General features: G+C 48.8%; 3 protein-coding genes across 6 annotated transcripts; all 3 read right to left on the bottom strand.

The window, feature by feature from the left end:
* Nucleotides 1-618: 618 nt before the first annotated feature.
* Nucleotides 619-20,541, bottom strand: NUCKS1 (nuclear casein kinase and cyclin dependent kinase substrate 1). Of its 2 annotated transcripts, none has more exons than XM_074850623.1 (8): nt 20,231-20,541; nt 12,140-12,189; nt 10,997-11,102; nt 8,898-8,953; nt 8,423-8,575; nt 8,010-8,162; nt 7,082-7,231; nt 619-6,468 (listed from the first exon to the last, which is right to left on the bottom strand). In XM_074850623.1, the coding sequence occupies exons 1-8, from the start codon at nt 20,245-20,247 to the stop codon at nt 6,269-6,271; spliced, it is 885 nt and encodes a 294-aa protein (XP_074706724.1). In that variant the 5' UTR covers nt 20,248-20,541; the 3' UTR covers nt 619-6,268. The 2 variants fall into 2 exon arrangements, with proteins under 2 accessions (XP_074706724.1, XP_074706725.1); XM_074850624.1 differs by having other exon boundaries at nt 7,082-7,228; nt 20,231-20,538.
* Nucleotides 20,542-22,734: 2,193 nt separating this feature from the next.
* RAB29 (RAB29, member RAS oncogene family) lies at nt 22,735-32,049 on the bottom strand. 3 transcript variants are annotated; one of them, XM_074850185.1, is made up of 5 exons: nt 31,908-32,049; nt 30,029-30,100; nt 28,205-28,386; nt 26,916-27,037; nt 22,735-26,216 (listed from the first exon to the last, which is right to left on the bottom strand). In XM_074850185.1, the coding sequence occupies exons 1-5, from the start codon at nt 32,029-32,031 to the stop codon at nt 26,099-26,101; spliced, it is 618 nt and encodes a 205-aa protein (XP_074706286.1). In that variant the 5' UTR covers nt 32,032-32,049; the 3' UTR covers nt 22,735-26,098. The 3 variants fall into 3 exon arrangements, with proteins under 3 accessions (XP_074706286.1, XP_074706284.1, XP_074706285.1); XM_074850183.1 differs by having other exon boundaries at nt 31,915-31,976; XM_074850184.1 differs by lacking the exon at nt 31,908-32,049 and adding an exon at nt 30,920-31,695.
* Nucleotides 32,050-33,428: 1,379 nt separating this feature from the next.
* SLC41A1 (solute carrier family 41 member 1) lies at nt 33,429-55,617 on the bottom strand. Its single transcript, XM_074850160.1, has 11 exons — nt 55,528-55,617; nt 53,687-54,920; nt 47,967-48,074; nt 43,826-43,897; nt 43,361-43,505; nt 43,118-43,264; nt 42,207-42,354; nt 41,050-41,129; nt 40,094-40,228; nt 38,987-39,135; nt 33,429-37,104 (listed from the first exon to the last, which is right to left on the bottom strand). Exons 2-11 carry the CDS (start codon nt 54,062-54,064, stop codon nt 36,919-36,921), a joined length of 1,548 nt encoding a protein of 515 aa, XP_074706261.1. The 5' UTR covers nt 54,065-54,920; nt 55,528-55,617; the 3' UTR covers nt 33,429-36,918.
* Between the last annotated feature and the right edge of the window lie 1,351 nt (nt 55,618-56,968).

Here is a 56,968-nt window from a genome sequence, read left to right on the forward strand (position 1 = left end):
CCGCTGTGTGGCACCTTCTCCGCGCACGGGACAGCGCTGGGAGAAAGCGACCTGCACCCGCCTCGATTCCTCTGCACCGGGAACGGCGACCCGCCGCCGGGGGTTTCCCACGGGCTCCCGAGGAACGGTCACCCTCACTCAGAGGGTGCCCACAGGCAACAGGCAGCATTTTCTGTCACTGCTGGGACACGTATGACAAAATAGAAAGGTTATCGACTGCTGAGGGAAAGCTCGTGGAGGCGTGACAAGTAAAAGGCTTTGGCTCTCCATCCTCGCTTTCTGTAATTGGTTTGGAGCCTGAAAACCTCAACTCACAACTCTCACGGAAGAGCCTGTCAAACCAAGGATTATGTTCTTTACAGCCAATATGACTTAATTCTTTAAATCTTCCCCTTAATTCATAGGTAGTAATGGGAAGGTTGTACTTCCCAAAACTGTTCTGGCCAAAACCTGACTTCCCCTCCTCAGAGAATGCACGAGCTCTGCAAAGGAATTAATCCCCAAACCATCAGACATCATGAAAGGTGAACACGTTTTTCCAGCTCACTATCATTCACAAAACAAAAAAGCAATCGTAGAAGAATACTTTTGAATAGCAGAAAAACTACACAAGTCATGTTTACGGGTTATAAAAGCCCTTTTATAAAGCCATTTTTAAACAAAACCAAAAAGTTTACAAAAGAAAATAAAAGATACAGAAGAATGAGTTGCTTAATATATTCCAAAAAGGAGAAAAATAAAAGAGGGGACACAATTCCAACATGCTGAACAATAAAGGGTTCTTTTTCCTTGTGTTTTTTTTTAATACAAAATACAAGCGAAGGATACACATACTTAAAACAGAGCTCAGGAGCAGGTATGCAGTCCTGGGAACCCTTTCAATAAAAGCAAAGCAGGGTTTTGTTATTTTTTTTTTTCTTTCTTTGCAGGTACATACAGAGACTGGAATATGTAAAATTAAGTAGCACAAAAGACCATCACACAATTCTACCAATGAATGTTGCATCTATAAATTCACGAACATGGTCAACAGTCATGTTCACTTCAACCCCTTAAAAAAAAAAGTGTTGTTTTTATTTTAAATAAAGCATTAATGTTACATTCAGACTTAACTCCTAGTACCATGCGGTAGATCTCAGTATTGTCAAGGTATTGCAAGAGTCGCCAACCCCGTCGGGCCCAGTGATGACAGCCACGTCTGCACACACCCCCCGAGCAGGGGCCAGCAGCACTGAACACGCTTTGCAGCTGCCCCTTTTTCTGTCCGCTCTTGAGATTTAAAAAAAAAAAAAAAAAAAAAAAAAAAAAAAAATTAAAAGGGATGGGGAGGGGAACTGCAAAGAGCCTGATTTTTAGAAAAGCTCAACAGGGGTTTGCAAATACTCAAGACAAATATTCACTGCATACCATAGAATGATGCCTTGCTGATAGCCAAAGGCCCAAGGCCCTACCTGGAGTCTCCTCCTCTACCTTCAAAGTGATTATTCAGGGTTTGCTGTGACATGATGTTCATGGTTAAACAAAAATTATGTAGCTCTTATTTACAATTTTTTGTAACAATTGCTTCTGCAGGAAAAAAAAAAAAAAGTAAAACTCACAAATCTTCAGAACACAAAGGGAATAAGATGTCAGACACTCCCATGCGCGCACTCACACCCGCGCACTCACACACAAAATACTTCAGGGGCTTTTACACACATTATTCTGGCTTAAGCTGATTGAGTATTTCTCCATCCCACCCACTACCCCTCCCAAAATATATATATAAAAAACCCTTGCCCCAATATACAAAGCATATGCACAATGGTGTTTTGCAGTCACACTGAGCATGCTCAGACCGATGGACCCACTCGATTCACCGCGGCTGGAGGGGGCAGGCAGTCTAGAGAGTCGCTTCCAATAGTGGTTGATACACAAGAGTCAGCACATGGTGAGAACTGGACTAGACTTAAGAAATATTTGTGTTTTGTTTTTAATAGAAAGAGTTCAATGAAAAGACATTCAAATGCCAGTCACCTACTGAAGTGGGAAGTCTAAAACGAGGATACACTTGATTTGGGGAGGTCTCGAAAGGACACTGTCATCTTTCAGAGCTCTGATATTCCTCATAATACTTGAAAAAAACCTGATCTTGGACAGTAAGAGCAGAACAGTTAGTTTTGCTTCCTGGTTTCATTAGCAGAACTTGCATTTAAACCTCCCAAAACTGTAGGAAAATATTCAAAGTTCAGGGAAAATTTTCTATTTGATCATATACATATAGAATACATAATTTCCACATATAGATGTGACCCCCCCCCAACCCAAACTAACATATCCTGTATGTCAGCAGCTATTTTGTGACAGTGCCCCTTTAAATATCTATCTGCTTACATTTTCATATCCTGCCTCCCCCAACAGATGAACGTCCACTTCTCAAATATTAAACTCATGGATCAGTTTGTAGTTTTTAAGAACCATGTGTTCAACAATATGATCTGTTATAAAAATAAACACTTCACAAACAAATTACATAAAGCAAAGCACCAGTTTCTACAGCTCAAAAGCTTCCAGCATGTTACAGTTTACTTCCCTCCCTCCTTAACCTGGGTGCCTCAGTGTCTATTGTACCTTTGTGACCATCACCAGCGGAGGGGAAAAAAAAAAAAAAAAAAAAAAGAAAAAAGAAATAAAGGAATTCAAGCGCATCTTCTGCCACTGCCGTGGTAGTCCATCACCTGCGGACGCGGCTGTGTGGTGGCACAGGAGCTGAGCACGCTCAGACCATTACCTGGCATTGGTGAGGTTCCCTAGCAGAAGTCACCCAGGTGTGCCGCTTCTCTCCCCACACACAATTCTGCTTTGATGAAGTTAAAACAACAAAATTAAAACCTTCTTGGCTGCCCCATTTCTAAGTCTTGCTCTCACCCACAATCCATTCTGAAACCCATTTAGCTTGGCATGTTTGGCATTCTCATGCTGATCAAACAGAAACTGAAGCAAATCATCTTTAGTATGAAATTCCACCTGAAATCGCAGATTTTTACTGATCAAGCCTTGTGGCCAGTTAAAGGCAGTACTATTGGCATATAACTGCAAAACTGAATGTGGTGGTGTGGATTCAGAAACAGAACGTACAAAAGGATATATAATGGAAGTTAGTTATGAACTACCATTTTAAGAGTAAGACCAGGGCAGAGCACTAGATTAACTGAATTTTGGAATAAATCCATTTACCTCTCTGCAAAGGCTCCGAAACTACAGCTGTGTAACAGAAGACAATCTTTTCAAAGCCTTCTTCTGTGAATGAAACTTTCTGCTCCGTGAAGAACTATTCATGCTCCTAAAGAAAGGCATTTTTACAGCTTTCCTTCAAGAAATCAGAATGCTTAATACAATTAAAAAGGACATTTAAAAATGTTAAGTCTGCTGCTACTGAAAAATGTGTACCAAAAAAAATAAAATTAAAAAAAGTATTAACCTTCGCAATTTTCTTCTATCTGTAAAAATGTAAACTGCTGTATTTCTAACAGAGTAACCAAGAGACCGTTAGGGCTTAGTGTTTGCACAAATCAGCAAAACCGTAAGATATAGAAAAAGTTACAAAATCCCAGTAGTAGTGCAGGATTTACATAGTGTTTGGGTTGTGACAAACTCAAAAATAAGTATCATGCAGCCTGTAACAGCCATGAGAGATGAACAAATGAGAAAGCAGAACAGTTTTGTAAGATAAAGGGCCAAAATTGCCAGGCATAAAATAATCCAGTCCAAAACCTGAACCAAGAACAATGGAACCGTATTTTTCACAGCCTTAACTTCAGTTAACTGTGTTAGAAAAAAACCCAAAAATATATTTTAAGTGGAACTTACAAAATACTCTCTTCAAAAAAAAATCTGGTCTAGCGGGTAAGGAAACAGCTGTTTGACCAGATCAGCTAGAGGTATTCTACGTTTAAGTAATCCTTGTTCATTTTAATACCAAAAAAACCCAAGAGACAAGAATAGCTTGAAACATAGTCTGGACTGAAGGGGATCAACTATGTGGACCAGACATTCACAAAAGTGTATGCTACCCCCAAATTTAATCCAAACGTTTTTTAAAACTTGGCCATTTGTTTTCCCGTATTACCCAAGAAGCACCAGACTAGGCGTGGAGGGAATGCAAGAGACTCTGCTCTCCCAGAAATCTGGAAGGTGGGACGAGGTGTGGGAGAGGAGAGGGGATTACATTCACTTCTTTTTCAAGACTCCAGCCTTAAGCTGTTCTGCAAAATTAAACCACTTAAAAAGATTTACAATGGAAACACCGATCATCTTTATTGTAACGGCAACAGTAGTTTCATTATAGTAAAGAATGTTAGAGAACTTAAATTTTTATAAGCCAAGGTAAAGTAATTTACCAGCCTCAGAAAAATCCATGGCTATGAATCACACAAGACAATCACTCGGCTGTTATATTAATATTCCGTTCCACATTTTAGGCTCCACACTGTGCTCAGCATCTTCAGGCTCCCTATGCCATTCAGCCAAGTGTCCTTCCTGGTCATATTAGTGTATCACATCTAAAAGCTCTCTAAAATCCAAACAGGATTAAAAACCTGGTAGCACGTGCACCAGAAATCCAACTAATTAGCTGCCTTATGTTACCTTCAAGAGGCTGGTTACAAAATGTGTAGTTCTGTGACAAAAAAAAGAAGCAAAGCTTGTCAGCTATAAGATAACTGTGAGCAACATACAGAAAGCACAAAGGGTTTAAGAAAAAAAGAAAAAAAGAGAGGAAGAAAAATGGCAGGTCCAGTTTTCAATATTTCCACCAACAAACATGGCAGCAACCTCTGTATTAGGGTTTGAAAACCAAGGCTTGGGTACTTTAATTAAAGTTTAAAAAAAGGATATGGCTGCTTTGATAAAAACACATTAAAATGCCACCACACACATCTCAAGTGTCTTGCATTTAGAGGGACATCCTGCTTTTATAATAAAACGATAGCCCTGCTACACTGCTTCCAGACTCCACTTCCTCCCAGCTTCATCCTTGAACACAGTTCCCTACTCAGCGCTCGTTAGGCTTAGGGAGCAGAATGATGACCAACAGCTAGAAGCAGACATGTCGCTGCGGGAGCAAAGCCTCCCACACTGTAGGATGGAAGGATGAAGAAATGGAAGTGGTTTCGTGGTGATGTTCACTATCGATGGAAGTCTGCTGTCCAACACTGTAGCTGGAGGCTGAGAGGTATGACTACATTGCCTTTCTGAGGACAGATGGAGGGAGAGAAGAGAAACACTTAAGCGTGACTCATGGGATCCGAGACTGACCAGAGCATTACAGGAATCCTTTGCTTCACATTTATAAAAGGACATCCCTCGCCCCAAAAGCTAAAGAATTTAGGTTTACGCTACCCATTAATCTTTTTCCTTGGAAAAACTTTAAAGACATTTTCCACAATACCAAATGGAAACCAGAGTTTTAAAAATGGTTTTCAATTTCTCTTCCCTATTCTGCCCATCTATAGCCAACCTTGGAAGAAATAAAATAGTTAATGGATGTGAGAAGCTTGTAGGTTGTGTATCTGAATTTGTATAGAATGGACTGCAATTTGCCTAAAGCAGAATAGTATTCTATCCAGCAAAGACAAAAGATCTCGCATCCTAATTGAAGGGTCTTTTCTAAATAAAAGACAGTAGACCGTCTACAAGTCTCTTGATTGCTTTCCATGAAAAACGTGCCTGAATCCAAGAAACACAGGTTTCCTCCCCGTGTTTCCTCTTCCTCAATTGGAATTCATATCAACTACATTTTTTCTGAGAGTGAACTTGTATCAACAAAAGTCTGTTAAAGCATAGGTTCATTTTTTTCCACATATTCAAATAAAGAATAATAGTTTTAAAGAACTCTTACCAGGAGTGGGAAATCTATTCTATTTAACGATTTGTAAGTATGGTTTCCACGTATCAGTCTCAAACCTTATTGCTTCACAACTGCAGTATCCCTTGAAAAAAATATATATTTAAATGGTCTGTTAATTTGTCTCAAATGGCTTTCAGATTTGGTGGGGGAGGGAGAACGGAATGGCCAACAGAGAACATTGACTTCAAAATATTACTGTATAAGGGTTTCCTCTTATTAAAAAAAGGATACACTGTATTAAACAGCTGAAAGTAAAGACAGCATTCAAAGCCCATGAGTCAAGCCACAGCCAAAACCGTGTTCTACCCCTAAGTATGTTTTCTTTTCCTTTTTCTTTTTTTGCTTTTTTTTTTTTTAAACAAAGATTTCCTCAACTGCCATTTAATCTTCACCAGAGGGTGCTTCATCTTCAGATCCCTCATCCCCCGACTTCTCTGGTGGAGGGCTGGCTGATTTTTTCTTTTCTGGGGGACTTTCAGGCTCTTCATCCTCTTCTTTGGGGGATGGGGTCTTTTCTTTTGTTGCCTTGGAAGCTGTGGGGCGGCCTGCCTTCCCTTTGCCTTTCACTGGACTGGGGGTCACTGAAAAAAGAAAAAGCTTATAAAAGTTATGATCAGCAACAAAGACAAAAAAGTCATATGGCTTTACATAAACAGGATTTACGAGACACTTCAGTAGCAGGTTTCATTTTGCTTTGACCATACCACACACACAGAGGTTTTTGCACTCCATATTAGTAAAGCTGAACTGAAATGTTAGCTAACAAGATTTAAAAACTATTTAATTGCAAGTCCTACTAATTACTGGATATGACATCATAAACTAACATAGCTAGCCTCTTGTCAAACTATGATTTTAGAACCTCCTGCAGAAATCCATCACGTTTTCTTGTGGTTCAGATTTCTCCACCTTCCTCCACCCTGAAAACATCACAAAGTCCACGAGTCCCAGACAAACCCACAAATTATATCATTTGGCTACGACACACAGAAAGTCAGACTGCAGCATCTCAACAGGGAAGGGTTTTGCAATCTGTGCAGTTTTTGCTGACAAGACACACGTTACATGAATTAGCCCTTCAACATTATACGTGAATGCCTACTCACCTCAAGATTTCTACCAAGTCTTCTATAGCAGAAACAGAAAATACTAGCCTCCAAAGCAAACCGCGTACCTTTCTTTGCATAGACTCACCTGTAGCCTTTAGCCTGGGCTTTGGCATTTTCTTTTCTTTCCTCTCTGGCTTGGATTTCTTGGAGACCTTCTTATTTTTCTTTTTTGAACTGCCATAGTCACTATCATCATCATCTTCCATGAGGAAGTCTTCATCACTTCCTGAATCTGCTGAAAGCACAAAGAAATTTAAGTTTTGGGACAAAAGGGAGCAGAAGATACAGCTGAGAGATCTGTCAGTTAAACTGCAGAGACAGGTAACTAGGGCTCTATGACCTTACAAGCTTCCACCTATCTGCTGTGCTAAAGAAATTTGCCATAGCAGAAGATTTTACACTCACAGGGATAAAGCACTAGTATGACAAAACAGGCAAGTGTTCCAAGGTCCTCAAAATGTGCTCTATCTCCTTAATAAGTAACCAATCTCAAAATAAAGAGAATCTCTCGACGGAAAGAAGTTAGATCATCTTTTCAATGGGACTCTTACTCCATTCTGAAATTACGTCTGCACTCAGTATTTCAGGAACTTACTGCAGTTCATTACCAGCTGAACCCATCTCTTCTTACAAAGCAAACTGTCCTACTTTGATCAATCAAGGATAAATTACTTTTACATCATCTGAAAGTAGCATCAGTGCCTCAAAACCAATGGGATAGCAAGAAGCAGGAAAAAGCACTAAGGACTTTACAATAATCCTTTAGGGCTACTTATAAAGACACATACATCTTTGCTGCAAACATCGAACTAAAGTTCTAGGTGTGAAAAATGTAAGCTTGGTCTGTTGGGACAGATACGCAGTAATAAATAAGTTACTAAGAAGGACAACTTATGTCTTCACAACCAAAAAGTAAACTGTTCCCTTTGCTGTCTAGTCAAACCCATAAACTCACTGTCTGGTACTAAACCATGTCACATTGATTTTAACTTTTTACAATCCCATTTACTCACTCTCCTGGAACTGTGCCTCATCATCCTCTTGCTCTTCCTCCTCACTACCCACATCATCCATAAGCATCTCTCGTTGTTTAGAAGCTGCTTTGGATGCTGCCTGTCGTTGCTGACGCACATTTTTGTGGTCTTCTTTCTCGTCCTCACTGTCCTCTGCAGCAAAAGTCACCAAGTTACAATGAAGGTACAGAATACAGACCACCTAACCGTCTTGAGGTAGCATGTGGGCAAGACAAAGGTCAAGTCATTCACAAGAAAGGTAATCAAGACACTCGTTGAATAACTGAGCTGCGAGAACACAGTCACATTCAACCTAACAAGCACATTTCTGCAGTCACCCAACAATGATCCTGTGCAGTATCTTTCACTGCAAAGACTAGCAGACCTTTTTTTTTCTTTCTTCCTCTCCTTACCTGCAGGCCTTTTCCTGGATTTGGAGGCTGCTCTCTTATTCTTTTCTGGTTTAGCCTTTTTTCCTTTTTTGCTTTTTTGAGAGCTCTCATAATCACTGTCAGCTTTGCCATCATCTGCTCCTAAGTCATCATCTTCACTACCAAAATCTTCATCTGGAAAGAAAAGGTAGGAATGAGGTTTCTTGTATTCTTCTGAAATATAGGCAAGAACTACAGGGAAGAGATTAACATACATCTATCTACCTGTGAAGACAAACTTTATAGCAGCATCATATTACACAAAGAAATATGTTACCACAAACCAGGGCCGGAAGCACCAGCAGTGGAAACAGCATCCAGCTTAAGATAAGTCTTTTAGAAGAGTGTATGCTTCTCTAGTCAGAACAATTTCTTTCTTATGTCTAATCCTACTCCTGTAACTTACAAACTGGTCTTTATTTTGAAGATACACTCTCAGTACAATGTAGTTAGTTACCTGCTGAGTGTGAATCATCCTTCTTAGTCTTCACATCTTTTTCTTCTGAATCCTCACTGAAAATTAAAGACAGACAGGGTTTGACTGCTGTTTAAACTTTGGTTTCAGTCACTGCTGTATGCAAAATAGCAATTTTCAGAGAGCAAACTGATCTCTAGGCTGGGAATATGCACTTTTCCTGGACATTACCACGTTATACTTCAGGATTACCCAGCTGTATATGTAGTTATCATGGTTGGAAAGATAATGTTCAAACTCTGAATCACAAACTTACATGGAATTAAGTGAATCAACCAGGAAATAATAAGGTTGAGATGAACCACGCACTTCACTCTGAAACCTACCAATGATCCAGATGTCTTCCATTTTACAGTTAGAATTTTTAAACTTTATATGCTAATGCATGGCTTTCTAAACAGAATAAAGTTTTACTCCGAATAGATTTATAGTCATCACTTGTCTTTATGTCATTGTTTTCTCTGGACTCTTCCATTCTCTGTACAGATAGCACTTAGCCAACACACATTTGGTCTACAATCTCTCAAATTATCTGATCTCTGATAGAGTTTCACCGCTCCCTTCTAGTGGTTTCAATCCTCACCAAAGGGTATCTCCATCAAGCAGGTACTAATGTTCCATCCTTCTCCAGCCCCCCATCATTAGTCATTACCACTGTCTGGAAGGGGTTTGCCTTCCCTCATGTAAGAACACGCACTCCAATCAGAGTGAACAAGTGCTTTAAACAGGAATGGTGAATACTCTGTTGAGGGCCACTGATGTACAACATACGCTGCAGGAATGGCTGAACTGCAGAGTTTGCCAAGGTCAAGAAATACAACAGATCAAACTTTTGCTACTTTCAGATTTGGCAGTTGGAGCTGACACACACTACTTCTCAAGAACTCTCATAGTCATGGTTTAGGTAACTTGTCACATTACAGTCTCTCAGGCCATATGTTTTCAGTCTTATACAGACAGCTGTGGATTTCAATCACTTAAATACAGGAGTTTGTTTTAGATGCAAGTGCTCTCCAATGTTTGTGACCCACAGAAATGTTCTTACACACTTAAAAATCCTGAAAGCTAATAGGACATCAAGGTGAACTATTTAGTTGCTTTGGGAGCTGTCTAGCCCAATTTCTTTTTATGTTATACCCATTAAATTTTTTATTTCAGGTGTTACAGGCATTTGCCAGGCTGAAAATAGTCTCTCCCTCTCAGTTCACAATAGCAGGTGGACCACGCAAATACTCCCATGCCTACATTCAGCTTTCAACTTACAGAACAGGCGCACGAGGGGAAGCCTCTTCCGCAGACCTGCTGGGAAGTTACCTATATTCCAGCAAACAGCGCAACGGAATAAAGAAACACCTCGGGCTTACAGAGCAAGAACCAGCTGGCAGAACCTCCATGCCCGAAGCTGATGTCTGTCATGAAAGCAGCCAATTGACTTAACAGGTCTTATGGCAATCATTTGCTGACCATAGTTATTGTAAAAAGGAAGATACCTTCACGCTACTGGAAAGGCTTTCACTATTCAGTAGGGCGTCACTTAGAGCCGAGTCCTTTCACACTGCTGCACCAACTCCGTTATCAAAACAAGTTACTTTGTTTCTGAATTACACAAAACCAGAAATGAGAAACAAAGACCCACAAAACTAACAAATGGCCCCTACTCCTAACTGCCACTGTACCATCCCATTTAATCTTTAACCACAGGAATGCTCTGAGCATACCGAAAAAACCACGGAAAATTAAATGCATCTTGTCACCACCTTACCTGGATAATTGCACTAGTTGCCAATTTTTGTAATTCGGATCACATTCCTTCCCATTCCAACTGTCTAGCTCTGGAAAGCTATTTTAACGATGAAGTACTAGTGACAAGTACTTTACACATGATTTCTCTGTCTACTCGGATAAGAAAGAACCACCTCAACGTCCAAGCTGGTTATGCAAGCTTTGTGACTGAGAGCTCTGTATCTCACACTGCAGGCCTTGAATTCCACTTATAACCATCCCTCTTTAGAAGATACCACTCCTCACATACAGGGCATGGTTTGGAGACATGTTTGTAAGAGATGAAGTGCTTCTTTTACCTGTCCTCCTGAGAATTCTTCCCAGATCGCCTCTTATTTTTAGCCTCCCGGGGAGACGAACGGATTTTCTTGGATGGGGGACCTGAATCTCTTCCATAATCTTCATCTGGACGGGACAGTACAAAATGGTTTTGAATCAAACTCCTAGTTCCCAGCAAACTGACTTCCTCAGCTATAACTTAAACTGACCATTTCATGCACATCAAAAAGAAGCCCTTCAAAAAAAAAAAAAATCACAAAGCTTCAAACAAAACTTTATAGAAGCAAAGTCCTGTCTTAAACTAGTGATTTACCTTTTCTTCTGCCAACAGCACAATAAAAATGTTGCACACAATCAAGTCTGACACAGGAGTATTAGGAAACATAGAAAAAAACCTCACAAGAGGACACAGTATCTCATTTTACAGCTAGTCAGAAACAGAGTTATTATGCAAACCTATTAAAAGTTAACATCCATACCTATTTCTACATGCTTTTAACAGCAAACACTTTATTTACTGTCCTATGATGGGAAAAAGTATGTTGTTATGTAGTAGTTCACGGTGTAACTTTTTCAACTATTACACAATACCTTATACAATGTAACAGGACTGCAATTAAGAACTACACATATTTGTTTCCAATAATTATCAGTGCAACCTCACTTAGCAAACAGTAGCAATATGCCTATTTTCTAAGAACACAAAACATATTCCCTATGGCTTCCAGAAAGACTTTGTTAATTCACACAGAACATAAAGATTTTTTTTTTAGATGCAATTCACAAAAATGCCTGATATTATGGGATTAACTAGAGTCCAGTAAAATAAATTGAAAACATATTTTACTGTAGAAAAAGAGTGGCATCAGGGAGATTCTGCCACAGACCATAACATAGACCAAGGAAGACAGTTGCTGCCAACAGCCTCAAGGCGCTACAACAATACAAGCATTAAATAATAAGATTTCTATCACCATTGTTTGTTTAATACAAAACATATGAGAATCATTATATTTTCAAATACTGATTAACAGTTCAGAGACTGTGAAGAGCAGAAACTCCTTAGAATTTAAGATGAGACTAGAAGCAAAGCAATTAATATGCAAAGCAATAAATGAACTGCTCTAGCCCAAGATTATATTGTTAAGAAAAAAGTCATTTACCAGCATCATCTGATTCCTGAAACTGGGAGTAATCGACCACCTTCCTGTTCCTGTTAAAAAGCAGGGGGGAAAAAAAAAAAAAAAAAAATTAGCAATTCATAATCTCAGACATACAAAAGCTTTCTTCAAGTAACAAGAAAGTGCCATATCCTTGCTTCCAGTGCAGGACTTGTAGCCCCAAAACATCCCAAGAAAACTCTCATAAATAAACCACCTACACCTTGGAAGTCAGAAATGAACACACAGTATATTCTCGCATTTTCCTGAGGAGTCATTATAATAGACTGGATTACACCCTCAGAATCTGAAAGTGCTTTTTGATAAGTCGCACTCTCTTACACCTCATGACTTCAGTGAGGAAGAGCCATCTTAACCTATGCTACGTGGTTCTTTCATTATTAAAGCTGTGTATCTATCATTATATACCACTATAGTACTGAAAGCACTGTTTCAAAGCAGTATCTGCACCCCAAGACTAAAGATGCATTTACAGAATGCATCAGCCTGAGCTTTAAGCCAGAGCTCCCCCTAACACCCTGTCTCAAAGCTGTGATGTTTTATATCTGGAATCCTAGCCTTAAATAAGTACACAAGTATGATGATGAATTAGATGAACATTTCCAAACTGCTCTTTTTTGAATTTCTGCTTCTCACAGCTCAGTATGATCATGCTTGCTCTCATACTTTCTCCTCAACATTTTTGTTTTCCCATGTGATCCCTGTTTCTAACACATTTTAAGTTTTCACCAGGGACTTCTCGGAGCTTTCTCAATTAGTTACTTTGATGCTCTAACAAGATGTAAGACAGCTGTTACAATACTTATCTGTATCACTAAGCACAACAATGAAAGAAAATATGCATTTCACCCAACCTATGTTTCTGGACAGTGAATGAGCACGAACCCATACTTTCTTTACCTCAGCAGCACCTTCTCTGCTCTCTAACCAAACTGAAAGTAGCACAGGCAACGAGATACCATTTAACAGTGCAAATGCAATGGCCAATTCTAGACAAAATTAGTTAAACTACACAAGCAGCTGTTACTGACACTAATGCCTCACTTGCCAACAAAATTAGATCTGTTTCTCTAACTTACCGAAACTTAAAAACCAAAATATACATAATTGTTAGCTATTTTCTCAGCACCTATCCCAACTGCTTTATTGACAAGACATAACTGCCTTGTAATACAGCTACTTGAGTGAACCACGACAGCTACGTAATTGAATTATATTTGAGTTCTAGCTGGTAACACCTCAGTCAAACTCAGACTCCAAACACCCACCTCTGCTGGCTGACATGCAATGGGAGGAGGCACAGCTGAAGAAGGCACCAAGATTCAGACAGCCCTCCACACACACTTTTTACATTCCCTTTGACCCAAAGCCAACGATGAACTTGATTTTGCAGTAACCATCACGTGAGCTCAACTCCACAGCTAGAAAAGTCAGGCAAGAGACAGAATAAGCGACCTACCCAGCATCAGACTGAGGACCACCGCAAAGAGAAGCCAAGACAGGCTCCATCCAGCGCACGAGCCACGACGCCCTTCCCCTCTCCTGCTCCGCAGAGCGCGGCTGCTGGATTTCCCATCCAGTTCCCATAACTGAACTGCGCTTTGTGATTAACACCTTGCATTGCTGATAAGACTGTGTAGTTGAAAGATACACCAAAAGTCATTGTTGTGTTCTGGCTGTTGATCCATTTGAGATCAATTATAAGTGGCCCTCCTGCACAAGTACCTCTATTCACGGCTCACAGCAGCAGCCTTCAAAAGATGAAGGAGCAAAGTTATTTTATTTCAACCCTGCACCAAGCCTCTTAAAAAAAAAAACCCAAAACCCCCCAACCCATCAAAAAAAACCCCAAACAAGCAAACAAGAGGAAAGCAAGACCAGACATTAGATTTCTACAGGTTGAATCCCATCCAAGCTTCAGAGTACGCGTGAGTGGAACAAAGTACAACGGCAACGTGCTACAGAGCAGCGCTCGCTCGCTCGCTCGCAGTCCGAATATGGTAAAATTCCAGTTTAGGAACACAACTACTGGCAAGGCTTGTTATGGCCTACTGTCCGGGGACTCAAATTCCTGTTCCAACAGGTAGTCTTCCTGAAGATTGCCTCCCAACCCATCTCACATGTGAAAACATTAATTTTATTCCCACAAACATGTGAAGAACAATAAAGTTATAAATAAGATGTTTGATTTGGTTTTAAGTATCAGGTTTTGTCCTCTAAAAGCATAAACAAGGGGGGGGGGGGGGCGGGGAAGTAGAATTGCCATGTATTCTGTTCTAGCAGCTTTGTAAAACAATGGTTTCTGATGTCACTTTTCTAACAAGCAAGACGGAAATTGCAGTATTGCCACCTTGTAGTAAGTTGGTCATACACAGCTTCATCTTGCTTTTTTCAGTCAGAAATCCATATTAAATCAGGTACTGAAAACCTAACACAGTCAAGTCAAATAAAACATTAACGACAAACATTGTCCCTAAGGAAAACACTTCCTCTTTCTAAGCACCGTACCCTATGTTTTCAGCTAGAAAGTAAATAACTATGGCAGAAGAGAACAAGAGACGGCTGTTTGGCTTGCTGTATCTTATTTTGCAGGGCAAGGAGAAGGGTGGAGGAAAGAAGGAATATCTACACTGATATTACTGAAGAAACAAACTTGCAAGTCTTCCCAACAGAACCAGAGCTCACAGGGGCAGAAACATCACACAAACTGCTCTTGCATCTGCCATTCTCCTCGCTCTATACTCATCATTCACTCCATTTAGATCAACTTATGTTTTCCTTCAGAACTGTCAACAGCACTGATGTGCAATGCTTAATAACTATGAGTTTGCAAAGAGACTGCATGCTTTATTACACCAAGGTGATAAAAACACAGTAGGTAAGTTCACTAGAGTTAAGAGTCAGAAAAAAAGTATTGTTGGTTTTGTCCATGAATAATATTTCTTTGCCACTAGCAAAAACTAGGAGATGTTAAGGCAAGCAACAAGACATAAAAATAAACTATTTGTTAAATTCAGTTAGATTGAGCATAAAAAGACAGTCTAGTAGACATCTGGGATGGATATTGTTCATTCTGGTTTAAAATACGCACTGAAATTTTAAGATAACTTACTTGTTAATTCAGCTTAGCATTTAAAGTGTGCATGTGAGAAGGAACTGGGGGAGGAAAGGTAGAGAGACATCCTGATAGCATAAGTTTTTTAGTAACAGCTGTCAGTCAAGTATTTCTGGAATAAAGAGTAACTCATCTAGTAAGCCATCAACACGTTACGCTGGAAGCACTCACTTAGCAAACTAATACTCAAGTAATTTAATAAGAACTCAGAAATGCACAGTAATTCTTACAACCCATACTTGATGCCTACCCAGCTGATATTTTGAAATGATGAAAAGCAATATTAACATTTAAAAGGATCACCGAATGCCTATACAACTGAATATGGGTTGTACAGTATACCCCATTTCCAGCTAGTGAGGTCCCTAAACGCTCTGTCTTTGTAAGTCAACATGTCAGAACACAAACTAAAAACCAGTTAGAAAGCTTCTGGTTTTTTAAAAGGGAATGCTTAGATCCCCAGATATTTCCACAAGCATTAAAATCCACAGATAAAGTCCAAGTTTAAAAAAAAATAAAAATACTCCTAAAAAGCAATGCTAAACAGTCTTCAAAAAGCTAGTAACTGATGTCCTCATGCACTGGAGAGGAATGTTTAGGTCAAATGATTAGCAGCAAAAGTAAAAACCTAGCCTCTTATACAGTACGGCAGGTAAAACGAATGACAGATTAAATGGGTTACTCAGATTTTTTTGTTTGTTTGTTTGTTTTTAACTACAGCATTTAACCAATATACCTATCAAACTAAGCATTTGTGAGAAGTGCTGGACCTTTCTTCAGCAGAAAGGCTTGGCAGGGCTCTGCCAGAGCAGTCAGCTTCACTTCCTGGTTCTCACTGCGGTTGGGAAAGGCGGTGCCCTTCGAGGTCAACACGTTATCAATAAATATCGCCATTAAAAGCTCCCCTTTGGTGCCTTTTTTATACATAGATAAGAAAAAAAGATAGATAGGAAATGTTTCTTACAGGTATTTTCAAAGTTGTGCAAAACAAATACGCAGTGCTAGATTGAGGCCTTAAATGAACATTCACTTACAATTATGCACCAGAAGTTGAAACATCGAAGCCTAGTGACAGTTATGGACCTAAAAACACGTCACTATGGTGTTAGTCTATTTAAAAATTGGCACAACTGTACTCAGACAAGACTCACCGACTAGAGGTTCCCAATTACAGAGGTCATTGTTTGGGTCTGGACTTGGTGTAACTCCAAACTTCTGTAAGACTAGGCACTGCTCATGGTATCTGCAGAATTTTTAGGGATACACATGACTTGAAACTCCATAAAACAATTAAATGATTTATGCAGCAACAGTTTAAGCAGCCTTGTGCCCATTCTCTATTTGAACCTAACTACAATTGAGAAGATTTTAAAATACAGTATAGAAATGTTCTGATGCAGAGCAGGAGGGAAAAAAACCAAACCCTAGAACACACACACACAAAAAAATCAATTCTGCAACCTGTGTTGTTCCTGGTATTTTGATTTTTTTATTGCACCTCTACCTTGCTCTCTGTTTCTCTGTAGACTCAAAGTTTTCAGAGCAAAGATCATATCTTTTTACTTATCTGGAAAGCGTCTATAGCTTATCTCTGGACACTACCACACATTATTACTCAAGTTAAACGCCAATCCCCAAGGAAGCGTTGCTTTCCTGCTACCCCATGGAAGTTTTCCAGAATCACAACGTTTATACTTTACATTGTCCAGGCACAACACTGGCAACAAGTTATCTTTAATAGATAAATATATTTTTTTTCCTGCAAGTACAATTTCAAAGGACCACCCTTCCACTGTAGTGCCAATGCAAGACCGGCATTCAAGAGTTACTAATAAAGAAAATTTAAGTACGTAAAGACTTGAAGTGCTGAGCTACCTCAATTCATAACTGGCTTTAATCTTAAAATGAACAAACAAAAACCCCTGTGATTTCCATGCTTGCCCACACCATTTCATTTTGCAGTGCCTGCAGGAAAGGAGCACCAGCAAGTGAAAGCAACTAGTGAGGGAAAGCAGAAGCAAGCTTCATCCAATTTAGAGTCAAAATTCTTACTTACAACACAGTAATTGATGCTGTATATAAAAATAGTGACTCAAAACGTTTTATTTCATTTGTATTCAAGAAGAGATAGGGACATAATAATGTAGCCACAAGCTACAAATGCTCTTCGCAGTCCTTCAGAAGAGTTAGTCACAAGATGCAGAGGTTCAACAACTGTAGTTCCTTTACTTTTTACAACAGCGCAGATACCATCATTATCCACCCAGGAGAAGTTCAGTTGAGTAGAAGGTACTTGGCTCTAAGTGCCAGGCACGTGAAGCCTGGAAATATTGGGACTTTATTACTGCTCCTTAACAACTTTAAAAAACTGGCTTCAACAACCAGACTCAGTCTGAAGGCAGTCTTCTACTGACAAGTGGAAGAGAAACTGGGGACAGGTGTTGGATTTTATTAAGTTCAGTGTTTTAAGCGCACATATATTCACTAGAAACTAACAGGCATAATAAATTAATTCAAAGACCACTGAATTAAGGAAAACTTTTCCAACACTAAATCTTATTCTGATGAGGAACCTTTCACCAGACTTCCATATTACCAACAATAAGCTAAGATATCCAGAAAAAAAATATAATTTATACAGTTTTAAAAGTTTTGGATTTAAATCTATTAGGAGAGTTCTCCAGTTGTTACCTAGTAGAGCAATATAACGTGCTAGCCACTGAATATTTACAATTCTTCCCCTGAAAGGGCTATTAAATACAGCTAGATAGCAGACTGCTAGATCTATTCCTGACATGTGCCAAAAGGTCTTCTGCCACTAACAGCCTGCTGGACTTTGGCACTTAATTTTCCTGTAGACCAGTGCCTGACAACTGAGGGTAAGACAAGTCAGATCTTTCACAACACTGCAGGATTGTAGACTTTTTTTTTTTTAATTATTTTTTTAGAAATGGTTGCTTACAGAGTTACTTAGCACCAGAAACCTTAGAAGCTATGCTTTAAAGATACAACACTTTCCTTACCTGTAGCAAGACTTCAGTGCTGGCAAGTAAATCACCAGCAGAACACACCGAAGTGTCACCCTGAGCAGCACAGACACATCACCACTGTATTTCAGAACACAAGCACTGTCATTCAAGATCAGACCACTAGTCCATCGAGTCCAACATCCTGCCTTGCAAAAGGCCAAAGCCTGATGCCTTAGAGCAGGCTATACCCAGTCCTATTAATCCACCTTTCAGACCCGAGACGATTCCTTAAGACTGGGACTTCGAGCTCTATTTACCCTTAACCTTTGCATGCAGGAAGACACTATTGGTCAAAAAAAGAGCTATGAAAAACAACTGTTTCACTAATCACTGTGCCAAACCTCCCTACTTCGCAAAGTACTCCCAGTTTCCATTTATTTTTTTAAACTCTCGTGTATTAGAGGTGTTACTTATATACAAAGGATATCACCTATCAATGTATATACGTAAGTTTTATAGCCGCAATTAATTTCATATTTATTATTCCAAAAGATCCAAAATACCTAGGATCCACACCCTAGATCAGGCTTACTGGCAATAAAAGTACAACCAGTTAAAGTATCTTGAGAATGAAAAAGTTTCAGTGCATTCAAAGAATACCTTATGAAACCTCTTCCTTTTCTATAAAGACAATTTCAACTATAAGTTCACTCTCTGAGTACTTTCCAGAGAAAAGTAAAAAAGAATATACTCCTCCCCCCCCAGTAAACCTTCAGATAGATGGCAAGTTCTCCATGCCATAGATTTTTGAAGTTATCACGATTCAACATCGTAGTTAAGATTCCCCTGCACCTCCACGCTCCAGGTCCAACACTGTTTAACTAAAGACACGAACACCACGACCTACCTCCTTTACTGTTGGGGAGAATACAGCCCGTTTAGCTAAACGGCCCGCGGTTTCCTTCCTCCTCCTCCCCACGGCCTAAAATCAGCCCTCTCGAGGCGGGGGGGAAACACCAGTGGGAAAGGGACGCGGCGAGAGCAGTTAGCTACCAGGCGAGAGGAGGAGAAGGGCGTGTGTTCAGCGCCGTTCCCACCAGAGGGGGCGGCTCCTCCCAACTCCTCCCCTAAACGTGGTTGAACTCGCATGCACAGCCCCTCTCCTCCAGACCCTCGCTGGTCACAGCACATTGCATGCGTGTCCCCTCCCCCAACCCGCGCGGCGTGGTCTGCTCAGCCGCCTTCCCCCCCCCCCCCCCCCCAAAAAAAAAGGGGGTGCAGGGGGCTGCGGCAGAGGCCTGCTGGCGAGCACCGCCTCCCGCCCGCCCGCTCCGCACGAAGTGGGTCGCGGTAGATCGCAAGGATTCACTTCTCCCCCCCACACACACACACACCCCCCGTTACAACAAAAATGTGGGACGCTGCACACGCAGCCTCTGCTCGAGGCCGCCTCTTCGCACCCCCGGCACGGCGCAGCGGAACGCGCTGCCGCCTCCCCGCTCCCCCATTCCCAACCCATCGCCCTGCGCCAGGCCAGCGGCAAGGCGCCTTGCGAAGGAATAAATATTGAAAGTTCTAAGGGGGGGGGGGGGGGAGGCGGGAAAAAAAAAAAAAAAAAAAGCGGAGGGGGGGTGGGAAAATACAGCAGAAAACGGCTCATGCTGCAGCCGCGCGGCCTCCCTGCCCCCTCCGCCGCGCACGCTCTCCTCCCCACGGCCACGCAGCCGCCCCTCGCCCCGCGGGAACCCCGCCGCACGCCTGCCCCCTCCTCCCCGCCCCGCGGGGGCTCGGCCGGGCCCGGCCCGCCTCGCCTCGGGCTGTCCCTTCCCCGGGCACGGCCTGCGGCGAGGCCTGGTGCGGGGCGGGCGGGAGGGCCTACACCGCCGGCCGGGGGCCGGGCCCGGGAGGAGGGAGGGAAGGAGGCAGCGCTGGCGCCGCGGGTGGGAGGAGAGGCGGGAGCGGGGCCTCCGCGCTCCGCCAAGGACTCACCTGACAGGCCTGGACATTTTCCCCGGCGGTTCGGGCCCGGCCCGGGGGACGTCGCCCAGCGCTGAGGGGAAGGAGGGAAAAAAAAACGGTCGCCTGGTGCAGGCTCGGCGTCGCCCGTCCCCTCCCCGGAGCGAGCGGGAGCCCTGGGCCCAGCGCCTCAGGCCGCGCCTCCGGAGCCGCCTCTTCCCCCTCAGGCGCTGCCGCCGCCGGCCCGCGCCCAGCCGCGGGAGACGCCCGCTCCTCTGCGTGGGCCGCGCGGCCCCCCCCGCCCCCGGTCACCGCTCCGCCGCCGCCGCGGTCGCCGCCGCTCGCCGATCCCCCCCGCAAAATGGTCGCGTTCGCACCGCCGAGAGGATGCGAGCGGGGGGCGGTGCAGCCTACCCCGCTGGCACCACCTCCTCCCCGGCTCATTGGCCGCGGCGGGCGCCTCGCCGCCTCCCATTGGCTAGTTCGAACCATCACGGCGGGCAGACCATGCCCACTCTCCCCGCGGGGAGGGGAGGGGGGCGAGGACGCTCCACACGCTCAAGCTGCTGTGAGCGGCAGAGCGGACCGCGGCGCTCCCGGCAGATTCGCCACCGGTTCCCGCTGCCCCCCCGCCGCCGGGCCGCCCCGTCCCGCCCCACCGGCCCCGCGCCGCCCCCGCCGGTACCCGCCTCGGATTTTCCCCGCGGCGCACGGGGGCCGGCGGGGCGGCAGGGCCCGACCGGCAGATTCGCCGCGCGGGGCCTGGCGTGGTTTTGGAGGGAAAACGCGGGGAAGCGGCGCGCCGCCTCGCAGCGGCCCCGGGGGCGTCGAGGGCCCCGCCGCGCCGTCCCCGGGCCCGCCCGGCAGCGCCGCTCCCTCGGCGGAGCCCTCCCGCGGCCGCCCGGCCCGCGGAGCCCCAGCGGCGGGCCCGTGGCCCCAGGGGTAGGGGCCTACAGGGCCCTGCAGCCCGCCGGCTCCCCTCAGGGCCCCCGGGTGGGGGCTCCCCTCGGGTGGCCGCGTTTTCGGGGCAGGGTGAGGAGGGCGAGGGACCGGCTGCTCCCCTGCCCCGCAGCCTGCCCCAGGCCACCGTTGGCCCGCGGGGCCGGGGTGTCTGCAGGGGCAGGAGCCGGGCCGCGGGCCTGCTGTGCCCTCGAGGTGCGCCGAGGCTCTCACGGTTAGGAAGCGAGGTTAGGGCCCGGCAGGGTGATCCCAGCGCCCTTCCTCTGCTCTCGGGTCCTTTGTCATGCAAGCGCGGTGCCATTCAGGGCCAGACTTCAGAGGGGGCTGCCGGGGGCGAATACACAAACGGGTAGAGCCTCAGGATGGGCCGCGCGGGGGCTGACAGAGACCTGCCAGAGACACCAAACGCCCCGAGCGGTTTACACCGAGCTCCTGACACAGGGACATCAGGAAATTCTGTTGCATTTACTGCATCGTTCCTTCACAGTCCGACACCTCGGCTCAAACTGTGCTCGGAGAGGGCCCCCGGGCTACATTAGATCACAGTCCGATGGGATTTATCATCAATCTACATACCATCATATTTTTACAGCACGTTACTTTTTTGTTACATTAATCAGCCCTAAATTCAGTATTTTTCTTACGAAGAAATGCAGAAAATTAATTTCAGCAGGTATAGATTTTATTATCAGTACTGATTACCACTTTTCCCTCTACTAGTCAGCAGATTTACGCAATTTACGCAAAAGTTTTGAGTTCTTTAGACTTTAAATTCCCTAGAAACCCAAAACACTCATATTTTTCTGTAGAAAAGGAGCTGCTTTTGCCATGGAAAAATCAAATGTATTCCACAGCCCACTAAAATGGCAGCTTCTGCAACAGCAAGTCACTTCAGCTTTGCATTTGAATCTTTAGAGAGACTTATTCCTCCATTTTATTAAAAGTGGTACTTAAAATTTTTTTTTATTAGGTCGGATTATCTGAGAAGACTGGTTTGACAATACAAATATGGTCAGCTTTTTACCTAATTATAAAAGTAACCGAGTTCATTTAATGCCCTGCTTGAACTTAATTTGCCTCCTTTGGAATTACTGCCACTTTTGTGATCAGTTCAGATGTGCCCTGTCCTTCGTGCAAGTCAATACTCATGAAAATCAAGCTGATCAGGAAAGAAAGAGGGGCATTCAGAGCAACTGCCTGCCTGCGTAGCCAGCCCCAAAATAACACTGTGAATTAATGAGCCATAAGGAGGAAGGTGTATTAACAAACAACCACATCAAGGAATTCTTTTCTTTCTCCTCTTAGCTGGATATATTGGATTAAAAGCCACTATGACTCACTGCCAGATGCGAAAGTTTTGCATGCTTATGTCCCGCTTGTAGGTCAGTAAGACTACAATAATGGAGATGGCAAGATGTTTCAGTGAAAAAAGCACCTAATTTGTTTTGCTGGCAATACAGGGCAGTTCACACTGTATGCTTTACACATTCCCTGTTACTGACTGCACGCCGGTTTCTAGTTTGAACTTGTGAACCCCTTTGTTAGGACTGTTGAGACAGGAAAACAACAACTACTACTACACAAGCAATGTCAAACTTTTATTTCAGACTTTTGCAATACTGCATTAGTTACTGATTGATATGGAGAAAAACCTCCCAGCAGTTTCTTCTCTTTATATAAACATGGTAATACTGCAACTTTACAGCAATCAGAACCCTGTCTCTAAAATACTTCTGCATACCTGCAAGCAGTTTTTTTTTTTAAAAAAAGCTAAGTTTTGATATCATTGACTTACTTCTGAACTATAGTCTGCCCTCATGCTTTCAAATTCTATTGCAGTAAAAATTTTCAGCTGTGCGGACCCATAGTGTGCTGTCATCAACATATAAAATACACCGTTAAACTTCATGTGGTTTTGAGGCCCATGACCACAAATTAAAGTTACAGGAATGAGAAACAACACGTGGAAGAGAGGGAAATAGGTATAGTTGGCCCAGAGTCACACTAAGAGTACAAAGTCAAAGTAGGCACTGCAGAAGGGAAAATCAAGTGCCTTCATTTTCAAAACAGGTCATTCCTGACCAAAACACCAGTGAATCATAGTTCATCAGAATAAAGACGAAGCTTTTCTGATTCATATTTGAAAGATTCAAGTTTTGATCGGTCTGCGTGAACAAGACTTTGTTTAAAATATTTCTCAGAAACCGCTTCACTCAAGTTGGCTTTTCCCTTTCGGTTGTTTTAAAAATTAGAATTATTTCAGCTAGCACAAGCTGGGCACAATCAATTTCACAGGCAACCGTTCTTTCCACACTGCCTATCCCAGCAAAGAGCGTGTTTAGATCGGGCTTTTGAATCAGTTTGGTTTACAGGACTAAATCAAGGGGTTGTTTTTTTGTTTTGCTTTGCTATTTTAAGCACCTTATGTGTCACAGAGCAAGCTCTGAAAAAACACACACATCTGCACAGTAAAATCGTTTTCCTGTCTGTTTGGGTTTTTATACCCATCTCAAGCAACGACTGTTTCTGTTGTGCAGGCTTGTTTTTTGACATTTGTCTACTGCATCTATTAAGATGTTAACAAGCAGTAAGCAGTGTGGAAAAAACCCCCCCAAGGCACACACCAGTACCGGAAACCACTGGGCAGAACAGAAATGATGTATAATAGAAGAAAACCTTCAAAGATCTTGCTTTGGCTTTTTGCTTGTTTCTGAAAGGCACTTATGAAAAAGAGGTCCAGATTAAGGGGTCCAGACACCAAAGAGGCACTGGTACCTATCAAACTGACACGCAAAAGATGCGTGGCCTCGCGGCTGGGCCATCGAAACAGAAATTCTCCTTTCAGTGCCAAGCTCCTACTGACTTGAGTGGTTAGTTGGTCCTGGGCAGAGATTCCTACTGCGTGCCTCGGTTTCTCCAAGCTCTAACACTTGACCTCTTTGCTGAAACGCTCTGAGGTGCAGAAATCAATAAATAACACATGAATTTTTGTGGTTTTGTGATAGATCCTTTAAAACATTAGACCCTTCTCTCCATGTTCCATAAAGAACTAGAAGTATTTATAGGATTAAAAAAACATTTTTTTTTTTAAACACAGTGTTTAGTAAGTAAAATTCAACAAGACAGTTCAATTTTGTTGCTAACCAGTTCTACATGCTTCACACGTTTCTACAGTGAATCCCATCAGCACAGAAAAGGGGATATTTAAGTGCCTATAAAACCGAATTTAGCAATATTTGCACAACAGAATCCTAGCCCCGACATTTTAGCTTTTAATTAAAACAGTGGAATGCAACAACACTAGTTCTAAATTTCTTAGCCCTTACTGTTTACTTATCAATCCTTTTCAACTCCGGAGAATGAAAACTCAGGATTTTTTGTGTTTAGTGAAAGCAGTTCCCGTTCCTACCACCTTCTCCCTCCACTGATTATATAAAGTAAGAAAAGACAGACAGAAGGAATACTTTGCCAAAGAAAAGTGGTTCTAATCGAGCGGGAATCAGGACAAACCAATTTATAGTCCTGTTTTCAAATTAAACTACTCAAGAAGGGGAAAATGTTATTGAAGACCACGTGTTCAAATCCTAACATAAAACACGGGCAAGACAATTCTACAGCACAAACGCTTAAATAAACCACATACAGCGCTCAGTAAGTCCAGCCCTACAGACTGAGTTTCCTATTAACTCTCCTGAGATAACTACCTAGAGTGCTTTTACCAGGTTTTTTTTGTTGTTGGCAAGAACCATTCTCACCAAGGAGTAGCTGGGGACGTGCTAGGGAAAGCAGGCACCAAGAGGCAGGTGGGGAGCGGTTCTCTTCCTTTCCTTTCGTCCTGCAAAGTCTTCTCCTTTGCTCCCCCCTCGCACCACTAAACCCAGAGGTCGGCTTTGGGAGCGCTGCCTCTCCTGCACCATCCCTGCCACCAAATTCACTCATCGCTACAGAATAATTGTGGGGAGGCAATTCATCAGCAACTGCAAAGCTATTTGAGATGGTAGGATACAGGGTGTTCAAAAAGTGAAAAGGACTGTTGTTCTGTCATACAAAGGAGTTTACAACCTATTCCTCATTCAGCACTCCGTGCCCTAATAAAGTGGCAGCAGAACAGAATACATAGGCTTGTGCTAGAGAGAGGATGAGTGAGAAGGAATGAACAGAAGGCAACTGGGCAATTCTTGACAAAAACTTGAAGTCTCTGCTGTTAAGCACCACAGACAGTACACACGACAGCAAGGGCTGTGCTACACCATTTCTCAAATTCACATTGATAATTTTACAGGTCTGGTTACGTGGGACACTGTGCTAATCCACATCTGGCTTCACATCTTAAGGACGGTCAGTGGCAGTGATGGGATGTGTTGGTCTCTCCAGGACATGCGAGCAGAGGTCTATAGTTCCAGAGCATAACGTAAAGAGTTTGCTGTATTCCCACCCTGGAATCCACAGGCACGGAGAGACCGCTTGAACTCTGTGTGCATCAAATGAGGGTCACTCTAATGCTTTGGACTGGTGCCTCTGTGTATGGTGGGTGCAGGCGGTGGGGAATGAAAGGTGCAACAATATTAAAAATATACCTTCGACATCCTTCGCCCTGCCTGAGACAGGCCATCACATGTCGGAAGAAGTGCTCAAAATTTAAAAAAAAAATTAATCCAAGCCACGTGCTTGAACACGGACCGTGCTACATGACTAGCAGCAGAGCTCCCAGTTGCTACTACACTGGAAGAAAGGAATCTTCTCACTCCTCCCTTCTTTCCACTCCTCACCCCAAGTCATTGTAGCAATGCTCTGCTGAGGACAAATATGCACTAAACAGAAGGCAGTCCACGATCACATGAAAAAACCCCCCAAAAACCTGTGACAGCCAATTTAGGAAAAAATGATGATAATAAAAAGACATTGCTGCTAGACCCAAGGCAGATGGTGTAGTCAGTGCATCTAACAGCAAGCCCAGCCTGGTGGGGTTGTCTCTTTTATGTTAATATAATCCCCACTCCCAGCAGCAGAGGAACTTCCATCACCAGTGGATGAGGACATCATCTTTTCAATCAGGACTCTAGAAGACAAACATATGTGAGTTTGTTTTGTGTGTTTGTTTGGTTTTTTTTAAAGAAGCAGCATTGGGCCACATGGTTTTTCAGCAGTACAAAAAAGAAACAGCAATGCATTCTAGAAGGACACAAAAAGCCAGAACTTTAAAGACTAAAAAAATCAGGTTAAGGAACTTCGTAGCACTGACAGCAGCATTACTGCTATTACCTGGCAGCATCAGAAGACTCTGCAGTGACTGGATAACTAACAACACCTACTGCAACCACCTCACCTCAGGTCCAGGTTAGGACTGGGACACTGCAACAGGCTTCCTAGGTACCAACTGCCCAAGCTCAAGATCAGGTGCGAATACCCAGTCTAATACATTTCAGAAAAGGCCAAATTCTCCATCAAAGGATTGGTGCATCACAAAAGAATTTCTAATATCTTTGCACAAGAAGTCCCATCCTCCTGGTAGAGGCCAGCAGATGAAAAAACACCCCTGGTATTGCTCAAAGAATTTCTGTTTCCAAAAGCATGTCAGAGCTTAACCAAGGAGAGAAAAACTTCTGACCTTTCAGAATTCAGTTTCCCTTCAGGAGATTTACTTGTGCATTATTGCTGCTATTTGTTACTTACTGACAGCATCTCCCCTCACCTCAAAGATGGCTGTGTCTGAAAGAGGGAATTAACTCTTAGATGTATCACCAGTCATGGTGCCTACCTCATGGACTCATTAATATTCTTATTTTCCTTGACAGACGTCTCCACCCAGCCAGAAAAGCCGTTTTCTTTGCTGAACCGATCCACTTCGTCTCTTGTCACTGCCCATGGGGAAAGGTCACACTGTAAAACAAGAATTAGTCACTTTAAGTTTAGCCTTTTAATTTTTAAGCTGGGAGGGGAATTCTCCCCCTCAGCCAGTTGTTGCCTGTGTGCAGGCAGGCAGGCAGGCAGCAGGTAGGCTCAGCCCTCCACATCTCCCAGATCACAAGCTGATAGAGAGCTCTTAGGGCAAGGTTGTTAATGGGATGTTGCAAGCAACAATATATTTATCTCATCTGAGATACTGACACACCTCAGTCAAGCACGCACGGAATGGAGGTTCAATCCAGCACAGGACACAAAAGCACTGTCACTCATCCAAAATTTGCCCGGCCTCTCAGCAGCAAGGAAACGTGTTACCGGTGTGGTGCCACCGAGGCAGCCACGCTGATGCCGACGGGACGTACGAAGAGGCAGTGAGAAAACCTGTCCCATAACAGCTTGTATTAGTGCGACTGCAGAGTGTACAGTCACACAGAGTTCCCTAATGCAGGCAAAGCCGGTACCTTAAAACAGCTATTGGGGGAGAGCATTACTTGTGAAGAAGTGGAGAAGAAAAGCCACTCTGCTGCCCACCCATCACATTTTTGAGTCATCTCCAGTTTTAGGCTTTCTCAAACCAGGCAAGTCTCAAACTGAATCTGGAAAGGGCTGCTGAGCCAATGTTGGCACATGAAGAACATCAAGGTAGTTTTTAAATGGAAAAAAAAAAAAATCATTAAAAGGCAGCAACCAATCTACACGGTGAAACTTGACGCTGCATCCGAATGAAAACTAGACATCCCTCTGGCAGCTCTGAACAGAAACTTTACAGTGTCATACACAGCCTTCCCAGGCTACTGCAAGTTAAAGACCAAAAAAAGAAAAAGAAAAGCTGTATAATCCAGGAGCTACAGAGCTCGAGCTCCGACAGCACGGCACAAGGCCCTGTGTCCTAGGACAGAGCAGTTGTTAACATCTCCTTACGCCATCCACGCGTTAAGTCCTACCAGTGTCTGAGTTACGGAGGAGAATCCTTGCTAGAGAAAGAAAATTCAAGAAGAGATAAGAAAAGGATTAAAAAGACCGCAGGCTACGGGACAGCTCTAGGCAAGGCTGAGTGTTAAAGGTGTCTCGTTCCGTTCTGCGCTCCCACGCACCCACACGTGCACACGTACAAACACACAGAGCGTGGCCAGAGCTGCTCACTTTGTTTGCCAGCAGCAGGCAAGGCACCGGGTTGCCGTCTGGCAGCATGAGCTTGCTGTCCAAATCCTGCTTCCACTTCTGGCTGTTGCTGAACGTGCTGATGTTGGTGACATCAAACATGATAACGCAGGCTGACGCCTCCCTGTAGTACAGCCGCGTCATGGACGTGAAGCGTTCCTGCCCTTTGGGATCAAAAGGAGAAAAATTTACCCTCCAGAATTACCATTTTTAGATTTGTTCATGCAAACAACATGTTTATCATGGCACACCATTTTCTAGCTCGACGCTAACAATCTCCACCTAAATAATGAGGAAATACAGGCGCTGAGATGCGTCCTGCCTGGGGCACCTCAGCATTGCAGCCACAGGGCTGGAACAAACTGGGCAGCTCTGACCCAGGCACTCAGATTCCCACAAGTGTTATTCCTGGTGTAACAATTTAAATGTGGTGTCCCCGACCACACCAGCGTCCCTGCGCCGGCAGGACCGTGCCACCAGCACTGTCACATCCTGCTGCCTGTGTGGGCACAGCGTGACAGACCAGCCTCTCCGGAGAGAAAAATGCGATACTGAACAGAAAGCATCACAGCTCAGGTACGCTGTTATTAGTGTTTACACCTTACGGCCTGCCTGGAGTAACCAGAACTGCCTCCAGAGAGTAACTCCACCGTGCAGCTGCGTGGTGTGACTGTGCTCGTGCAGACGGGGACGCGCCGCAGAGCATCCGCATCGCGTCACACGGGCTGGGGGCATGGTGAAAACCAGCACTTCTGACATGGGTGAGACTTCACCGTGGGCTCCCATGCAGCCCTGGAGCTGCTCAACAGGCTTTTTGGTTCTGAAACCATCGAGATCGGAGCGCTCTGAGTTACCTCAAGCCATCGGACCATCGCTGCAGGCAGCAGGCGACACTTGTGTCCCCTCCTGCTCAGGGCACAAGAGCACCGTCACCAGCGCAGCCCCTCTCCTTTCCAAATCTTAAAACTCCTTTTCGGGGCTGAAATTGAAATCAGTTTCTTGCTGCAACCCTCTTGCTTCAAACTTCTCCTTCCTGTTTTCTTTTTAAGGATTCCAGACGCACGCGTCTGAGCTGTGAAACCGGAGGAAACCACAACCCTGTTTTCCTCGCCCCTCCAGATCCAGAGGTGCCATTTTAAAGACGCTACTGCACCGACCTGTCTTCTGGTGCTGGGGAGTCTGGGGAACCGTGTTCCTCCGTGCCCCTCCGGAGTGGGTGCTCCTCCCTCCACTTCATCTCACATAACGCTGTCCCGCGGCGTGTGCCCCACTGCCGACCCAGCCCCACCACCTTGGGGGCACCCAACAGTCTCCTCTTGCCGTGATGGCTCCCGAGGGATCCACTGGCTCTGCACCGGTCACTGAGCAGCCAGATCACACCCTCGATCCCCGCAGCCGGAGCAGCGTGAGGTCACTGGAGCTGCTCCACGCAAGGATCGGGCATTCCCGGCTCTCATGTCAGAAATCAGGATTTGAACAGAAGACTCTGAGCTGAGAAGTCACATATCCAGCCACAAATGAGCCCGTTTCCCCATTCACTCTGCTCTGGCTTTGAAATGGAAAAGAAAGGCTCGATAGGATTTATCATCTGTGCTGCTGCGTCCTTTGCAGGTGGGCTTCTGATTAAATATTTAAATTACTAGTGCAAACTAGAGACAGCACTAAAGCCAGCCCTTGCATCAACATGCTTTTAGGACTGATTTTGTAGCAGACTCCTACAGAAAGAAAAAGAAAAAGAAGAAAGGCCAAGCCATTGAGAGCTTTAAATTCTGCTCCTGAGCAGCTTCGTGGTCTGTGTGAACATACCTGCAATGTCCCAGAGCTGAAGTCGCACCGTCTCCGATTCCGACCACTGGACCACCTTCAGAGCAAAATCCACTAGAGAATCCCCCGAAAAGAAAGGAAACCTAATTAGGGGCATTCTGCACCACGAGGCTTGTTCCTCCACAGCAGCACAGCCCAACCCAGCAACCACTCCCGCAGCCACGGCAGTTTGTACCGGACCATCACCCGCCCCAGCACAGACCAGACCCAGAGCAGGAGGGGCTGCGAGTGCTGACCCCTCTCTTCCGCCGCAGAAAGCTGAAAAATAAGTGTTAAATCCAGAGGGGCTCCACAGACTGTCCGCTCCAGGCCCTGCGGCAGGGATGACCACACGCACACAAAATGTCTTCAGATAAGCAGAAGTCAAGCGCGTTATCAGCATCTCATCCCTCCCCAGGACGCTGCGCTGGGCTTGTCCCTTCCTGCACTTCAGATTAAGAGTTAAATAACCCAGCGAATGGAGCAGCGTTCCTCCCTGGCTTGCAAAGCCCAGCCTGGCAGGTCTGCTGTCAGAGCCCTCACGAAGGGCAGCAGAGATGCTGCTCTGCAATTCTTCGGGCAGAAGCAGAGCAAGGTGGAATTTTTCCAGCCAACGCAGCGTTGGGTGGACCCCACTGCCCCGAATGATGGGGCTTTTCAGGATCCTGGAGCACCAGGGTCTGTAACCACCCCACGCACAGCTCCCTGTTCACGGCAGGGAGCTCAGACACCCATTCCTGATCTCTGGAGTTGCAACCCCGGCACTGGACACACTAACCAAGAGGTAAGGAAGCAGAAATTAAAATGCTCAGGAGTAAGAATTCCTCCAGCACATAACCCCGAACAACCGCTGGAAACCTCAGTGCTTGGAGAGCTTGGAGAGCTTTCCCTCACCCGACTCTAAATGCCAGTAAAATGTTGGATTTGGTGCTGTCGCCCGTCTTTGCGCTGCCTGAACCGTTCAGCCCCTGGTCCGTGGAGCCCCGTGTCTCCTCCACACCCGCCGCGTCCCACCACCGACACCTCAGCTGTAACCGGTGCAGGCAGTCGAAAGGGGAAACGCTGCGTCTTTCTCAGATTATGACGCATCAGGTTTTCACTGCAGGGGGAAAACTGTCCAGCTACGCTGCCAGCCGTGCTCAACAGGGCTGGAACTTACCGAAGCCAGGAACTAATTAAAAAAAAGCAAAATAAAAATAAAAATAAAAACATCTGCAGCTCCTGCTGCTGGGAGTGACTGTACAGGCACAGCCCAAGCGCTCTGCCCCAGTGGGATGTGCCTCTCCGGTGTTTTCAACTTCTAATTCATCCCCTCTTATTCATGAATAAGAAGATTTAAGGAACCAGGCTCGGCCCCCACTATTTTGGGTCCTCAGGGAGATTTATTTTCTGGGTGATGCCTTGGCACCTCCCGCTCCTTTCAGGTTATTCATTTACACCGATGTTAAACAAAGAACCACCGATCCCACTTGATCTTGTTCCCAGCCTCCTTGTCACAAAGCTGCTGCTCCCCCCATCATCTCTCCGGAGCACCCCCGATACTCCAGCGGCGGTTTCACGGCCGTTAACCAGACCTCGGAACAACGCTGCTGGTTTTGCTCGGGAGAGCGGAGTCTCATCTCAAACCCTCCCGGTTAACGCTGCTGGGGGGGCTGTTCCCGGGGGTGGGGGAGGGGGTGGGGGGGACACTGGGGCACCCCGAGCCTGAGCCGAGAGGGACAGAAGTCCCCGGCTGGTCCCCGGGGCTCGCTGAACGCGGGCTGCGAGCACACCAGGAGCTGCGAAATACCCTTTCTTTCACAAATTCTTGCTTCCACGCCTGCGGGGAAGGAGAGGAGCGAGCCCCGGCCCCCCGCCCCGGCCCCCCCCGGGCCCCGCTCACCCCCCACCGTGGACTTGTAGTGCCGGTTGAAGCTGTCGTTCGCGTAACGCTGCACCAGCGACGTTTTTCCCACCGTGGCGTCCCCCACCACCAGCACCTTGAACATGCGATCGCGCTGCCCCATCCCGGCCCCGGCCCCGGCCCCGCCGCGGTCATGTGAGGGTCAGGGGGAGGCGGCGGCGGAACCGCTGCCCGCAGCGGGGCTGCCGGGACCTGTAGTCCGCTCCGCCGGGGCCTGCTCCTGCCTGCCCCTGCCTGCTCCTGCCTGCCCCTGCCTGCTCCTGCCTGCCCCTGCCTGCCCCGCCCGGCACCATGCACCCCTGCACCCCTGGCCCCTGCCCCAGACACCCCCAGACCCTGCCCTCTGCACCCCTGCACCCCCAGGGTCTGCCCCATGTGCCCTGGACCCTGCTCTCCGCACCCCCAGACCCCATCCCATGCACCTCTGCACGCCCAGACCCTGCTCTCTGTATCCCCGCACCCCCAAACCCTGTCCCATGCACTCCCAGCTCCAGCCCCACACACCCCTGCACCCTGCTCCATGCACCCCTGCACCCCCAGACCCCATCCCATGCACTCCTGGACCCTGCCCCAGGCACCCCCAGACCCTTCCCCATGTACCCCTGCGCCCCCGGACCCAGTCCTCTGCACCCCTGCGCCCCAGGCCCTGCCCTCTGCCCCCCCCAGCCCCTTTGCAACCAGCAGGCAAATCAAAAGAACCCCCGACAACACACCCCCCCCCCCCCCCCCCATCTATTTCAAAGCAATGCCACACCACGGGGACATCTTCAAGGTGTTCAGTGATGCCAGAACGTTTCTCTCTGCAACATGCGCTCTGTAGCTTCCCCCATTGCTCTTTCCCCCACCCAGAAAAGTCAAACACACCTCAGCACCCCGATACTCAGCAGGGGTGGGAAAGGACCCACAACGACGGGGCCTGAGGAGGAGTTAGAGCCTCGGTGGCTGCTCCCTCAGCCCCGGCCTCGCTGGGGCTTTGGTTTAGGGTTTAGGACTCTGCCCCCACACTCCCTGTTTGGGGGAGCAGCCAGGAGCCCCGGCCCTGCTGGAAAACTGTCCACACCAGGACAACCTGCAGCTGGGTCGGGATGGGGGGGGGGGGGGGGGGAAGTCCTTCCACGGCCACTAATTCCTGCAAATTTACGGACTTCGTGTGCCCCTGAGAGCGTGCAGGACCCTCCTGCCCCACGTACCTTTACCAACCGGCGCAGGCAGAGGCCACGTCCCAGCCAGGGCTGGGCTCCCACACGCAGCCAGTGGCCCAGGACAAACGCCTGCGGTTCCTGCCGGGATCCAGGCAAGGGCAGAGCCCCAGCCAGCCAGAAATCTGCCCTTTATACTGAGCCCCGTTTGCTTCAGGAACAGCAATTTAGTTGATTTTCTTAACTCTCATTCCACTGTGTATCAAAGGAGTTTCAGCCTAAACTAAAATAAGCTGCAAAATGTGGAAGAGAGACCTTTAATCAAGTAGAGGCGTGTGAAGGAAAGACACCACAGTCCACATAAATAAATGTCATCTTTATTTAACCAAATATAATTTATCAGTTAAGTTGACATCTGTCAATTCAGTTATAGGAACTATAAATAATTAAGACAGTCTTTTTCCTTTAATAAAAAGAGTAAACCAGTATTTTTCATTTGCAGTCAGCTGTATAGTAGGCATGCATTTGAGTGCAACCGGTGGGAAAAGTTTTTGACCATCAATATTCTTCAATTTTAAATTAGATTCTTCCCTGACCTATTCCCCACACACACCTTAGACCTTCTATAAATGTAGGGACACCACCAGCCCAGCAGCGTGACGGCTCTCAATCACCTCTGGGTCTTCATTTTACACGAGCGGTAGCTTCTTCCCCTGGGGAATCTTTTCTCGGGGAACTAAATAGTGATGTGACACCTAAAAGGCCAGGAGAGTTTCTCATATATATACATAAAAGCTTAAGTGTTAATGGAAGGAATCTCGTATCTATTCCTCAACGTTAGGCAGAGAAATGAGGTGAGCAGCAGAGAATACTCCTGAAGTCCCTGGGCTGAGACTTCAGTACAGCAGGGTTTTGTGTTCTGTTTTTGAACAGAGCTTTGGCCAAACGAGATCTGCGAGAAGCCCCGTCACCAGGGTGGAGAGCGCGAGTTCAGAGCTGCTGCCGCGGGGGACGGGAAGGGGAAGCAAGCCTGACGTTACATTAGCGAGGCAGCAAGGGGAAAGCCATCTCAAAAATAATGTCTCTGCTCTTCAGAGGGGCTGAGAGGAGCAGCCTGACAGGGCCCAGGTCCTGTCTCTGCCCCCTGAGCGCCGTGAACAGCGCAGGCAGCAGCAGCAGCGCTCAGCTCGCAGCCCCTGAAGGGGGAGAGGAGCCTCCTGCAACCCCAGAGAGCTCGAGAGCCAAGAGCCTGCCGGCCGTTTGGTTTGGATACATCTGCTCCCGTGGCTTTCTGGAACGGGTTTCCCACTCCCTAATCCCGACCTTCCTTTCCAACACACTCGTCTCCAGAGTAAGGACCAGCTCTGCCACCAGATCTCTAGGTTGGGACAATGCCCCATCCCAGACTAACTTTGGTCTTGACTTGGCCCAACGAGGGGCATTCAGCTCTTTTCTGGGGGGAGGCAGGAACTGTTCCTAAGGAATCGCTCCTCACCCAAAAAGCAAAACTGTCTGCACTTAGGCAGGGCTTTGTAAAGCTCAGCCAGTTCTAGCATCATGCAGAGTAACAGACAGATCTCCCAGCCCGGCCTTATTTCAGATGAAGATCAGCGTTCCCAGCACCACGTCTGCCCGCCGAGCAGCGCTGCCCAACGTTGTGGGGACAGAAAGCCAGAAGGAGAAGACAAGCATTGGTTTGTCTGAGAAATACAGAAGTTAACCTAAAGGCGGAAATTAGGCCAATCAATCCAGGACGGTCATGTTCTGCTGTGAGGAACACACTTAAAGCAAGAGGAGCAGCAGACAACCACAAATCCAGCAGCTTTCAGGTGGTGTTCTGGAGCTGCAAATAAGTAGGACAGGCAGTGTCCAGAGCAGGAGCAGAGCGGCAGCACCCCAGGCCTGTGCAGCCAGCTAAACCGAGAGCCTCGCTGTCCCTTCAGCGCAGCAGCACCTTGCATCCTGACCCCGAACACCGCGGGCATTCCCCCGGCGTTTGGGAAGACACGGGCAGCTCCCCAAGCTGTGCGCAGTGCAGCGCTGACATTAGGCTCCATGGGATATACTGGATTTTCCCCACGCTTGACAGATGTTAAGAGCTCTCCCCCCATGCACGCTCACGTGTTCAGTTTATACTGGTGCATTAGAGCCTGTTTAATGGCGCTGTCTGCCTGAGCACATCATTTAAACTTGGTAACTGGGTGAAGTTTCCAAGTCACTAAGACCTGCTTACATCAAACTGCACTCAGTTTACTGAACTGATTTATATCCAAATGGGAAAACTAAAAAGCGTTGAGTGCTGACAGCGTTCAGGAAGATCGTTTCCAAACGCCTTAATCACCCAACCAGGCTTTCTGTCATCACGCCGCTGCAGACTGCACAAGAGCCCTGCCAGCACGCACTAGCAGTGGATGAGAAGGCACCCCAGCCATCACCGAGCTGAAACGCACAAAAAGCAGAGGGGAAACAGAGCGGGGAACCCCGCGCTCGGCCAGCGCTCACAAGCTGGGCTCTAACCCTGACACCAGCTTTACAGGCCTGCTCAAGGGCAAGCGGGTTCCAGCCCCGTACAGAGCTGCACCAAGAACCAGGGCTTCGGAAATCCGACTGCGCCTGCTGAGCTGTTTTCCAGCTGGTGCCTACGCAGAGAAATCCAGTGGCTGGACATGGATTCCCTCTTCTAAGAGACACCAAGAACCTAACGCTCCCAAGTTTGACTGCCCCAGGCTCAGCTGGGCGAGGTATTAGGTGGCTTCTTCCCAGCTGCAATGGGCCCGTCAGCAGCACTCAGCAACTGAAAAATCTTAGCGCACAAGACAGGATGTATTTTTCCATCCACCCCTCCAGGAAAGGAAAATGAACTGAACTGAGCAGGCTGCCATGAGAATAGTGCTGTGCCCACACCAGCACAAAGCAGAGGCTGCAGCCTCCATGCACGCAGCTGCCACGCCGGCTGCAGCGCATCCTCCGGCAGAGAGTGGCCAGCAGCAGGGGAGAAGAGGGACGGATGGGGAGAGCTCACGGCCTGCTCAGAGCGCAGAGCGTTGCCCTCTGCACGCAGCAGCAGCTGAACCCGGCTCCCGGCGAGAGGCAGAACAAGTTTGAGATGCTGCTGGAGGGTGGGCGAAAGGAGCCCAGATCTGTCAGCAGAGACCAGCCTGCTCACAGCCAGATTTCAGGGCTCCGCAGCCCTCAAACCCGAGATCACTCACTGTCCTTGCGGGCACACAGGGATGGGTGTTTCGGCACAGAGGACCCTCCCTCACCATCTCGGCTAATCCCTCTACCAGAGACTCGCGTGCTTTGGGTGCTCGGCACGGGCGGGGGATTCAGAGGGTGAACACAAGGGTGGAGGGCGACAGGGCAGAGAAGACAGGAGTTACCCCATGCCCTCCTCCATGAGGTTGTACTTTGCTAGAAGGTGCCTGTTCAGTAAAATAAATCTGAACCTCACCTCCAGTTTTTAAAACGCTTATGAAGCGAAAAAAGCAGCCCTGCACCTCTAGTGACAGGGACAGGGTGGGCTCCCTGCATGATCTGACTGATCGGTATCTTCACTGTAGCCTTGGTTCAGACATAACTGCTATGAAATTGCACTTGGTGATTGTCTCATTACACTTTTTTTTTGTCCTTCCTAAAACTAGATTTATTTTCTGTACAAACTTGGCTTGAAATATAAACCACATAAATTTCCCATTGAAAATAATGAGAATCCAGTATCAAAGATGAAGTCTCAAGAGAGACAGGGTGGGGGAGGAAGCAAAGAAGAGCAAGGGTGGAGGAGAAGAAACAACAACAAAATGAAAGGAGGAGGAGGAGGAGAGCTGTGAGAAGGGGGGCGGCAGGGAGAGCTAGTCTCCCACATCGGAGTCCCGGTCACCGATGAGCCAGAGGACGTGAAAGCTGAGAGCGAGGAGACCTGTTCCAATGAGGTCCCCCAGCGCTGTCAAGTATGGGATGGAGAAGTTGTCAGGATCGAGGTCCCTGCCCCACATCCAGTGCACCATCCAGTCAGCAATGTACAGGAGAATGAGAACCTGGGAGGCAGGAAGAAAAGAGCCACATCAGCCACTGATCCTGACCTCGGCGAGCCCAGTCTTCGTGGAGCATCAGCTGGGGTGACTCCAGCTGGGCGGGTCGGGCTCAGAGAGGCAAAATCCCACCCCGAGGAGTGGGGCTGGTGGGGGGTCAGAACCACCTTGCTGGGCGCCATGTTCCAGGCATTTAGTGGGGGCTGCATCCCCAAAGCAACCGGGACAGCACAAAGAGGAACCTGGAGAGTTTTGGTGGGCCCCTGGGCATCCAAATCCCCTGTGTCACAGAATCATTCAGGTTGGAAAAGACCCTCGGGATCATCAAGTCCAACCATCAGCCCGACTCTACAAAGTTCTCCCCTACCCCACATCCCCCAACAGCTCATCCAAACGGCCCTTAAACACCCCCAGGGGTGGTGACTCCACCCCCTCCCTGGGCAGCCTATTCCACTCTCTGACCACTCTTTCTGGGAAACATTTTTTCCTCATGTCCAGTCTGAACCTCCCCTGTTGCAGTTTAAGCAACAGCCTGTCCTGAAGAGCCTCTGCCCTGTCCTTCTTTAGCTTCACATGTCACCATCAAATTTAGGCTTAGAAGGGAGAACTCCAGAACCCAAACGTCTAAATTTTGCATCTTGGTTTTCAGATCTAATTGGAATAAGCTTGAAGAGATATGGGGCAAAGAGAGGGCTCGGAAGCACGCAGGATGCTGGGGCTGGGACAGAACGCCCGGCTTCCAGAAATAAAAGAGCAACAGCCCAGCAGCTGAAACTACCCGTGTGACGTTCTCCCCCGCCTGCTTCAACGCTGTGAGAGGCTCGTATCAGTATCTACAGACACAAGAAATCTGCCTTGGATCCTCTCAAGCCTGAGGTCTGGGATGAGGATTTGAAGTGGCCACAGGCCTGTGGCTAACGCCTCTGGTGTCTGCGGGGCTGGGAGGGTCTCGCTCGGGCTGCAGCAGAGCTCAGGCCAGCGGCAGCCGGCCCACAGTGGCCCCGCGGCTGCCAGCTCCTGCTCCGGCGGCTCCCGAGGCTGCGGCCTGCGCACGGCAGAGCGGAAGCCCCCGCCAAGGGCCCAAGCACCCCGCAGGAGTTCACCACCTAAATTTAGCCTCCTGGATGACAGCGCTCTGCTCTCGCCTCTGATGGACGCTCTGACTCATTTCCTCACGCCGGCTTCGGTTGTTGATTTTAGGGGACACCGAAACCAGGCACAGCTTCCACAAGCGGAGGGGGTGAGCAGGGGGAGCGTGGCTGGGCTCAGCAGGAACCTCCCAAACCCGAGTGACTTTCCTGCCCTCCGACGCAGGCAGCCAGGCGAGCAGCCGCTGGATTTCTGCAGCGTGAACACCCTGGTCTGCGCGGGACCCTCAGAGCAGCCACCGCTGGGGTGGGCTCACACGGCCCCGGCGAGAGCGGCCGCAGGGGGAGGCAGGGCAAGGGCAGCACAAGCCACGCCAGGCACAGGAGCCCTGCAAATGTCACATCCTGTTTTGCTCACCAGCAGTTTTAAAATTGCTAAAGCACCTTATAGGATAGATTAACACACACGAGGTAAATGCTTCTGCTATCAGAAGGACTTATAAGAGACAAAAGACAGATTCAAAACTTGCCAAGAATGGTAGGAAGGAAAAAGTGTGTGTACAGGTATCAACAAAGAGGGGTTTATTCAATTTGATACCGGCTTATTTGACAAATACAATCTACCTGGCACACCTCTCCCCAGCACATACATCTCTTACTTAGGGACAGGGTGTATCGCTCTGCCTTCAGCAACGTAACTACAGCTCGAGTGGCTGAACGGGGCCCCGCTGCAGAGGACACGGCAGCGTCCCCTTCTTCCCACCTGAGGGGTCACGGCCCGGGGGGGGGCTCCAGCTTACCTGGAGAAGTGCAGCCGTCATGTAGAAGACGATGAAAATCAGGGTGAGCGTAGTGTGTCCGCCTTGCATGGAGCTGATGGTGTAAAGAAAAACCAAGTGTCCAGGCACCACCAGAAGAAAGAGCACACGAGCAGAGCGGGAATTCACATCTGCAAGGAAACAAAGATGGAGTTCAGGCTTACGATGGATTTGAACACAGCAACTCTGCGGCCCCCCTGGGCTCCAGGGGACTAGGCGGCCAAATCAGAAGCAGATTTAGGCTGGAAGGCAGCACCCTGGGCGATGACCCAACTGTCAGGATGCCCAAGGACTCTTTGTACCAAGCCTAGTAGGAGAGCTTAATTCTGTCCCCAGAGCAAAAGCTGTTCTCAGACCTCAGCTGCCCAAAGGACTCACGTCCCACCTCTGACATTGCTGTCCGGAATTTACTGTGAACACTGAATTTCCTCACAGCTCTGTCTGTACCTTGTCTGGTGATCAGTTTTTGAACAGATCACCACCACGCTGGAGACCTCTCACCCCTCCCTGCTCTTCAGGGACAGCCTTGGCCCAGAAGGCCGGGACCTGGCTGCAGGCTGTCAAGCCTCTCTAGAAAGTCTGGAGAGTAACAGCCTCTGCCCACACTCTGTGCTGGAATGCGAGTTTGGGCTGTGCTCTGCCCCACAACTGCCACAAATAACAGAGCTGCTAGGATGCCTTTGTAAGTGAGAAGCTTTCTGTAACTGCAGCTCTAAAAGCCCAGCAGAGCTGCGACACTCGAGCAGCCTCGAGGCAGGTTTCAGTATCCTGGACACATCTGGAAAAGATTTAGAGGGTGGAGGATTTACAGTATTAGACAGTCAGGGCATGGGACTTGCACAGCACATTTTCCTCCTCCAGCAGAGCTGTGCTGTCACACTGCAGCTCTGCTCCAGGTCTGACCGTCTCTAGAGGGCAGGCCAGGGCAGAGCACCAGCACATCCGCGAGCTGCCAGCTGCCTCCCAGCAGACTTCAGCCACCATTTCCTGCGACAGGGCTCCAGGGACTGTCCCAGACAAGTTTATTCAGCCAATGGCACCAACTGCCTCTGGCAGAAGTGGATATATTTCAACACCCGACTCGCATACCTGAGCTGAAGAAAGTGCTGCAAGGGCTGGGGCACTTGCGGGGGGCTGCTTCAGAGCTCTCTCCAGGCATCCCACTCATGTGCAGGTACGTGGAGATGCGACTGGCCTGCACTGCCACCAGGTTGCCACCCACACCTGCAGAGGAGGAGAGAGAAGTAAGATGATGTCTTTCTCTTCAAACACTTTGAAGAGAAAGAGCTATTTTCAACAGCCAGCAGATCTGGAATTGCCAGGTGCTGGAATAATGTAGGACAGTCTATTTTTGACCTGAACTCCACTTTTGCAGGATGTAAAGGGCTGAGACAAAGCACACTGTTCTATGGTTTCCCCTTAGGCCCCTTAGTAAAACAGATGCAATTCTATTACCACAGCTTTGATTGGAAGAAATATGTGAAACAAAAAAATGATGAGTCAGCCACCAAAACAGATACAGGAAGTTTAAAAGTATTTTTTGCACGAAGCATAATGAAAACTGTGGAACCCACTAGCACAAGATGCACTGGCTCAGAATTAACTCTACATATTGCAAAAAGTAATAAAGTTTCTCTGGTTCATTAGGCAGAAAGCAGGTCAAAACTTTATACCAGAAGCAACTAGATTTCCTGACTCTGAGTTGCAAATCCAAAGCTTTATGTCACCAGGTGCCACAAGACACATATCCTGGAAGATGGGGGTCTTCCACCAGCCAGGAGGAATCAGGAAATTAAGGCAGTTTTTGTTGGGCCCCTGGAAAACGCGTCTTTTAAGCAACAGCCTCCCAGGCCAGTCGCCCTCCCGTGGAAGGTTGGCACCAGGGGGAGCCGCGCTGCTGTAAGCTTGAGTCAAAACACGGCCTCTCACTGGCAATCAAAAGGGAATTAGTCTCCTTAATCTGCCTGAAATAAGGCACACAGGACAATTCCACTGTTTGCCAAGAGTCTCCAAGAGCTGCAATACCACAGGGGAAAGGAACTCACCATTAATAACCGGTGTGAAGACAGCCATCCCAGCAAAGTTTGGATCTGAGACCGTTCTGTCCAAAATTAAACCCCCAACACTGCAGAGGGAGAGAGGTCAGTGCTGAAAGCTCGTTAGGAAACACTCACAGGGAGCACCGAGGGTTCTCTCTGGTGAACTGTGCACACCCAAGGGTGATACATACACCTGCTAACGTGCACCTATGGCTGCGGCTGTCGCACGTGATTTTAAGCCTCAATATTTGATAACAGAAGACAGTTTGAGCAGGATCTTGTCTCATTGCTGCTAAAAACCATCAAAGACTACACACTCCCTGATGTAGTTTACGGCAACATAGTCATCAAAAGGAATCCTGCCCTTCAGAGGGCAGAGAGGGCTCCTGTGCAGAGGACTGCCCAACGGGATCTGTGTTTACTCCGTGGCCATGCCAGAGCCTCCCTGGGCAGCAGCTGGGACACTGCTGAGGCCCTGGATTCCAGCAGGAAGGTGCTTAATCACTCCTGTGCCTCAGTATCTAGAACCCCATGTCTTTGTCTAGAAAACACAGAATGACCTCCAGTTTCCTGGCAGTCTGGACTGGGGATGCAGAAGAGGTTTGGTTCCCTCTTGTTCCAGAATCTACCAGGTGTTAGTGGCAATGAAGCTGGTGCAGGGTCTGGAGCACAGGTCTGATGGGGAGCGGCTGAGGGAATTGGGGGGGTTTAGTCTGGAGAAGAGGAGGCTGAGGGGAGACCTCATGGCCCTCTGCAACTCCCTGAAAGGAGGGTGCAGAGAGGGGGGATGAGTCTCTTGAGCCAAGGAACCAGCGCCAGGACAAGAGGGAATGGCCTCAAGCTGCGCCAGGGCAGGGTCAGACTGGCTCTTAGGAAGGATTTCTTTGCAGAAGGGGCTGTTGGGCGTTGGAATGGGCTGCCCAGGGCAGGGGGGGAGTCCCCATCCCTGGAGGGGTTGAAGAGTCGGGTTGAGCCAGCGCTGAGGGATCTGGTGGAGTTTAGAATGGTCAGGGTGAGGTTCATGGTTGGACTGGAGGATCTTCAAGGTCATTTCCAACCAAGAGGATTCTGGGATTCTACCAAGGGCGAAGAGGCTGAAGGGGCTGGGGCCAAGGGTGAATCATGTGTGTCTGGGGGAGAGGAGCTCCTCCACGCCCTCCTACCTGCTAATTGCCATGGCGATAATGACTGGCTCCCAGCCAGAGTACAGCACCTCCCGAGTCGCTGCGTTCTTCTTGGCAATGATGATCCAGATGGGCAGCAGAGCTATGAAGAAGGCGCATACCAAAGGATTCACGTAGGCTTTGCTCTCTGAGGGGAAAAATAAGCAGAAGCAACATAGCAAGGCCACATCCGGCTGCAGTGGGGCGGGGTGCTACTTCAGCTGAGCTCAAGTCTGCCTTACAGACTGCTGTCACCCCTGGAGTCACAAACTCCAGTAAGGGAAGGCAAACTAGACCAGCCCAGCCTCAGCTCTGCAGGACATGGTATTTCCTTCTCCTGGTGTCCTCACAGGGGCTTTATCGACAGACCCAAGTGAGATCTCTTCCATTTCAACTGCTTATTCCCACTTCCCTGGGCAAGACCTCCCAGTGCTGCTTCACCTTTGGCTGAACCTGGCTGAGTCGCATCCCCTGCATCCCAGCTGCAGGGAAGGAAGGTGGAGGGGAGGGAGGAGGAAGTCTAGAGTCTACAGCTGCAGCTCTGCACTGAGGATCCCCAGCTGGTGCTGACGGTACAAAAGATGAAATCCAAAGCTGCCTTCTCCCACTGCTTTAGCCACAGTCAAGCCCCTGGCACTCGGAAGGGGACAACCTCTCCCTTACCACTTTACCTGGTGAGAAGGAAGTATGCAGATCACTGCCAAGACTGTCTGCAGCTACAAGGCAGTAAGAACGTCCGTTTCCTTCCCTTATCAGTTCTGACTAGGTCTCACTAACTGAGGTAGCTTCCAGGCCAGGCATCCTATACACCCCAAGAACAGAAAGGGTAAAGGAAGAGGGTGAAATGAGAGGGAGACGCAGCAGCACGTGGAAGGACCAGGGAGAGGCAAAACCCTTTTGTCGCTCCTCACCCAGCTCTTTGTACAAGCCCCAGCTGATTCCTGAAAGCAGAGCCAGGGTGATGAGATCCCCCAGGCTGGCAGCAATCGGTGTGGCAACATTATCAGGGTTGATCCCCATCTTCCTGGATCCGATGATGACCCCAATCATAATCATGCCTAGAGCAAAAAAGAGGAAGAAAACAGGATGAAGCCAAGGGGAGCCCAGCATTTTAGGAAGAGGTGCGTGGAGGGTGTGTAGGGTCTGTCTCTCACCCAGAACAAGGGAAGCAATAAAAGCAGTAGCCACGCTGCTGGCACAAAGCAGGACAGCATGGTCAATGCTGAAGTGCCCATCTGGGATCCACCCGAATACCACTGCTGCGATCGAGGCCAGGAAGCCAACCACAGTAGCCTGAACCTGCAAATAAAAACTAGAGAGTCACCAAGAGGACTAGAGAGCAAAATGGTCCCGGGGTGAGGGAAGAGGGAAACACCACCCAGGGTACCATTTCAGGTGGATTAACATCCAGTGGGGAAACACTAAGTTTAACCTATAGGACAAACCATTATGGCGAGATGACTGTGGGACAAAAAAAGTGGCATTTGCCTCCCCATTAGACATGCAATATTGACAGTCGATAGCAAACCCCAGGCATTTAGACCTTCTGACACTTGTCATAGTTGGGCTTGAACCAACTACCAGTATTTCCACTTTCTGCTCCTTTCACTTTTTCTTACCTGTATCAGAGCCATGTTCCCTGTTATCATCCTCCAGAGCTCTTTGGGTGTATCCATTTGGCCAATATTAGCCTGCAAGAGGACATGGCAATGTCACTGAAGACTGACAGCATTTTGCACTTGCTAACAGTCAAATTCCTGCCTCCCAGCTACGCAAGTTTGTGCCAGGAGCAGGAGAGAACAATGACCTCAAGTCCTTAGCTCTTACAGGAGAGCAATTCAGTAGAAAAGGCGCCTGCGTCTGTGTTTGCACGTAGTGTGTACAGCTGGGGCGCAGCTCTGCGGTAACACCTCAGTCTGTGACTGTCACTCGGGCTAGATACACCCTGTGTAAATACAGTGCCACTTCCAAGTTAACTCTGGTCTCGTACTCCAGAACACCAAAGCTGTTCCCAGTTTCAGCTGCAGCACCTTCTCCTTTCCAGCTGCGGGAACGGGCTGACACTCTCCCCCGCGGCAGGAGCGGAGCCAGCCCCACTACAGAGGGGGTTTTGAAGGGAGTGTAAAGGGGAATCGACGTCAATAGAACGTCTGATGAAAATCTTGCAAAAGCAACAAGATATACTTTGTCCCCGCGCAGAGTCACGCACCGCTGCTTATTTACTCATTGAATTCACTCCGCTGGTGATTAAGCCAAGCCTGGCTCAGGCCCAGTTGGGTCATGCAGCCCCTCAGGTCAGCCAGCCAGGAGGGAAATAGGGGGGCACTGACCCTCGGGTCAGCTGCGTGCCCCAGCTCCGACACGGACCAAGGCCAGAGTAGCATCACGTGGGCAGAGGAAGCTGGCAGCAAGAATTACTGTTTCAGTTAAAAGCTGAGTAAACAAGGCTAATGCCACGTGGAGACCTAGCGAGTAGCGGGAAGCAGCCATGGCACACGGGTCATCTGGCACCGCTACAACTGCAGGAGATGCTAATCAGACTAACCAGGAGAGATGGAAAGTTGCTTTAATTCCCTGGTGGATGATCCAAAATAACCCAGCAGAATCGCTGCAGGTTGCTGGTTATGGCAGAGCATCAGGGTCCTGCTCTTCCCCAGCACCTTCTGGGTCTTTATGGGAAATTGGAAGAATGGACGAGCAGAGGGTATAAACTTACATCCAGTCTTGTGTTATTAGACACTGATGAACACGAGGAGGAAACAAGGGGGAGGCTCGAACAGTCTGAAGCAGTAAATGGATGCTGGAGTTACTGGCTGCCAGCGTCAAACTCAAAACTTCTGCACAACAATACAGCAGCAATTTCCTTGCTGGTCTCCAAAAAACCCAAGAAGTCAGTGATCAATAATCCTTCTGCTCTCCTTACTGCATGCGTTTGAGAGAACTGCCAGCTCTTTTCAACCAGCACTGAGATGTGCCCATCTCTAGAGTGAATTATTCGGGTCAGTTTAGTGGCGAGGAGGAAGGAATGGGGGAAAACCAACAAAAAGTTGACTGGAGTAGCACTGAGCACATCCAGCATGGGAATTTGAGCTCCATATGAAGCCTGACCTTAAAATTCCAGCCACATGGCAATTAGGTTGGGATTAACATAACCTAGCTGTAGTCACTGGCAACAGGAGTTTAATCCTTTAACTAATGGGAGAGTTTTGCTTCTTAATTGTGAAAGGAATTTCTGAGGTGCCTTAATGCAGCACTAATTAGAAACCCGCAGTCTGAGAAACCACTCCAGGCTGCTTTCCTGTGGAGAGAGCACGAGACTCACGCCATGAAGCCCTAGGCAGGGGGGAGCTCCCTCCGCACACCTGCACGTGGGTCCCCCACGCTGAGGGAAGAGAGCAAGAAAAAAAAAAGGAAAACCCAAGAGATCATCCTACCCCACTATGCACAGATACGAGGAGGTAGAGCTCAAGGCTAGAGGATTCGTGTGGAGGCAGCACAGCCTTCTCTCCTGCCAGGGCAAAGGACAGCAGAGGACAAAGCCTGGGTGTTGGCCCACCAGGCTAATGCCACCCCCCAGTCGTCAGCTGAGGGGCAGAAGGAGGCACGAGGACACCAACGCCGCTCGGCACAGACGGGCAGGAGAACTGGACGGGTGCTCTCTGCACCAGTTCCCTGGTGATGCTGCTGCAGCCACCAGAGCAGATAGGGGAAAGTTTTGCATTCCTGTGACTTTCTGCACAGTCTCGTTTCTCTGCCAAGCCTGCCCCAACGTTGCTCCATGCCAGCCCCATACAGGGAGAGGATGGAGAAGTGCTGTGCTGCCTTTGTCCCAGGAGAGCCAAGCGCTCACCCTGATCAGCCCACGCTCAGAGAGTGCAGGCTGGCCAAGGTCAAGAGGGAGAACGGCCCGTGTCTGGGACAGTAAGGATCCTGACATGATCCAAACAATAGAGAGGGAATAAAACAAAGGGATTTGTTTCCCAGAATGAAGGAGCAAACAAAGCTCAGCCTGCAACACAAGCTGCAGCGCTCGGCCTCTGTCCCCGCAAGCCCTGGCACCCGAGCACAGCTGGGCCAGGGCAGCGCGAAGCCTCCCAGCAGCTCTGTCCTCCCCCCAGCACCTGGGGAGAGGAGACCAGCACCGAGGGGGAGCAGGCACAGCCCAGCTATTGCCAGGTAATGCTGGCACGGCCACCCCCCAGGCAGCTCAGCACCCTGCTCCTTCAGAGATCGACGGGCAAGGGCTGAATCCAAGGAGGAGATGGTCCCCCGAGTCAGCAGGAATCGGCAGGCAGGGGCTGGGGTGCAGAGGCCAAGCCAAGGGCTAGTCCAGGGAAATGCTGGTGGCCTTCCTGCTCCCCAGGGACTGCAGGGACCACCTCAGACTCCACAGATTACGATGTCAAAGTGCCACCAGTTCAGCAGAGGAGCACAGCATCCTTTAGGGTACCCACAGGGAGCTACTGCATGAGGGACAAGAGGGGCTGCCGGTGACATGGGCTGGATGAGCAGCTCAAAACGTTGGCTCTGCTGCCATCCAGGAATGCACCAGAAACCTGGGGCCACAGGGGCCAACGGGAAGCTACTGAGGAGCAGAGTCACAGCTGGCATCACCCTGTTGCTCAAGATGGAGGAACAAGAAAGGACCCAGGAGAGCAGATATAGAGAGACCTTTTCATCACTCTCCTGTGCTTTCTCCTGCAGCCACCAGTAAGGGAAAGGCTGAGAGGAAGGGAGCATGTTGAGAAGCAGCTCGCTGCTAGCTACGCCTGCTGCTACCACCCAGGCAGGGACTCCTCCATCCCTACATCTCAGCCAGCACCTCCCTCGGGCCAAGGTGCATCAGCTCCTCTGCACTGTCAAGGCCAAGACCAGGCTGCTTGCTGCAAGGGCTCTCTCTTCCAGCAATGCACAGCAGAGTTAAAAGCCTGCCAGCAGGCAGCTAACACCTTGCAGATGTAAGATTCAAAGCTGTATGTACTCCCATCATGGGAAACACAGAAACATCAGGCAGTCGCTTGCTGTCATGCTCAAGCAGAAGATGCTTTGCAGAAGGAAGGAGTGTTATTATCCCTGTTAGGAGAGGATGTCAGTCTCTCTCCAGCGCTGCTCAGCTCCAGAGACAGACTGCTGTGTTATAGAAACATTTAAACACAAAGCAATTCATTTACAGTTGGACTAACACAGTATTCTGAGGCGCTAACAGAGCCTGTCCCCATCTCTCACAGGGAGCTCACTGTTTCACAGGAATCGGACTGAATTCTAGCAAGAGAAATGCCCAGCCATGCCTCTCCATCAACTTCAAGAGGCTGTCAATCCACCTGCTCGCTCTCACTGCAAGGTCCCCTTCGTTTTGGCCTTTGCTGTACAGCTCTCTCCAGGCTCTCTCATCACCCAGCCTTCCTGAACCTGGCTTGTTTTAGCCTGCTTTGATAACACGCCCACACCCAGCTTCCTCATGAAGAAAACTAGATCCGAGCACTCCAGACATTAAACTGCCACAGCCAGCTCACGCACCGTGCCCTCAGGGCCCACGAGCAGCCGCGACTAGGAAGTGAACTGTCAGCAAAGCTTAAGGACTATTAAGCCTTCAAATCTGATCAGTCCAGTGGGATGAACACACCTGCCCAGCACGCTAAACTCCAGGCTCTGGTTTCTGGGGTCACTGGCTGGGACAGTTTTGTCTGCCCAGCCACCACACACACACCCCCCTTCCCAAAGCAGTATCCTGCTCCCTCCCTCCACTCCCTGGATACTCACAGCTGTCGACAGGCGAGACGCCAGAGTCATCTCCAGGTTCCCCTTCAGGCCCAGTAATGCAGGTACTAAGATAAATACCTCCGTCACATATTTGAAGACATCCCAGTGCTGCAAGATTAAACCAAAGACAGACCATTAAAAAATAATCATGGCTTTGGACTGAGCGTCACTTACTCATCTGCTTTTGCCACCTGGCACTGCCCGTGTGCGGCCCTGAGGAGACAACCCTGTTCCCCTTCTGGTGCCACACTTTGAATTTTGCAGCAATTTTACTGCTTTTGACATTTGTGTAGCAGTGACCACACGTTCCTGCTGAGCTTAAAAACCGGATCTCAGCCTGCAGCTTTCAGTTAAAAATCCCCCAAAGATTAACCACTGACAAAATGTTTATGCATACAGAGGCCAAAATAGAAAAAGATGAAGAGACTTTGCCCCAAACTTCCAGTTTTTGGCAGAACTGAGTACTGAAATTCGGTCAGTCTCAGCTCAGAGCCATTCCCTACGTGTGTGTCTTACAGATACATTCTGGAGCAAGGCACTGCTGCTCCCTGATCCTGCCAGCTCCAAAAAGCAGCTCACCGTGGCCTCCGTTCCACCCTACCTCCCCGAGGAGGTGTGTGCCCTCCCTCCCCTGACACCTACATCACTAACAGATTTACTGACTACTCTGGCTCTACAGCCAAGTCAGCTCCCTTGGGTGTGAGGCAGAAGAGGCAGCCATGGTTATTTAGGAGAAAAGGAAGAGTAATTGCAGGGTGAGCAGTCTTACAGGAGAGCAGCTGGCTTCCATGAAAACACAAAACCACCCTAAAAAACCTCACAACCGCATTTAAAAAAAACCCTGCAAGCTACACAAACCTCATTGCCCGATTCTTTATTTTAGTGAATGTTTTGCAAGAAGGCATTGTGTCCAAAATAACTCCTGCTTCCCACATTGCCTGACTGCCACACTCTTAAAGGACACTGAGCACAGCTGGAATCGCACTCTCAACAGCTGGCTGCTGCGCTGAACATGTTAACAGTCCCGGCTCTCGCAGCTTTTTTCCTGCAAACGTTACCTGCCACGGGCTCCATCCCTCGCAGCGCTCTCCTCGGCACTATCAGACCATCAGGCTAACTGGCCCGCAGGACACGTATTTCTTTCCAGGACAAGGAAAACTACTGGCCAACAACTTACAGCTAATACAAGTCACTCTACCTGCATGACCAATACCTTCCTGTGGGGAAGGACTTCAGTTATTTTTGTTTATTTTTCCATCCTTTGTGTTGCTTGCCTTCACCACCAAGCCAACAAATTCCAGTTTCCTGCCAGGTCCTTTGCAATACCACATCCGAGCCGCGCTCACTTGAAAAACCGATTTGTGAGAAAACTGTGAGCACCTGCCTCCTGGCAGGTTAAGTGTTTGCGATGGATGAACTGGGACCGTTTTTCCTCAAAGGGAAAAAACTGTTTTCCAGTCAATAAAAATCCCCTTAACGTTTCTGACAGCTTGTAAGACAAACTAGCCACACTCTCCAGCTCCCAGGCGCAGAGAGGAAAGCTGCTCAGCTATTTGAGGCACAGCCACAACCCCCTCTCTGCTGGAGGACGAGGCTCCTGAGGATACCCAGTTTCCAGACTCTCCTCGTGCAATGAGCAGTCCTTTCCCTGTTGCTGTGACGGGCAGTACCTAAGGAAACCACCATGGTCCAACCACCCTGCACCAGTGAACCTGACCTGGGAGACCTTTCCACAGCAGCCAGAGGCACTCTGAAGGGGTTCAGCTCGGCACGACTCTCCGAGCAGGGGATATTTGAGTTCAGTGCTCACTGCTGAGCAGGGCAGGAGGGAGAATCAGTCTGAAATACTTCATCCGACACAACAGCACATCAGGCTGTGCTTCCTTTAAGGTCACATCTAGGAACAGGCAAGCTCGGCTCTCCTTGGTCTATTTTTAGGCAAGCATTATGATTGTTTTGCTGCTGCTTGTACCGGTGAATCCTTTGCTACAACTTCCCTCGGCATTATCTAGAATTCAGTTAACAAGCACCACGCTCCCACTTCCCAGGACACGCTGGGTGTCACCAAAATCACTTAACGAAAGGAACATCGTCATTAGTCAGACCGCAGGCTGGAAGTGTTGTGCAAAAGTTTCCTGGCTCTTTCTGTGGAAGTAGAGGCAGGATCAGGCAATAGCTAGAACAAGTTCACAGCCCTCCCTCACCTTGTCCCAACCCTGGCTTTGTAAATTAACCTTTAAAGGAGGCTGCACTGCAAGCTGGTGCCCGAAGCTGCTGTAACGAGAGCAGCTCCCTGAGCAAGACAGGGGTGTTCCTGGAGAAAGGAATAAAAACCATCTTCAGGGAAGGAAAACAAGGAGATTTCTGCAGACATCAGCAGCTTGCTCACTGCAAAGAGCAGGACCCATGGGCTCCTGCCAACTTTCTTAATATAAGATGTTATACAACACTGGTCTACGGGCATTCAGTACGTCTCGAAGGCCTCCCTGGCTCCGGCAGAGAAGAAAGCTCCCACAGAGCCGTGTGCCCACAATGTGGCTCCGAGGGAAGAACCAGAGCCAGACTGTTTGGGGAAGACAAAAAAGGGAAAGAGAAGAGGAAATATGAATTTAACTTCAGGACGTGAAGCTGTTAAAATCCCTTTCCCCCCTGTAACAGCCCCTCTGACAAGCACAGAAATAGGCTGTTTTCAGAGCGAGGACAGAGGCTAACACAGCACACAAGATTCTCCCAGATCGTCCAGTCTGCTCCGTGCAAAGGGGAACGCCCTGCACTGGGGAGCAAGGGGGGTCCCGGCTGGCTTTCAGCAGAGCTGTGGAAGAGAATGACAGGGAGAGGCACTTCATCTCCAGCGCCTCCTCCCTGCCCTCTGGGGAGGGGGAGCAGGGAGACTGTAAGCAATCTAGGTTTCATTTATTTCAGCTTCATTTTCTACTAAGCCTGCGGTCCCTTTGAACACAAATCTGCCCAGATACCAGAGCCACCAGACGCTGGTCTCTCCGGTGCAGCACTGGAGGGGGAAGATCAGACCCCGACCTGCCACAGATTCTGGAAGAAACTTCAAACCCCTGGTGGTGTTTTGCAGTTTCCTCCAGGCTTGCCGCCTTTCAGTAGCTTTGCACCTGCAGACAACTGATACTTCCAGGGTAACAGCTGCCACTCAGCTGCTGTCATTTTTAGTCACTACGTGCAAAGTTAAGGCTTACACGAGTTATGAGTAACAGCGTGGTTTCGCTCAGATTATAGCGGGATGGTGATTCATGACAGCTCGGAGGGGAGGGATGCGCTGCAGGTTGGAGCTATGGCTGCCTTGACGCGGCTGCTTCGCACGCTGCCCTTCTGCCAGCACCCTCCCTCCAAAATGCCAAGGAACAAGTGGCCTTAACAGGAGAGCCCCAGCTCCAGGGCTGGCACTCCCCACCCGCCCCAGAGGGATGTTAACACCAGAGGTGCTCAGGCAGGAGAACGAGCAGATTCCCTCCTCCATACGGAACACTGTCCATCCCATCTGAAGAATCTCCAGGGAACAGACAAGTCTGGAAGACAACAATTGGGGCTCTGCTGGGAGAGGGACTGTGCCAGTAGTCCTCTACTGCACACAAAAAAGCAGCTGGTATGCTCACAGGTCACCCGGCCCAGAGGTCTCTCCAATCCCAAAGGGAGCAGAGGCCAACTCTTCTCCTGAGAGGCAAATTCATAGGGATACATTAATGGGCCAGCACGGCCAGAGGCCAGGGCTGCTTGTTTTCACAGTGGGGAGACCAATTACAGCTGGCTGATTAGTCTGTTTATCCAAAACAGAGGAAATGGAGTGTATGGAGCCCTCCAACCACTGCAAACCACGGCTACATCCAAAGCAATGGGACTCCAGTCCGCCCCAGTGCACCAGTTACCCACTCCACATGCTTTCCTCTTTTCATCCAAGGCTCTGAGTCGCTGGGAAACCAGTTATCAAAATCAGCTCCCCAGACTCTGCAGGCAAGCAAGCCGAGACCGCACGCTTCCCATCCCCCTTTTCCACCCTATGGCATTCAGATACCTCATTTAATCCCAAGGCTAAAGGGAGTTAGAGTTGGCAGGACAAACTGCACAGCCACATGCTGAGCTGCTGTGGGACAGAGGAATTATGAAGCTTTATTTCTATTAAAAAAAAAAAAAAAGCAGGAGAACGCAGCACTCTGCCGCAGTATTGCACCTCTGCCCCGCTCCCCGTGGCCAGAAGGGCTGTTCCTTCTCCAGGAAAGGCTTTAGGTCGGGTTCAAATCACTGGCCCTGGGAAACTGCCAGAAGAGCCATGGATGAGTTTACAGGGACTTTGTGAAGGGAAACATGCTTGAAATGTCTTTCTGCTTAAGAAAATTATTCCAGTAAATCTCTCTCGGATTCGTCTAGCGTAGCCAGCCTTTCCTGTTGAGTCACTTCACAGCTCTCTCAACAGGCTGCACCAAGAGAAACCGTAAGGATGACCAGCGTGCAAAGGCATGCAGGGAAATAGCCATTAGGGGCAAGAAAGCAAGAGAAGTGTCTGCTTGACCACCCACAAATACAGAAAAAGCCTGATTTACCCTACTGGCACACAGCTCGGGTGGAGATGATCGTAACTGCCAGCAACACAGACAAGTGACTGACATGTGAGTCTTTCTATGCCAACACTACGAGGGCTTGTTTACCCCACTTAAGCAAACAGAGGAGCTTCAAGCAGAGCATTTTTGGTTGACCACAGCTCCAAAATGGCTGCCTCCTCCATCCAAATAGTTTCATAAACCTACACTGCACAGATGATCGAGCTTTGTGCCTCAGTCACCGTTTTGGGCTGGGTATCAAGACAACTCTGTGCTGCCTGTCTTTCAGAGCAAAGGAGAAGAGGTTAAGCAGCTGATGTGCTGCTGGAGACACACGTTTGGAGAACACATGCTAGAGAGACTGGCGCAGGAGCCACGCTTTGTGAAGGCACGTTTCCCACAAAAAAGCCTAAACAAGCTGCACGGCTGCTGGGTTCCCAGTGTCACCTGCCACGAGACCTAATGAGAGATCACATCTGGTAACACATCAGTTTTTACCCAGAGGTAACAGCCAGCTCTCTGGCTGGCCTTTCCTAAGAATCACCTCCACACACCTCTTGGGAGGAACCACTATTAGCCCAGTTGCCCCTGGCCACTTCAAGAGCAAGAGGAGGCAGCGTAGGGGCTGCTGAGGCAGCCTTTGACCTTCAGAGCGAGCCACCGTGCAGCTTCCCGCACACACCACGACAGGAGAATCATTAACCCGGCTGGCACGAGCCCGGCGTGCTGGGACAGTGCAGCAACCATCAAAGATGAAAAAGTGACACAGGACCTGTGGAACTAGCGACTGGGATGTCTACAGCCACCATCAGGGAAATGCTTTATTTCAAGCCGTGATGCACAGGGCAGTCTCAGTTCCCAGGTAGATGCTCTGGCTGCACGTGTGCCAGCTGCACCCTCCTGCTCTGAGCTGGAGCAGGGCAGCTGGAGGGCAGGGGTGCCCGCAGCCTCTTCTCCCCTCACTCCAGACATCACCAAGGTCTCCCCCCGTCTCCCCTGACCCCAGCCAGCACACGAGGTAACTGATCTCCTCCCCTCATAGTTGCTATCTGCTGAACTAGCCTTGGCATTCGAGTCCCTCCTGACTTGGGATCAAGCCATGGTCTACAGAGACCAGATTCAGAGCCCAGAGCCGTGCCAGGGAAGTATCAATCTTACCTGCACAACATCTAGCACCATTCCAGCAGCAACTGTCCCAAAGCCTGCCAGGAGGAACGGAAAGAGGACTTGCAGCCCGATGGAAAAGGAGGTCTCCTTGAGAGGTGAGGATGGCTCAGGACCTCGGTCTGTGCTGGTGTCATCACTTTCATTGCTCTGGCTGCCATTTTCCAGCAAGGCGTCTTCTTCTCGCACCCCTTTAGCATTGGCACGGGACTCCAACACCACCACTTCTACCCTGTCACCATCAGGTCCCAGGAAATTCGAGGGCTCCACCATTTGCCCCCGGTCCGGACTGGTGAGGCAGTCCATGGGCACAATGGGCAGCACAGCCCCATTGGCCTGGTGGGTCTCCTTCTGCTCTGGCTTGGAAGACATGCTGCAGAGAGGCTATCCTGACCCTTAGCTTGGTGGGCCTACAGCCAGCAGCTGTTCCAGAAAAGATCTTCTGCCAAAAGCTTACAAAAATGGCCTTTCCGGCATCTAGAGATGACCTCTCCTATCCCCGCTCGCCTGCCTTTGAGTGCAGAGACTGCTCCTGCAGCAGAGATCCCCATCAAGCAAAGTCCAGGAGTGTTGGACACCAACCACTGAGCTAGCAGGGAACGCTGCTGGAATTGGGAACTACAGCAAATTCACTCTGGTTCTCTTCCTCTCCAGCGCTGTGCGATACAGCAGCCACCACGACAGGATCCAAGCTTTTCTTCTTTGATGTATGACACTTTAGTGCATCTTTCTGCAGGTCTTCTTCCAGCAGCACCACTGCTGTGATGGGGCACACAAGGCAGAGAGAAAACCAGATGAAGACCACTGAATAAGACAGAAGCTTAAAGAGATGAGGCAGCAGAGAGTAGATACAAGAGGGACTGGCTTTTAGGGATGATAAAACCCAGAAAAGCTCTTCTTACTACCAGGGCTTTGTCACTTTCTCCAGTGGCACTATCCCTCTGCAGAATTTGAGTCTGAAGGTTCCTGCGGGCTTTTGCTCTGTTTCAGCCTGTTTCGTGCTCTCTGCCAAAACGGCCAGCAATACCAGCAAGCTCCAAGTGTCACTGTCGTCCTCGTCTTCCAGAAGAATTTCTCACCTTACAGCATGAGGCAACGACAGTTCTTATTTAAAGTCACAGCAAGTTCTCCGTTAAGGTTACTTACTGAGCTGCACAGGCTGTAGGGTGGGAGCTGGCATTTGGACAGCCTTAGATTTAATGTCACTCTCCAAAAACTTGTCTTTCACCTGAAATACATGGGAGGAAAACCAATATTCTATTGGGTCTCGTGGCAGTCAGCGTAACAACTCGTTCATTCAACAATATTTTCCCCCAACATACACTGAAGGTACAGCCACCAGCCGTACTACCCCTTGACTCTTTAAACCTTCCTTCACAACCCTTCGTGTACCTCAGGGGGGCTGCGTCATGCGGGGGGGGGGGAGAGGAAGAGCCGCTTTCTGCTCCCCGTACCCCAGAAACAAGAACCCAGGAGGGTCCTTCGGGATCCTGCCCGGAGGCCAAAGCCCCGCACGGAGCCACCGGGCACAACCGCGGCTCCGTCCCCTCTCCGTGTGCCGCAGAGCCCCGTGCGCGGTGGAAGCGCTGCCGGGCGAGCGCGGGGGGGGAGCGGGCGGCCCGCACCCGCGTATCCCCAAAAGCCACCACCTCTGGAGCGGCCCCGGCCGAGGCCCAGCCCCGCCGGCGCGGACAGCGACCCCGGGCACAGCGCGGAGCGGAGCTACCGCGGCCGCCGGCCCCCTCCCTGCCGCACGGCGCTGCCGCGGCCCCCCGCCGCGGCCCCGACCCCCCGCGGTACCGCCGCGCGCCCTCCCGGCGCACCGCGCATCTCACCGCTGCGCACCCGCGGAGCCGCCCGCTGCCCGCTCCGCTCCGCGCTGCGCCGGACCCGCTGCGGGCTGCCCCGCACCGCCCTGACATCACCGCCCGCCAATGGTGGCCCTGCCCAGCGCGCCGCGCGGCGCTCCCATTGGCCAGGCGCGCGTGGCGTCACGCCTGGCCCCGCCCCCTCCGTAAGGGGCGCGCTGCCCACGCAGCGGCGGGGGAGCGGGGAGGCCCCGCCCCCGCGCAGGGTCACGTGTGGCGGAGCCCACATGGAGCGGCGGGGCGGCCGCCATCGCGCCCTCCGGTCCCTGCGCTGGGCTCGGGGCGCTCCCCGGGGCTTTACCTGCTCCCGGGGCGCGGTGCGCGAAGGAAAGGCTCCGAACGTCCTTCTCCCCGCCGTCGCTCTGCCGGGAGGTGTCCTCCCCACCTGGGGAGAGGGGTGTCACAGGTCACAGAGCTGCGACAACAGCAAACCATTTTGTCATTTTAACTTTATAAATCGTTAACTAAGCACAGCTTTGGTACATTGTCTGTCATTTTGTTATTCTGACTCTATAAATCGTTAACTAAGCACAGCTTTGGTACATTGGCTGTCATGTTGGGAGCGAGGCCCAGGAGCACCGACGCAGTACAAGCGGTATGCGCTGGCTTTCAGGCCTCCCCACCAGACTCCAAGGTGTCTCTGGGGTCGTTCAGCAAAGAAAATCAGGAATAGTGTCATGGACTCACTCTGGATCGCTTTACACCAAGCCGTCCCACAACAAACACATACATAAAAAAGCAGTAACTCCTGCTACAGAGGGCAGTGCGTCGTTGCTCTGTAGAATTCTGTATTCTTGAATGAAACCAGCTCTTCTGATTCATGTTTTCCTTTTATTTCCTTTTTTTTTTTTTTTTTTCTCTTTTTTGCATGAGTGGAACTTTGGACCAGTTGTTGGTTTTCCTTCCTGCCTTTCCTTTCCTCCCAGGAAACAGCCAACAGCAAGTTATTACCCAGAGTAATTACGTGATCCCCAGCTCCATGCCTTGGAGACAGGTCTTCAGCCAATAACGGTCACCGTGACACCAGCATGCGTGCGAGGGGAAGAGGGAGGGCAGCGCCGGAACTGTGTTTCCCCCCCAGATACACTGAGGCAAGCGTGACTAGAGCTGGTGACTTCATTTTCTTAAAATAAGGAAACGACGGTAGTCACGGTCAACGGCAGCAAGAGCTCCATTGTGATCGAGACCCCTCTAAAGATGTGGGCTGTGCTACCTCCTTTCTCTCTGCTCATATTAAAAATCGAGCATGGGGAGCTTCCTTTCCTGAAGTACTTGTTGCTTTGGAAGAAAAGGCTTGGCACACCTGAAGCGGAGCAGGACATACCGTGATATAAAGCAGCACAAAGATAGCTCAGATAAACCCACTTAGGACTTCTAACTTTCTCAGGCCCAAAAACCTTTGCAAATG

Source organism: Strix aluco, chromosome 25, assembly GCF_031877795.1.
Source record: "Strix aluco isolate bStrAlu1 chromosome 25, bStrAlu1.hap1, whole genome shotgun sequence".
NCBI classification, from domain to species: domain Eukaryota; kingdom Metazoa; phylum Chordata; class Aves; order Strigiformes; family Strigidae; genus Strix; species Strix aluco.

Coding starts and splice junctions, on each gene's coding strand:
- NUCKS1 (XM_074850623.1), bottom strand. Junction 11,103..12,139: donor TCAGGAATCAGATGATGCTG/GTAAATGACTTT, acceptor TGTCCCGTCCAG/ATGAAGATTATGGAAGAGAT. Junction 8,576..8,897: donor GGATGATTCACACTCAGCAG/GTAACTAACTAC, acceptor TTTTCTTTCCAG/ATGAAGATTTTGGTAGTGAA.
- RAB29 (XM_074850185.1), bottom strand. CDS start 32,031: ATGGGGCAGCGCGATCGCATGTTCAAGGTGCTGGTGGTGGGGGACGCC. Junction 27,038..28,204: donor GCCTGCTGCTGGCAAACAAA/GTGAGCAGCTCT, acceptor CTTGTTTTACAG/TGTGACCTTTCCCCATGGGC. Junction 26,217..26,915: donor AATATTAATGAGTCCATGAG/GTAGGCACCATG, acceptor TTTGTCTTCTAG/AGTCCTGATTGAAAAGATGA.
- SLC41A1 (XM_074850160.1), bottom strand. CDS start 54,064: ATGTCTTCCAAGCCAGAGCAGAAGGAGACCCACCAGGCCAATGGGGCT. Junction 43,265..43,360: donor TATTGCTTCCCTTGTTCTGG/GTGAGAGACAGA, acceptor TTTTTGCTCTAG/GCATGATTATGATTGGGGTC. Junction 41,130..42,206: donor ATCGCCATGGCAATTAGCAG/GTAGGAGGGCGT, acceptor CTCCCTCTGCAG/TGTTGGGGGTTTAATTTTGG.